Source organism: Artemia franciscana, chromosome 10, assembly GCF_032884065.1.
Source record: "Artemia franciscana chromosome 10, ASM3288406v1, whole genome shotgun sequence".
Taxonomy (NCBI): Eukaryota; Metazoa; Arthropoda; class Branchiopoda; order Anostraca; family Artemiidae; genus Artemia; species Artemia franciscana.
The window spans coordinates 7,344,220-7,416,308 of NC_088872.1; the positions used below are offsets into that span (position 1 = coordinate 7,344,220).

General features: G+C 34.8%; 1 protein-coding gene across 1 annotated transcript; it reads right to left on the bottom strand.

The window, feature by feature from the left end:
• Positions 1 to 10,449: 10,449 nt before the first annotated feature.
• Positions 10,450 to 60,095, bottom strand: LOC136031718 (uncharacterized). The gene is made up of 3 exons (XM_065711423.1): positions 59,952 to 60,095; positions 53,868 to 54,070; positions 10,450 to 13,401 (listed from the first exon to the last, which is right to left on the bottom strand). The coding sequence occupies exons 2-3, from the start codon at positions 54,008 to 54,010 to the stop codon at positions 10,533 to 10,535; spliced, it is 3,012 nt and encodes a 1,003-aa protein (XP_065567495.1). The 5' UTR covers positions 54,011 to 54,070; positions 59,952 to 60,095; the 3' UTR covers positions 10,450 to 10,532.
• Between the last annotated feature and the right edge of the window lie 11,994 nt (positions 60,096 to 72,089).

Below are 72,089 nucleotides of genomic sequence, written 5' to 3' on the forward strand. Positions count from 1 at the left end.
AAAAATTCATAGAGAAAAACTCTATAGACTTTTTCGGAAACTATTTTGTAAAGCCTCGTCTTGACTGACATCATTCATCCTGTCAACACCATTTTTTGTTGGTGGATCATTTGTGGACAGCCGACTGTGATTTGACAGCCAATATAATAGGACAGCCTTCCAAAATTTCAAAGACTATGATTGGCTGTCCACTCGAAGTCGGTCCTACTGCTGGTAGGGTGAATGGTGTCAATCAGGACGAAGCTTAAGATTTGCGTTATAAAATAGTAGGGATGAGAAATGATCAAGGATGTGTTTTCTGGGATATAGTTCTTTCTCTCTGTTATAATTGGAAGTTTATGGTGATGGAAGTGTAGAAGTACAGATGTTGAATTTGCATGACTAAGTTCGTGAGGAATTCATGGTCTTTTTAAGTCGTGTCTTCATTATGGCTTTTATAGATGAAATAAAGGCTTTTTCAGCCAGCTTCGGTCTCCATTGGCTTTTTTCATGGCCCAAAAAGCAAATAATTTTGCGTTTGAAGTGTTTTTTTTTTTTTTCAGAAAAAGTTTAATCTGGTGAACAAAAATCTGTTCTGACTTCATCTGAAAAGCCATAGTAAAGACAGGGTTAGGCTATACTTGTTAAAGATGATGAATTTATGTTTTTCTGAGAGTTGCCACAGAAGTAAGAATTTATTTTTAAGTCATTCCTTGGGTAACTGCTCACACCATCCTCTGACGTCTATTTCAACTCCATGAAAGTTTGTTCTGTCAAAGGGGACCCTACCCCTAGGATTTATACTGAGAGTAAACCTTTCTTAAGTACAACTTATCGAGACGTCGCTCTTGTGTTTTCACTGTTGTAATCAAAAGTGTTTGAGGGATGCATTCGTAGATAATGCACTATATTAGAATTTGTTTAAGGTCCCTCTCCCCGCCCTTGATTACAGTGAGATTTTATGTGATCAACAAATAACCCTCCTAGCCATATCTTGCTTGGTTGCTTCGTACATTAGTATATAAATGTGTAAAATATATTCGTCAAAAGAGCGGATGTTAGAGAATGTTCAAATGTCAATATGATTGAACTGACAATATATCTTTTTTATTTTAAGATATATTATGTAGAATTTTTGTTATAAGAAGATATAGGTCAGATTTATAACCTTAAAAAGCAATTTCATAAACCCAGGTCCCAACGATGCGCTCAGCGGGTTGTCCCGGGATCTTAACAAACTTATATTTTTAGGTAAATTTTGACTAAATTCAATATATCTTTTAATTGCTCAATTTGCGTGATAAAATTTTTATGTCGAATGTGAGCTTCCGAAGTTGTGCCTTTTGTTGTAGTTTTTTCAATAAATTTGTGGTTTTGAATCATTTATTTTGATTTTAGGAAATTTTGCGTTTCAAAATATTGGTCTCTGTTTCTAAAATCATTCTACTCAACATTAATTTTCATCTTTACCAAATGGTCGATTCTGCTATTTCTGATTAATTAGGTACGAGCTGTGTCTACTTGGGTAGGCAAGACACCAATAGTGATTAAAACACATACAATCGGGGTAGATATCGGAATTCCAAGAAGAAAAGGCGTATCTGCAACTTTCTGTAAATGAGTTGCTCCGTTTCCAAGAATTCTTTTGCAGGTCTTCATTCAATATTAGCATTGGGACGAGTGAGCCCAATCGCTGCATTAAAATACGAGACTAGTGGCCAGAAGAGAAAGGGCGTATTTGTTCACGGACTGATGCTATACGTGGACATTATTAAGGTACTTTACGGCCAGTGTAGCGAAAACCGTACCAACCTCGTCATCAAGTCTTTCTGTTCAATTCCATACTCTTGGCATTTCTTCAGAAACATATCTAATGTCTGTAGCTTATAGGTTGCTTCCACACTCAGAACCCAAAATGTCACCTAGTTGTATTCACGAGAACAGAGTCTGACCGGACGCTCAAAACAAGATGACTCAAGTGGCATGATTCGTTTATGCCATTTCTCGAGCGCTACCGATTGATTCGACATTCCTTCAAAAACCCTGGAGGAGAAAAGCGATGTAGAAACGTCAATAAACTAGAAATCATGGATCAATCACAGTTTGCTGTGTGTTTCTTATTGCCAAAGGAACTGTCTGTCTGACACAGTCTTTATGCAAGATTTTTCGGTTATTTGACTATCGCTTGTAAACATGTAAATAATACAATTTTCAGAATAAATGGGAGACACTGCTGTCGCTAAATTTGCTTTTGGGTTCGACGAAGCTCTGCGTTTTGCTGGTACTTTTGATATCTTTGATATCTTATCCCCCCAAGCCCCCCTCCCCGCGCGCGTAAGTCGTTACGTGCCATATTAGTTACGCGCCATTGTAGTTGTGTCCCTGTGTCCCACCTGTGAATATAGATAGATATATATATATTTTTAACTACGTAAAACTTGCGAATATACAGCATTCTTTGCTGTCACATTGTTTGTCCATATAAATAGATTGTCAGGTTTACCAACTCTTGAACATGCAACATAATAATTGTCCATGGGAAAACAATCCGTATTCAGATCTGTACCGCATTTTTCTAACGATTGCCTTTGAGCTTTGTTGATGGTGATTGCTAATCGAACATTCCCTGTGTCCCCGTCGTCATTTATATATCCCCCTGTGCCCCCGGAGTCCCTGTTGTAGTTGTGTCCCTGTGTCCTGGTCGTCATTTATATTCCCTGTGTCCCGGTCGTCATTTGTGTCCCGGTATCCCAGTCTGTAATTTCTCTTTTAGTGTCCTGATCGTCATTTATATTCCCTCTGTCCCGGTCTGTAATTTCTCTTTGAGTGTTTTTTCTTTTTAGTTTTTTACCTTTTTTCTTTTTTCAGTTTTCTTTTTCTTCTTTATTTTTCAGCGTCACTATGAAATACATATCGTCGAACCTTTGTTTTTTTAACTAAAATCTGGTAGGTATTGATGACCTTATCCAAGTCAATATCCCAAACCCAATCATCATCGCTGTCATTTTCAGTTTTTATATGTTTTGACTCTTGCTGTCCAGGTGGATTTTCATCTAACTGCGCGGTTTTGCGTTCTTTAGCTGCAAGCCTGTTTTCATGCTGTTCTTGTGATTCCTCGGCACAATTTCTTTTCTTACTTTCTCTATCAGCCGCAAGCCTGTTTTCATGCTGTTCTTGTGATTCCTCGGCAAGCTTTCTTTTCTTAATTTCTCTATCAGCCGCAAGTCTGTTGGCATAGACTCTTTGAGCAGCTTCCTCGGCTGTTGCCATTGTAGGTTCTTCAGTCATTTTACAATTAGAAATTTCTCTGTCAGCGATCTTCTTACAATTAAAAATTTGTCTTTGAACGATTTTCTTAAATACCTGTGTCCTGGTCGTCATTTATATTCCCTGTGTCCCGGTATCCCAGTCTGTAATTTCTCTTTGAGTGTCCCGGTCGTCATTTATATTCTCTCTGTCCCGGTCGTCATTTGTGTCCCGGTCTGTAATTTCTCTTTGAGTGTTTTTTCTTTTTAGTTTTTTACCTTTTTTCTTTTTTCAGTTTTCTTTTTCTTCTTTATTTTTCAGCGTCACTATGAAATACATATCGTCGAACCTTTGTTTTCTTAACTAAAATCTGGTAGGCATTGATGACCTTATCCAAGTCAAAAACCCAAACCCAATCATCATCGCTATCATTTTCAGTTTTTATATGTTTTGACTCTTGCTGTCCAGGTGGATTTTCATCTAACTGCGCGGTTTTGCGTTCTTTAGTCGCAAGCCTGTTTTCTTCCTGTTCTTGTGATTCCTCGGCACGCTTTCTTTTCTTACTTTCTCTATCAGCCGCAAGCCTGTTTTCTTGCTGTTCTTGTGATTCCTCGGCAAGCTTTCTTTTCTTAATTTCTCTATCAGCCGCAAGTCTGTTGGCATAGACTCTTTGAGCAGCTTCCTCGGCTGTTGCCATTGTAGGTTCTTCAGTCATTTTACAATTAGAAATTTCTCTGTCAGCGATCTTCTTACAGTTAAAAATTTGTCTTTGAACGATTTTCTTAAATACCTGTGTCCTGGTCGTCATTTATATTCCCTGTGTCCCGGTATCCCAGTCTGTAATTTCTCTTTGAGTGTCCCGGTCGTCATTTATATTCTCTCTGTCCCGGTCGTCATTTGTGTCCCGGTCTGTAATTTCTCTTTGAGTGTTTTTTCTTTTTAGTTTTTTACCTTTTTTCAGTTTTCTTTTTCTTCTTTATTTTTCAGCGTCACTATGAAATACATATCGTCGAACCTTTGTTTTCTTAACTAAAATCTGGTAGGCATTGATGACATTATCCAAGTCAAAAACCCAAACCCAATCATCATCGCTATCATTTTCAGTTTTTATATGTTTTGACTCTTGCTGTCCAGGTGGATTTTCATCTAACTGCGCGGTTTTGCGTTCTTTAGTCGCAAGCCTGTTTTCTTCCTGTTCTTGTGATTCCTCGGCACGCTTTCTTTTCTTACTTTCTCTATCAGCCGCAAGCCTGTTTTCTTGCTGTTCTTGTGATTCCTCGGCACGCTTTCTTTTCTTACTTTCTCTATCAGCCGCAAGTTTTTTGGCATAGACTCTTTGAGCAGCTTCCTCGGCTGTTGCCATTGTAGGTTCTTCAGTCATTTTACAATTAAACATTTTTCCGTCCACGATCTTCTTACAATTAAAAATGTGTCTTTGAACGATTTTCTTAAATACTTTTAATGACGTCATCGTCATAACAAACAATGCGACAAGTAACTTCATGACGACCTGACGTCACTCGACAGATAGACAGACAGACAGACAGACAACTTATTTTTATATATATATAGATATTTTTATATATATAGATTAGCCGAAAAGCCGTCATCGCGAGGTCTTTGTCACCTTCCTCCTCTCAATCAGTAAATACTCCCTGACATCACTTCACTCTGCTCGCTATGATCGAAAGCTCGAGTCCTTGAAAGTGTGGCCTCTTTTTGCTTGGACCTTCACCCGCTTCTGGTCATGCTGTCATTTTTTTGGTTAATAATTTCTTAGAACACACTAACTTTCCCCTTACAAATAAATAAATAAATTGAATTAACGGATAAAAATTTTAACAAAGACAATGAAAATAAACAAGAAAATGCCCGAATACTTTGACTTTACGTCTTGAATGATTTATCAACAAAAAAGAAGAAATTGAAGAAGCTTGATTGTCATTAGAAGACTATTATGTTGCTTACCCTTTTTTCATACCTAAGAGACAATGAATCCTATGCCACCTGGTGTTTTTTTTTTTTTTTTTATCTTAAAAACAAGCATCGCTGGCTGTTACATTATTTTTCCTTTATTTTGTTGATTTGGCAAACATGGCAGCCATTGGTTAGAATTAATCGAAAAACTAAATGTCAATTGCTCACAGTAAAACGACTATTGTTATGTTACCAGGTCGGATTTCCTGTTAATTTTACACAGATTTCTCTGTTTTCAAGATGGGGGGGGGGCGTAACCTTCCTATATGCAGGTTTGGATAATGGCGATTCCAATGGTGCAGTTTTCATTTTAATCCGACGCCATTTTTGAGACTGTTCAGGCTATCTATTGAAATTCCCATAAATTTGTTTTAGCAATAATGAAAATCAACTAGATCATAATGGAGTGCCATTGCATAAATCAACAAGTCATGTAATTATCCGCCCTGGAAAATCATATTTTAAGTTTTTTATTGGATCATTAATGAAGATTGTTATTAGACTGCACTGAACATTTATCGAGGTCTCTACAAAATAGAGGCATTACACGAATTAGAGCTCCCTGGAACACTTTCTTCTTCTTTTAAGTTTTGGATTTATTAAATTTTTGACAAGAAAGTGCTTTCCACAAGCTCAGCCAAGTTAATGGGAATGTTTAGGGGGGGGGTTACAGTAATATACAACGACATTTATTTGATAGTATATAAGGAGTTCTTAGAAACTCGTGCTCAGTTCAATAACAAAGGAATTGAAGGCCAAGAAAAAGTGAAAGTTACGACTAAGGTTTGGAAAATTTAAAGTGAATTTATCAACTTTTGGACAGAAATTAGCCAGCCTGCACTTGCCTATTGAATAATTATAGTGTTTTCCCGCACTTAGCTTATTGACACTAACTTAGCTAATTAGTGTCATTAGCTCGCTGGGGAGTTACTTAATGCTGACGAGAGTTTTCCCAAACGCCTACGTGGTGCACAATTAGCAAAAGTAAAATTTATTATAGTAGAAATGGTGCCTGACAAAGGTGCCAACAACTGATCAAATCGACAAATTTATTCTAAAAAAATAGTGAATAAACAGGATAAGAGGACGCCAGAAAAAAACTTGAGAAGGGTCCCCCCCCTTGGCCCCTAGATCAGCCAGTTAGACACGTGTAAAGAATTTAAGTTATTTCTTAAATTTATCATAACTTGGAAATAAGCTTCCCGCTGAACTAGCTTATACGGATTTTACTATCGTGCCACCGAATTATACAGGAAGTAATTCCGGTTGGATTTCCAAAAGAGTCGGGAAAAGCTGCTGTTAATTAATTTGGTCAAAGTTCAGCTGCTTTCGCTGTTAAGATTGTCTTCACTTTCTATTATTGTGTTACTGTAAGGAGATGTAGATGGGAATCAAATCCCTTTTCAACTTTCTGTTACTTTCCGTTCCGTTGATAAGAGGGTGCCAGAAAAAACTTGAGAAGGGTTCCCACTCGGCCCGTAGATCAGCCAGTGAGACACGTGTAAAGAATTTAAGTTATTTTATGAAGTTTATCATAACCTAGAAATAAGCTGCCCGTTGTACTAGCTTATACGGATTTTATTATCGTGCCACCGAATTATACAGGAAATAATTCCGATTGGACTTTCAAAAGAATCGGGGAAAAGCTGCCTTTAACTAATTTGGTCAAAGTTCAGCTGCTTTCGCTGTCAAGATTGTCTTCACTTTCTATTATTGTGTTACTGTAAGGAGATGTAGACGGGAATCAAATCCCTTTTCAACTTTCTGTTCCGTTGATAAGAGGGTGCCAGAAAAAACTTGAGAAGGGTCCCCCCCCCTCGGCCCGTAGATCAGCCAGTGAGACATGTGCAAAGGATTTAAGTTATTTTATGAAGTTTATCATAACCTAGAAATAAGCTACCCGTTGTACTAGCTTATACGGATTTTATTATCGTGCCACCGAATTATACAGGAAATAATTCCGGTTGGACTTCCAAAAGAATCGCGGAAAAGCTGCTCTTAACTAATTTGGTCAAAGTTCAGCTGCTTTCGCTGTTAAGATTGTCTTCACTTTCTATTATTGTGTTACTATAAGGAGATGTAGACGGGAATCAAATCCCTTTTCAACTTTCTGTTACTTTCCATTCCGCTGATAAGAGGGCGCCAGAAAAAAAACTTGAGAAGGGTACCTCCCCCTCGGCCCGTAGATCAGCCAGTGAGACACGTGTAAAGAATTTAAGTTATTTTATGAAGTTTATCATAACCTGGAAATAAGCTGCCCGTTGTACTAGCTTATACGGATTTTATTATCGTGCCACCGAATTATACAGGAAATAATTCCGGTTGGACTTCCAAAAGAGTCGGGGAAAAGCTGCTCTTAACTAATTTGGTCAAAATTCAGCTGCTTTCGCTGTTAAGATTGTCTTCACTTTCTATTATTGTGTTACTGTAAGGAGATGTAGATGGAAATCAAGTCTCTTTTCAATACCTTCTTCTTCTTGTTCCACTCTCCCTTCCGTTGATAAGAGGGCACCAGAAAAAACTTGAGAAGGCCCCCCCTCAGCCCCTAGATCAGTCAGTGAGACACGTGTAAAGAATTTAAGTTATTTTCTTAAGTTTATCATAACTTGGAAATGAGCTGGCCGTTGTACTAGCTTATACGGATTTTATTTAAACTAATATTCTGGAGTTTTACGAGAACCTAGATCCATTTAGCCTGTCAGGAAAATAGCCATATGATCAGTGGCATCAATTCACGAAAAATTAGATAGGGGGAAGGCTCATGCGTTTTTAATATCTAGGGGGGCAATTTTTTTTCAATGGGAATACCATGAAACATGTTTTTCGGCCTTCATATAATACACTTGCTAGTTAGAACTTACTCTTTGTATCGTTAGTTAAATACTCAAATCTGCTATTGCTAGTTAAAACTCAATTCTTTGTATCTTCATTAGCGAAATCATCTGCATCCAGTGGCGTCAATCGAGAGGCGGGGGCTGCCCCACATGATTTTGAAAAATATCCTTTTTGGGGTATTTTCATTGAAAAAATACCCTTTCTATATATTTTCATAAACAGAAAAACGAAAGATGTCCCCCCCCGATTTTGAATAGTGCCTTTTCGTGAACTGATGCCACTATTTTCACTGCAAGTTTCTGGAAATGTGAAAGATTCAAGTTCTTCTTGAATGATGCAAGCCCATATAGGCTGGTTGGCTTTCCTGATAAGCCCTTTTTAAGTCTTTTGGCTGTTTTCTCTTGATACCAGTGAGCGATGTCCTCTAATTCAAGGACGGTTCCTTTTGTTTCAAAATAGGAAGCAATATTTTCTTTTAAGATTTTTCTTCATTATTATAATTATTGAATTTCTTTTCATTTTCTTTGTTATTTCTCATTCCTTCACTATTTTTATTTATTTTTTTTATCGTCGAATGTTGAACATCACTTTCCTAGTAAGATAATGCTCTAGGTTTGAAAAATTCTAAAAAAGAACTTACCGAAATATCACAGAGTGGTTTTATATTGCCTAAGGATGCTAAACCTCACCACGCTCTGTGGTCAGTCTATCTCAGGAGTAGTCTGCAGCTTCTTCGATTTAATTCTTACTCAAATGATGTTAAAAATGTCTTTTATTCATATTCTAGCAAAATTTTAGGATTTCCTCTGGTTTGTAATCGTCTATGTCTATGTTACATTTAAGTACCAAAGACATCAAAATGAAAATATTTTTTTACCCCTCCCGCTCACTCTTGGACCCTTTTACAACTGAAAACCACGATATTTAGGAATTTTTTTAAGGCAATGCCATATTTTCACCAGTGTTGCCGCATTGAACGGTAAAAATAAATAAGTAAAACAGATTTGGTAACTTTGAGAACATTTTCGGTGGTAGAATTCAAACAGTAACTATCTGTTGATCCTCAGAGACAATCACCCCTTTAAAGGAAAGCTTTATCTTCTTAAGCTGCTCGGTATCATTTAAATTTTACTTATTTTTCGCTGATTTTTTTTGTATCATTTTTTTTCGCTGATCTTCACTTACGTTTCTTTCTTTTTTTTTATCTTGTCACCCATCACTACCAAAAAATTAATATACAGGTCTTTTTCATTAAAAATTCAAAGAGTGATTTATTCTTAATTTTCAAATAATATATGTTTGTGCAAGTTCTAGTTAAGCAATGCAAAAGTCGAATTTCATTTTCACTGTTCTTGATACTATGAAATTCCTTATTTTAATTCCCTACGTTTAAAAAAAAGCTATTGGCTCTGCTATTGCTAATGAGATATAGTTGAACCTCCGATTCAGTCTTGTTTCATCGGTTGCTGGTGGCATCGTGTGTTTCCCTGAATGGAAGCAGGGGCGTCAATTCATGAATATACAGGGGAAGGGGGCAATTTTATTGTTTTCAGTTCTAATCAAAACACGTGTTTTTAAGTAGAAATGCCAAAACAAGGTATTTCCCAAAATCTAAGGAGGATATTGACCCTCTACTACCCGATTGACGCCCCTGCGTGGAAGACTCACCTCACGAGGTGGCTACTACTTTAAGCTGCGATGTTAAGGCTCTGGGTACCGATTTGGATGAAGCAGTACAAGACTTTGGAAACTGGCTGAGCTCTTTGTCCGTTCTGATTATTACATTTCTTTTTTAAATATGCAATTGTTTTATTAGGAATGTAATATTGAATTGAAATATGCTCTGAATAAAATTTTGATGAAACTGTGAGTGGGACGTTGACTTGAGTACATATACACAGTCAAGAGATTGTTTTCGGAAGACCGAGTTTTCCTCCCACTCCTGTTTTAATTGAAAGGCACATTGCCTCAGGAACTTAAATAAAAGGTCAGATGCCAAATGACTAAAAAACGTATACTATTTCTTTCTGAGAAGAAGATTTTAGAAAGTCCTTATTTTTTGGACTGTTCCAGAATAAGATGCACCCCAAATTAAAGACTATGAAAAAAAGAAACAGTCGCCCTCATTATAATATCACATAGAGAAGATTCCAGAGACACTTTCTGAAATGAAATGAATAACCATCTGGAACACATTTCTTTACTGTAATATTTACTGTTGGTACACACAATGCTCAAGATGTGCTAAATTTGATTCTTTTTAAAAACTAATTTTTTAACGATGCCATTTTAAGGTTAAAGTTTATTAATGTTTGCCCAAAGCCTACGTTATTCCGGAGTCACTCCGCTGAAAATGGAATTGAAATGAATTAATGAAATGAAAATGGAATTGAAATGAAATATATCAATGAATTGATATAGATTCAGCTTTTTCTTTAATAACTAAGAATAGTGGTACAAAAGGACCTAAATAAACACAAGTAGGTAAGCAGTTATTATTTCAAAGGGGATATCCGGATGGGACGATTCCAAATTTTTCGCCCATTGAGCCGCAATGCTCTTCCAACGTCAGCAGGCGAATCAAAACAAACTCTTGCCTCGTCTGACGCGAAACCATCGTCTGAAAATTTTCGGGCAATTTGTTCCTTTCTCAGCCCAAATTCATCAAAAAACAACAAAATGTCTTCAATTCCAGCTTTATATGGTATATTTTGAAGGCAAACAACACAACGAGGGTCGGTAAAATTCGGTGGCTTAGCATCCATAAATTGTTCTGGTGGGAAAAGTGGTCTTGGTTCAAGACCTCTAGGATCCATTGGTCTGAAGGGTCGGCTGTTCGACAATAGAGAAGGACGCATTCTTGGTTCTTGCCCTCTTAGGCCTCCTGGAAAACCAGGACCCGGCTGACGGGGGTAAATACCTAGTAGAGAGGGTCTTGCCCGTAAAGATGGATGTAAAGGCCCTCTTGAGCCAAGAAGAGATCTCTCTGGCTGTTTTGGTGGCTCAATAACATTTTGTTTTGGTTCTTCTACTATGGGTTTATTTTCTTCAATTTCTTCTTCTTTAGTTGCCCCCACAATTTCTTCATTTTCGTCAGAGGGCTCTGTCTCTTCAACTTCCATGTCAACATCACCAATGGAATCGGCAATTTGTGGAACATAAGTTGCGGCTTTTTTCCTGGAAATAGTTGATACTTCAATCGTATTTAGACCCATCATGCTGCCATTTTTGGCAGTAGCCTTTTCTGCGTCTTCGGGATTTTGAAACTCAATGATTGCATCACCAGAAGGATCGTTTGAGCTGTCAAGCAGAAAATGTATCCGAACCGGGAAAACACCGGCGTCAGAGAAAAAATCAAGAATATCACGCTCGGTGACTGTTGGTGGAAGTCCCTTGACGAAAGTTGTCTCACTTGCAGGACCCTTTGGCTTTGTTTCATCTATAGTAGGCTTGGCAGTGTCACGAATCTTGGATTTAAAGTATTCTTCGACAGGGGCAAGCGCGACTGGAACAACCTTATCATCAAATAATACGCCACTGTAAAGGAGTTCACGGGCCTTTTCTGCTTCCTGTAAAGTTGAGAAGCGAACGTATCCAATAAGACAATTTGGATAATTGGGTGTAACCAGCTCTGCAGACACATCCAAGATGTCAAAGCCACTGAGAGCCACTTTCAAGCTTTCAACAGTAGCATCATTTGGCAAATTTCTGACACAAAAACAGCTATCATAAAGCATTTCACGATGGAACTTGTTCGGTTGATAATCATCAATCGCCTGGTCGAATTCTTTGGTTGATGCATCGCTCAAAATAACTGTATCGTCTAGTGACGTGTTCAAAGCCTTCATTTTGTCACTGACAGAATCAAAGCGGACGTAGGCAATACTGGCCAACTGGCCATCAAGGGCTGATATCAACCGAATATTATCGGCTTTTATGTAAATCCCCCGAAAGAACGAACGAATAGCTTTGTACGTCAAACGTGGAAATCTGCCAAACACTCTTATTACAGTACTCGCTTGAGTTGGTTTTGCTTCGCTTTCTTTTCTCTCAGACTGCGCCCATGTTTTTTTCGTGTCAGAACCATTCTGTGGAAAAGGTTGAAATTCATTAGCACCGAAATTTGGTGCCAGTTGTAGCAATGGCACTTTAGGAGATGGAATTTTCGCCACATCTGGCACTTCTTGTTCAAGTGGACTAAATCTAGTTTTAGTCTCTCTAATCGTGGTAGATTTGTCCACGTAAGGGACCTGGGACTCAAGTGGACTAAATCTACTTTTAGCCTCCCTAACCATGGATACTTTTTCATTTGAAGGCATACCAGGACCATCTCTTTGTGGTGCACGGTCTTTTGGAGCTTGCTTCAATAAAGGCTGAGCTTTGTCTTGCTCACGAACAGGTGCAGTATCTTCTTGCTTAGGTGGTGCCGGTGATGGGATTGGTGCAGCTATGGTGTCTTTTCGATAGGTACCATCTCGATACTTGACATCCTTTTCAAAGCTTTCCTTACGTTTATCCCTCCCGAACTCGTCTAAGTCTCTTTTCCTCTGTGCAGGAGAAGTTCTTCTGTGTCGCCTGTCCCTAGATCTTGATCTTGAGCGCCTGTCTCTGCTTCGGCTTCTGTCCCACCGCCGACGATCACGCCTTTCCTTTGAACGGCTCCTTTTTTTATCACGGTCGGGCGATGATTTAGACTTTGGACCGTAACGATAACGATCTCTCTCTTCCTCTTCCTCAGGTTTGCCCTTTTCTTCAGCAGCTTTTCTTTCTCTAATCATCGAGGACTTAGGGGCTGAAGCTATTTCAACTTCAGGTTTGGTTAAAGCTGGCCTGCTTGGTGGTGCTTGTGGTAACGGTGGCTGGGCATTAGGCGTCGCAGTCATTGGTGAAATTCTTTGTTGTTGTTGTTGTTGAGGGGCTCCAGTAGCTGTTGGAGCAAATCCAAAGGCTGCTAAGCTTTCATTTGACATTGCAGCAGCATTAGTTGTTGGTTTTTCCTGTTTTAACGCAGCAGTTTGAGCGAAGGCAGCCGCTTGAAAAAGTGCAGCATAGGTTGCAGCCAACTGCGGATTCTGCAACGCGGACAGTAGGCCAGCAGGATCAAGGGGCATTCCCAACAAAGGATTTGCAATAGGCATAGTTGGCAGAGGACCCATACCACCCATATTAGGAATTGGCATAGATGACATAGGTGTGGGCTGAGTTGGAGTCGGTTTTGGTGGAATTGGAGCCACTGGATGACCGCTTCTTGTTTGCTCAATAACTCGCTGCATCTCTGCTCTTGAGCTTAAGAGAAGACGGACTGAAGCGTCTTGTAGTCTCTCTCCATTTAACGCCATAGCTTGTCGGGCATCTTCGTCTGAGCTAGAAGAAAATCAACAAGTTTTACACCCATAGCAAAATTATTTTATTAAAAATTATTTTGCAAGCTTCACGCAAATAATTTCCTTCTGATTCGAACACACTTTAATAGTTATTGATTAGCACTGAAATTTTGAACTTACTTATTCATGAACTTACTTATTATTTTTCATTGACAGGGCAGGAAGGGAGGAAACACTAACACTAATTGTGAAAGATACAGTGAAACTAAACTTAACTTGATTTCATCCCCTCCACTTTTACGTTCATAAATAGTTTTCATTCGACTCTTATTAGTTGACTTATTCGAGCAGAGCAAGCGAAAAAATGTCTATTTACTTGCTTCAGGAACGGAACCCCTTACTTACTTTACATTAGTAACAAAACACATTGAGTAGTTGATTGACCTTTTAGGAGAATTGTATGCTAATGCATCAACAGCCTTAAGCGCTTTTACTTTGTTAGGAACTTGCTGCGGTAATATAGAAAAAGGAGTGAATTTTAGATTTCCAAACTTTGCTATAGAATATTCATCGTTTTGTATTCTTTTGAGGGTACAAGACTAACACAGGGGGTAAAAGAGTAGGTTTTTAGATATCCCTAGAAAGAGCTGTATAAAGAGACGCAAAATTTTCTTTTCATTTTATCCATAAAAAAATAAACAAGGCTCTTTTTTTGGGGGACCATTCCCAACGAAGACCTGGGTAGGCTCCTTCTATGCTATTAATATTGGCACTAGTGGTGTTTTAGTTATACGTTCGTTATTGATTGTCTGCAACAAATTTGCATTATAATTTAGATAATTATTCATGCCTTTAATAAAATTGTAAAACTACCGACACTTTAAAGGCTCATGAATAATTTAAATGTCAATACTTTAAAGGCTGATTTTTTCTGAAAAAAAGAATCTGTGTCTTTATCCCTTTTTGATAGTTTTTTCCGTAACCTGCTAATCGATATTCTACTGACGAATTCGTTGTACTTTAATCTTTTGTCGTAGATGACTCAGCAATAATTTTGAGGATCCTCCGAGCATTATCTAATGTAAGGAAATACATGCCAAGCAATGTCATTGATACTTGTATAATCAACTCTATTCCAATCTAGCCTCGACGTAATTCGATTTTTCTCCCGATTAGGCCTAGTAGTGAAGATGAGTTCTAATCTTCGTAGAAACTTCCACAATGTCCTGTTACTAAAACTGTTTCCAACATTTTCGCAGCATTTAGTACACACTGTTATAGGGATTGTCCGCTAGATCTGTGTCAAAATTGAATTGGCTAAATACAAATTCTTTTTCAGCCCCTTCATTTTTTTGTGTGTCGCAATGTAGTTCTAAATAATATTCGAAATCAAAGGGTTGAAAATACACTGTTTCTGTTTGTCTACCAGATTGTCATCATTGTTTAATTGTGTTTTCTTATTATTTTACATATATTCTTTATTATTTTTCAATAAAGGCTGAGTATCAAAATCCAGCATATTCAAATATTGCAATAAAATTACTACTAACAACTCGCTGGAGGACCAAGCCCCCTAAAACCAACACAGCTGCGCAAGTTATAGAAAGCTTCCACCTCAACCTATAGAAAGCTTCGACCGCAACCTATAGAAAGCTTCATTCTTTACCCCCTCTCACGAAGCTCCAATTTCCTTTAATATCTTTCCTTATGACCTCTTCCCACCCTCTTCGGATACCTTATTTTTATAGTTTATAATTATATATAATCTTGTAATGAATCAGAGCAGACAAGAGATGGTCTAGTCCACAACAAGTGTTACTCAACTACATATCGGAAAAGTAATTCGTGCATTTATTAGGTTCAATGATAACGTTTTAGTTTTGAATTACTCAAAAAGTTCAGAAATTGAAAATGGAAAGATATCTTATTGACAGAAATTTTGACGCGGCAATTAATTTTACAAGTTACTTAACTGTGAAAAAGGGCGCAACTGTCTTGCCGAAAAGCAAAACAAATCAAAATTACATATTAAAATTCAGATTATTTTTATATATGACAACATTGTCGTTGTTGCAAAATAGAAAGACTGCTATAAAAATCCCAGAATCCATTAATTTGAAAAATTGTCTTTCGCTCAAATTTTTCAAATTATGTTATATCAAATTCAGGAATTTTGGGTCTTTTTTTTTAATTTTTTTTTATTTTGCGTGTGCGCTGAGTCTTTGAATGGTTGTAATGTAATATAGTGAATTTTTTTAGTATCTGCTCCATTTTTGTCTCTCCCCTGTTTTTTCCTGTCCATAGAGCCATACGGGGGAGTCTATGTTGCAGTGTTTTTGTTGTAAATTTATTGGTTGAATAAATTGATTGAATAAATAGAATTTAAAACTATATAGGGCAGTCGTGCATTTGTAAATGCAAAAAACAAACAGGCAATGGAAAAGAGTAAATCAGATATTGGGTGTCGAGTACACGCCACGAGCATGCGCTGCAAGCGCCAAAAGAGAAACATGTAGGAGCCGAGCCATTGGGAGAGAGGAGGCTCTAGACTACTATCCTGAAACTTAACAGTTTGCTCTCAATTATTTTCAAAAACTGCTATCTAGGGCATCATCTAGGATGCTGCTCAGGACTATCTTGATTTGATGGAACAATTTCACAAGTTAGACACGTACTGAGACAAAACTAACTCTAATTTTCCCAAGACCACCTAGGGGGTTCCGTAGCGGGAAGCAGCCCCACCCCCATAATGGCTTTATTCGTGATTTCACCTTATTAATCGTGATTTTCACCTTATTTAAACTTTTACTTAACTTGAAAGAGTCTGTAAAATCAAAATTAATTTAAGAGGACCAAATCGCTCTCTTTTTTTATAGCCCCTTGTATCCCCCTCCCTACATATCTGATCCACAGTATTGTAGGTGTCTTAATTTTAATTATAGCTTTTTATACAATTAAACGGATCAATAAAATTGAATTTTGTTGAAGGGAATAAAATGTTTCTCCTTTTTAGAACACCTTGCACTATTTGTGATGATAATAGAACCCTTTTTTGTAATTAATTACTTTCTAATTAGTCAAATAAATAAATTATTAAATTAACTACAATCAACTAAAGGGCGATTAATCAAAAGTTATAGATTTAACCTTGGTCACAATATGAAGTGTTTTCACTTTACGCTTAAGGCATTTTAAACTAATTAGAATACTGGCGGTTTTAAAAAAGTACAGTTAAAAAAATTGACAGTTTTTAAAAGACGATTATAAAAGAGTAGCCTACAGGAATCTAGATTCATAATTAAATTCTAGTTTCCTAGGTTTTCATTAAAACATGGTAAGAAATTACAACCTAGAAAAAAAATACTGCATGAATATATTCTAATTCTTGTTTCCTATTTAATAATAATAAAAATAATCTAGAGACGAAAATTTCATTAGAGACTTTAGTGGAATTGCCAAGTCTTCCTTACAGTCTAGAAAAAAAAATTTAGTGACACTTCTAAATATTTACGTTTTCCATTTAAAAGTTAATAAACAGCTTAGAGAAGAAAGTTTTCAATAAAATTTACAAAATCTCAAGTCTTCCATTTAACATTAACAAAAAATAGCGATTAACAAAAAAATAGAGGATAATTTTCAGTTGCAACTATGTTGCAAGAATGAAACTGACATTTCAGAATTAAAATGAAGGAATTCAAAAAAAAAAAAAAAAAAAAAAAAAAAAAAAAAAAAAAAAAAAAAAAAAAAAAAAAAAAAAAAAAAAAAAAAAAAAAAAAAAAACGGCGGTCAAAATAAGAGCTCTCAAGTTAAAACCCGATTAAGTCCTAATCGAAGTAAATTACTCGGATTCCGAGTAGTCCATGCTCTCGAAATAAATCCAAATATTTATAAGAAAATTTAACGCGAATCAAGATTACAGAGATTATTGTGAAAAATTCAACTTTAAAGAGAACGTCAAAATTAAAGTTAACAAAACCGGATATTCTCTTTGTAAAATTTGGAAACCCACTCTAAACTTCCAGAACACTAAATGATATTTAAGGGCTTGACAGATGAATCGTTTTTCAAATTAAAAATGACCGTATTTATTAAATAAGGGCATATTTTACGTCAGTCTCTAACGTAGCATTTCTTCCTAGGTTAGCCGTCAGTTTAAGCGTTTTATTAGATCGACTTTTCAGGTACAGAAATTTTCTTAGCGAATTGGAATATTAACATTTACATGCCACCTTATTTTATAAGCCAATTGATGGGTTAGCCAAGCAATTTGTCTTTGTAGAGTATTCAAGCTTTAAAAATTAAAATGGTTTGCCTTGAATATCTTGTATATTCTAGAAAAAAGCCAGCTAATCATTCGCATATGTACACCCTAAAGGAGAATGTTCAGCGCTTTACTGAAAAAACAGTTCTTCCCTTCAAAAATATCTCTAGGAACGGTACTAATAGATAGCGCCATCTGAAACATCGGCTGGCCTATGAACTATATAGAGGCCTTAAACGTATAGATCAGCATACAGTGATCAAATTATGCAGTTAAATTGAGGCCTAAGTTAACCTCATTTGCTAATGTTTTGTTGTTTATAAGTTTTTCTTCCTAAAGTTGGAGAGGGAGGGAGGATGCAAAGAAAATTATCTATACTAAAAGACAATGCTGTTAGGAAAAGTAGCTTTTATGCAGGTTTTTCTGTTTCGACGCATTCGACATATCCATCGATGAAGACTTAAAACGTGAGTTTCCTTAACCATTTGTTTTCGCTCAGAACTCAATATTAACCATTATTATTTATTATTTACAAAAAGGCAGTTTCAAACGACATTTGCTCAAAATTTACTTTTTTTGTAAGAAATTTGTATAGAAGCCACCATAAATGTAAATAGAGAAAGGGAAGGACAAACCTCCCAAAAAAGTTGCTAGAGAGACGTGCCTGTTAGTGTTCAGGGAAGTTCGAGAAGGACAAGGGACAGAGGTTTCATGACTCCCACCTCCCTTAAAAATGTCATATTTTTCTCCGAAAATTAAAATTTTTAAACGGAAAATTAAAAATTTATTCCCGTATATATTTCTTCTAGGGGGAAGGGCAGGAATCCCGGATCACACCTCCCTCTCTCCTGTCCTTAATACCTGCAATCACATAGTCTTCTGAGGAAAGAAACGATAAACAGCTCCTATATCATGTTTTATTAAGAGCTATGAGGACCTTTATCTATTTGTTTTCTTGCCATTTACTTGATGTATTAAAAAAAACGCCTTTCTGCCTTCTTAAACCTACAAGCAGTGCCTCAAAAACTAAATTTTGGAAATCTTTCTTTGTGAAGGTATCTAAACAGTTAAATTTTGTCCTAAGGGGAGGAAGAGGACGTTCCAGATCAGCAGTTCCCTCTCCCCTGTCCTCAATACCGGGAATCATATAGTCTTCTGAGAAAAGAAACGATAAAAGGCTCCTATATCCTGCTTTATTAAGAGATCTGAGGACCTTTATTTATTTTTTTTTCTTGCCATTTGCTTGATGTACTAAAACATAGGTATTTCTGCCTTCTTAAGCCTATAAGTAGTGTCTAATCAAACACGCCTTAATTTTTGTCAGTTTTAAATAACTTCTAGGTGAACTGAGAGTTGAAAAAACCGAAACGATTCAAACATTTTCGAGATCAAACGGTTCGTCTTAACGAACTGGAAGTAAGGAGCGATCCGGCTAAATTATAACCGAAACTCTAAAAAACAGGATTTTGACACCAATAGATTTTTCAAAACAATCGGCTTTTATGCTAATTTCAAATATATAAATTTCAATAAGTTTAGCTTTACCCATCAAAGGTTACGAGTCTGAGAAAAATTTCCTTGTTTTCGAAAAAGGAGGAAACATCCCCTAAGAGTAACACCATCCGATTCAGCGTATCATAGAACCCTACTGTAGAGGTTTCAAGCTCGAATCTGCAAAAATGTGGAATCTTGTATTTTTTTGCCAAAAAAAGATCACGGATGCGGGTTTATTTGTTTTTTTTTCAGGGGTGATCGTATCGAATCAGTGGTCCTAGAATATCGGAAGAGGGCTCATTCAGGCGGAAATCAAAAATTCTAGCGCATTTTTTCAGTGACCAAAAAATGGAGGGCAACTAGGCCCCCTCCCCCGCGCCCTTTTTCCAAAATCATCCGATCAAAATTTTGAGATTGATATTTTGTTCATCATAGTTGAAAGGCCCAATAACTATGCCCTTGGGTATAACATGAATCCCCCTCCCGCACAGCCCCAGGGGAAAGGTCTAAGTTATAAAATTTGCCCCTTGTTTACGCATAGTTTTTGTTATTGAGATGCATGCATACCATTTCGGGTGGGGGGGGGGACAAATTTCTTCTGGAGGTTTTTCCATGGTGAGGGAATTTTCCTTGGAGTGAACTTGTCAGGGGAAAGTATATACTGCGGGAATCCGCCAGAATTCTTCTACAAAATTCTTTTTATATGTCTTGATTTCTCTTTTCCGTTTCAATTTTACGCGCGGCGTGGTAAAGAGTAATTGACCGGGGCAAATTTTCACCGGGATCGAATTGTCTAGAGGATATTTCTGTGGGGAGGGAGTTTTTCCATGGAGGTGGGGCCAGATTTCCCGGCATTATTTAAAAAAATCGGAAATTATATAAAAAAAACAAGTATTTTCAACTGAAAGTATGCAGCAACATGAAAACTTAAAACAAAGAAAAATTATTACGTATATGAAGAGGATTGCCCCCTCCTCAACACGTCGCTCTTACGCTAAAGTTGGAGTTTTGTCCCAGTTCTCTAAGAATGATTCCTGAAACACAAGGGCCGTTTAATTAGAACAATAAGACTTTTTTTAAGTACTAAAAAACTTTAGCGTAAAGAGCGAGGTGTTGAGGAGGGGACAACCCACTCCATATACGTAATAATTTCAGTTCGTTATAAGTTTTAATGTTGCTCCTTATTTTCAGTTGAAAAAAACTTGTTTTTTTAATTTAATAAAAAAAAAGATAGACCAGAGAGTTCACATAAAGAAGATTTACCACACTTATGGTTTCTGCTATATATCAACAAATTTCTAGCCGTCGATTCTGGAGGAAAAAAGAATCACTACAGCTCTAACTGACCGAGTCTCCTTATATTTCATAAAATATATCTCATAATCATAAAATATTTCAGATATTTGTTTAAGTAGAATTTACACTCACCCTGATTGATATTTTTTTTAAACTAAAAGCCAGAATTGAAACAGAAAAATTGCTTGACTGAGTGATTCCGTCTAAGATACTGGTGTAATAGCAGAGGCGTTCCTAGGGTTGGTGGTGCCCGGAGAAAAATTAATTACAGCGCGCCCCTCCCGAACCAAAAACATATGCAAAGAAGCGGATTAAAGTGAAACATTTGATCATTGGGTGACCCCCTCACTGCTGCACCCTTCCCAACCACGGCGTCCTGGGTAGCTGTCCCGGTTGCTCTTCCCCTTTGAATGGCTCTGCGTTTTAGCAACAAATTCCCGAATATGTTGAAAAACTCATTTCTTTGAAAAATGAAAAGCCGTTATTTATTCTTTCAATCAACTATTTTCTCCTTAAGCTCCTGCTGGGAATCTACGTTCAAGAATTGTCAATAAATCAGTGAAGAAATACATTCTATAAGAAAGATTCAATTGCAGTTGCTCAAGGCCGTATCCAGGAGGGAGGTATGTTTGACCCCCCTCCCCAACAAAAAAAATAAATTGTCCGACTCGCAAAAAACATGACAAAAATGAATATAAACACATTTTGATGCAGTTTTCACAATTTTTGTAAAACCCCCACTCCCCCCAAAAAAATCAAGGATACATTCTTGCAGTTACTGCTCGAGCCTGGCTTTTCAGGGGTAAAATTTGCTTTAATACAATAAATTTCTTCAGGGAATAAAGACTTGTGTACATATCAAGAGAATTTGAAACTACACGCCTTCCTTTAAATACCGAGTTTCAAGCCCTTCTAGGGAAGCTTCACCAAAATGAAAACTACATACTTAGGGGCAAAAAATTTCACAGCGTTATGTATTTTAGGGGGTCATGACTCTTTTAAGATTTTCTAATAGCTATGCAAACAGTGTACCCTTCTTATTTTTTTTTATCAACGGCATATCAGTCAAGTAGGCCAATATTAAGCTACTCAATGGATAAATAGTATGTTTTTTTTTTTCATTAGCATGATTTGCTGCTTTATTTTAAGACATCACAAACCTAGCTTTGTTCAAAAGACGGGTTGTTAAAGACAATTTTTAGAAGTTAGATTTTGTTCAGTCGAAAAAAAAACGATTTCTTTTTTTATGAAAAACTTCAGTTTGTATTTGGTTTCTGCATCCTCCATCTAATTTGAAATGGTTTTCTTCAAACTAAGCCTCAGAAACAGAGCCTCAACGATTTGTTGCAAAGCCTATAGTTGTACAGACTTCTTTAACAAGCCAAGTAGGATGCAGAATTTCCAGAGATTCGTAGCTTGTACTACTAATGAGCAGAACTATACATTTTTTGCACAGGAAAACTAACCACACCTCACAGAAGAACAATAACTCAGGCATACAAGTAATCCGCCATCGTACACTTGTTACGATGACGTCATATTTCTCGTTCTTTCGTTTTAGTTTCAATTTTATATTTTTATCGTCAATGTGCATCTTCATCAAAGTTATTCTGCTGATTTTTCACGGTTTCGACTTATTCAGACTAGCTTATTTTTCTAGGATAAACACAAAATCGGTCTAGACACAAAACCACACATAATCACACTCATAAGCTCGATTTTTACTTAATAGATAATGTGTATTCATATAAAAGCAGTTAATCTTTTTGATCACACAGACTCTCACAAATGTATAGATTTTGTGAGGAATGAACTAGCTTATGCTGTTTCATGGAGCAAAATTAACCTACAACTTCACGAGAAGAAGACGAACAAATACAATAGTGCGAGATGTAGAAGTTGTTAACGGGGTCAAGAAATGCTTTCCGCCCACCAAAGCTAAGACCAGAATATAATTTGCACTTTACTGAAATTAATCTTTATTTCGAGCTGAATATTCCTATTTCTCATAATATTTGAAAAAGAAAATCCTTATAACCAAAATTATTGAACAAAACAATAAACGAATGTGGATTAACAGTTTAATATACATATACTGATATTTCTTTCTTAAAGTCTTAAGTAGTTTTGGATTTATTAAAGTTAAAAAAGTAAAAACCTTTAAAATATTTATTTTTCACTAAAGTGCAGATTATATTCTGGTCTTCAGAAAGCATGGGGGTCGTCAACCCCTCTCATCAAAGTTTCTGCTCGTTTTAAGTTTGACTCGGCTATTTACTGTAATTTCTGTTCGTTTTGGGTTTTATTTATTTATTGATGGTTATTTTTGGTAGTTTTACACTTGGAAAATTATTTGACTTTATTTCAGCACATTTTTTGCTGAATGTGGCTTTTCTTTTCTTCGAAAATCGTATATTGTGGGAAAATTTTTCAAATTAATTTCTTTTTGATTTTTAAATTCTTTTAATTTCTTTTTGATTGATTGATTTTAGAATCTTTTTTTTTAAATATAAGAGTTATTATGTACATCTTTATTTTTGCTGCAAAGTTGGGGATTAATGAAAATTATAGGAAATTATGAGTAAAGTCGTAAAAATTTCGAAATTACAAGGAGGGGGTGAGCACGAGACCGAAAACTTTTTTCAGCAGCAGCTTTAATTTTTCAGTGGCGTAGGTAGTTTCGAATAGAGTCTTTTATCAACGAAAATGCTTCATGTGCCAAATAATCGTTCAGTGCTTGTAAAAGAAGATTTCTTTTTAGCGTGGAAAAATAAAAATAAATCCAGAAAATATTGGAATTTTGAAGGAGAGAGAGGCACAGAAACAAAAGCCCCTTGTAAAGTCAGAAACAATCTTTTAGCAAACCTATTAGTTTTTTTTTTGAGTACGAGCTTTTGTCTATAAGTTTTAAATGTCATTTATTCTTTTTTTTGTCAATTTGTATATTTTGTATAGTCTCATTCAATATCTTTAATACATGTTTTTTCTTTGCATACATATCTCTAAGACTCGTCTCTTCATAAGCCAAAGCATAAAATATATGCTTCCCATAATTTAAAATTTAATTTGAATCACTAAAACTTTAAACAACTCGAAACAGACGAAATCTCACTGCCTCTTCAAATGTCTAAAAACAATTTGGATATCAAAATAATCACACTTGATTCCGCAGGCACCCAATATTTTCCTTAGCTGACTATAGAAGGAAAGGGTCAGTAACGGGAGGGGGCTGATCACTGACAAGTTAGTGCTAGCATTCTTACACCATCATCAATCATGTTTGTACACAAGCAAAATATCAAAACATAGTCTCTAAGCTGACTGTAGATCAGAAGGACTAGTACAAGAGATCGCTAATTTAGCTTAGGATGGTTGTTCAAAACAATAGATATTGTCTTAGCTGTATCATCTAACTATTCCCTTTTTTCCCTATATATTACTACTGTTAGCCTAATGTTATTTCAGCAATTGTTTTTTTTTCTATCCATCTTTTAGAAGAAGGTTTTTCTAAGAAAATATTTTTCTTCTATTAATGATAATCATTTCTTTAAACATCTGGAGTTCAATTTTTCAAACACTTTTTTTGGTATCAGAGAAGAGGTTGCCTACTTTCTATTGGAGATGTAAAGGTAGGGACGGGGTTCTAAAATTCCATTCCACTTCCCAGTTTTATACACTCTTTACTTTGTACCAAAGAGGTATTATTAGAGCATGGCAGCGGCTTCACATTTGGTTCAGATTGGTTCACATGGTAGTGATTTACTTAAGATCCGCAAAAATGTAAACTTAATTGACCAATGATGGACTATTTTGCGTTGAGTGGCTTATATTTCGGAATGACAAAGTAAAACCACTATAACTTTTTTTTAAGTTTTAGATTATTTTCTTCGCCGAATACCATTTATAATTTGGCTCAATGAGGTCTTCCAAATTTTCTTAAGATTAAAAGTAGATGGCGCTGAGAATTGTTACAATTTTTCCGGCAGTTTTGTATATTCCTGTTTTTGGTTGTTTATAAGTCTTTGCCTCATCCTCAAAAATTTTCCATGTATTTACTTGTCCTGGATCTTAAATGAGGTCAATAATTTTTTTTATCTAGTTGCGGAATATTTTTTGTTTTAGTATGCTCGATCATTTGACACTAACATAAAAGTTTTCCCATTTCCATCATTTTAAGTAATTCTTAGATCAAATAAAAATAGTAAAATCGGACCACGATTAACTGTAATGTAAATCACAGTCTTTCAAAGAGGGAATTGAAAGCAAGATAGACATCAACATCAATATCTGGTATGAAAACGGTGATAGGTAATTCGAAGAAAGAATTGTGTAAGTACTTCTCAATGCAAGAGATATCGGACAACACTGGAAAAAGATGGAACTTAAGCTCATTTTTAAATGCAGCTATAATAAGAGTAAGTAAGTACTTCTCAATGCAAGAGATATCGGACAACACTGGAAAAAGATGGAACTTAAGCTCATTTTTAAATGCAGCTTAATTTAGCAATTAAGCGCGAAGAGAGTCCGCTGACATTATCTGCCGATAGGATGTTACACTTAGACTTCAAGTCTGAAAATTTGAATACCTTTTGGTTAAAAAGAAAAACAGACTACCCCGGATAAACAACAGAGGCTTTGAAGTGTTTGATTCCATTTTCTGCCTCACACTTGTGCGAGTTGGTATTTTCATTAATGACCCAAATAAAAACTCAACTAGGAAATCACTTAAATCTTGAAAATGATATAATACTAAATATTGCAAAATAAGGACCCAAGATCGAACTAAATTGATTGAACAAATGGAGCACAACCTTCACATTAAAATGCAGGAGGAATGGGAGGTTTTTTTTCGTTAGTGTTTCTATAAAATGTTATAAATAAGTAGCATAACGAGCATTATATTTACTTTTTCTTGATATACTTACCTATTTAACGTTTGATGATTTTTTACTCACCCCCTCCCCTTTACAGACTTTGCAACCCCATAGGGGGTGGGGGTGGTTCAAGACCCACATGTTGAAAAACACTGATGGAAACCGATGATTTGACTCTAAAAATAGGTCAGTTTCTTCAAATTTTGAAAACGTCAACAACCTGATTCATCAACACAAATATTTCTGTTGTTTGCTCGTTTTTAAAATACATCAAGCGAAATACTAGGTTCGACTTATTGAGTCGGAAATGGCACATTTTATCATAAGCAGTTGGTGAAGCAACACCACTTCTTTTCTTCATTATCATCATTATTGGTTACCAAACTTGCATTATTCCGAATATTATTTCCGGAAATGAACCTTCTTGTCATTACTGACGTAATATTATTCCATTAAGCAAATTTTTAAAATTATTGATTATAGTGAGGAAATTTGGTGGTTCATCTAAGCAAATCCTCAAGTGGAACTCGTCTAGTGCCATAATCGTTGAAGTATCCTAGTACCAAACTGGGTCAGAATCGGGTTTCAACATCAAATTTCAACTTCTGGTGTTAAATTTACTCCAAAAACGACGAGCCAAAACAAAAATTACCCTAAAAAAACGACTATCTCGAAAGGAAAAGGATGGAAAAGGAAAGGATGCCTAAACAGTATTTGGGGCCACATTGACCTTATACAGCTAAGTTGTTTAAATAGAATATTGTTTCAACGCAGAAAAGTCTATTATTGGTCAGCCAAAAACAAGTTTATATTCTCACGCATCTTAAGTCAATCACTGCCATAAACACACTTACCCAGCGTGAAGCCCCTGCTAAGCTCTAACAATACCTCTTTGGTACAAATTGAAGAGCATGTAAAATTGGCAAAGTGGAATAGAATTTTAGAATTTCAGAACCCCACCCTACCTGTATATTTGAATTGTTCTGTTGTTGAATTTTGTTTCGGCTTTTGTGTTTTTTTGATTTTTTTTTTACTTTTGATTGTCCTAGATAAAACTAACTTACAGTTTACCAGACACAAGTACTCTAGTACCAGCAGATTTTTTGGAAGTTTCAAATTATTTTGTCAAAGACGATTGGGTTTTATTGGTCGTTGAAGTTTTTTTTTCAACTTCTGATTGTGTTTGATGAAAGTAACCTGCAGTTTACCACACAAAATTGCATTCATAGTCTACAAAGCTGTTTTCTCTTTTTAAAGTTTTAAATAATTGATAATTAATATTCAGAGAATCAGTAACACATTTCAAGATTTTTCATGCAGAGAAACTGGAGAAGTAAAGGCCAAAGGAATGACAAACATTTAAATACAACTACTGTAGACTTTTGGAGGTTAAAAACTGAGGTTTCTCAGATACTGCTAGACTACACAAAAGGTTAGCGAAATGCCAGAGAATATGCTATTATAGATATAGCCTTAAATTGTTGAGGCCCACCAAAGGCATAACTTTTATTATCACCAGGTCAAAGAAGGAACATCAATTGCAGCAAAGCATTCTTATAGAAGAAACTGAAGTTAAGCCCCCAGACCCTCTGAACCCACCGAACTGGGCGAAAGACCTCCCAAATACTTCGGGGAACAGAGGACTTTTAAGGGAATGAGGGATTAATGCATGCAAAATGAATCGTGATTTTAAATGTTTCCTGATTTAGTAAAATGTCTTCAAACCAGCTTAAGACGGATTCCTATCCATTGTGACCAGGAGAAGTGCTAAAAACAGACCAATTACTCGCATGAGCAAAATTGGAAATTGCTATCCTGCTACAAAATTAACGCAAACTTAAGAAGAAAGAAAATGAATCATAACTCCTATTTTTTGGAATATAAATTTCAATAGAAGAACTTGGAAATGCTTCTTCTAAGAACGGAATTGGCGATTCTTATAATCATTCTCAAAATAAGAAAGTAACTGCAGAAGCTGGTTACTAGACAGCAAATATAGTCAGGAGTAGAACATCTTGAATTTGATTAATGAATTGAAAGCCTTAAGCTAAGCTGTCACTATTCTACCCTTTCTTTTAATTTAGTATTTACGGTGCGATTTAAATTTCATATAGGAGATAAAACGAGATATTATACCTCAAATGCAATAGAACATACTCTATATTAGTGTCGACTTCAGCTCCTACCTTCTTTCGTGTGTTATATGTCGGCACTATATTTAGTTCATTAAATTACATTCTTATTTGTCTTTGCTGCATTTTTCTTAGCAATTTCGAGTTTTAGTCATTTCCAAGTTTTATCTCATCATCTTTACCACCTCTTCGCTAAAAATTAAGACGAAAGAAAATGACAAGAAGGGAAATCCTGGCACATTGAAGTGGGCTAAAAAAGAAACTAAAACTATTAGCACCAATGACAGCGCAGCGTTTCCCGTCTGCAAAAAAACTTAATCGACGTTCATCTTAATTTAGACTACAATTAAATATTAAGATTTGTTTTCTAACAACAGTTAGGTTACGGTATTTGCATTAAAGTTTATTTCCTAACAAAGTTTCTTGCAGTTCTTTCAAAATTATGAAGTATTTACAGCAGTACCGCATTTTCGTCAGTGTTGCCACGTTAAACCTCAAAAATAAATTAGCCAAATAAATTAGTTAAATTTAACGCCACTTTTTTCCGTCAAAATTCGAACACGAACTATTTGTTGATTCTCAGAAATAACTACACATTCAAATGAAAGCTAAATCATCTTAAGGGTTTTGGTGGCATACATTTTCAGATAATTTGTGATGATCACTAATTTTTTTTTTTGTTTAAGCAGGACATCCACTACTATCCGAAACCGCGTAATTTTACGTGTAGGTTTTTCGTTTTTGAAAATGGGATTTTTAAATTTCCCTAATTTCCCAATATTAGAATTCATTTGAAATTTTTCAACTTTAACAATTCAAACAATCCAAATTCACTTGGCACTGTCCTTGGCACTTTAGCTATTTTTGTTGATTGTAAGTAGTAAAAGCTAGATTAGTTTGCTAAACACAAGCTAGCGAAAAAACTATATTCCTGTTACACTCTTTAAAAAAAAGATCTTTCTACCAAAAGTAAAACGGAAGTAAGAAGAAATGAAACAGAACAGGGATATTATCTATATTTAATAGTTAAATGAATGATTTTGCTAGGTAGATAGCGTTAACTGGCTTTTCTTTTCAGAGACATTTGATTTTCATCTATTATCAAGTCAGACACTCTTTGCACAATCCGGCACTTCATAATTTTCACATCATTTAAATGACTTTAGCTTTTGGGCATAAGTCAATTTTTTTAACAAGTTCACCTATAACTTAAATCAGATAAAAACCTATAATAATGGGTAAAAAAAAGGCGTGATATGCACTAATAAAACTAGACTTCTATTGGAATATTTCCAATTGTGTTAAATAAAAACTTCACACTTAATCATATATTTTTAATTCGATTTTAGTAATAAATAAAAAGGTAGTTCGATCTAAGGTTTATTAATTTTAGCCATCGATTGTGAACAGTCGCGTAATTTTTTTTTTTTTTTTGAAGTGGAACACTGTGTGTACTTTAAGCACTGCGTAGAGATCTGTGATAGATTATAACTATCGTTCAAGGCTAACTAGAAACTATCTCAGCCGCAACATCAAATTATCTTATTCTTTTCTTATACTATTTCTTCTAACCGGAACTTATCTGAGTGATTTCCTTTAAAATGAATCCTTAAAAGAAATTATTTCTTCTAAATGGTGCAATTCGGTCGGATATTTTTTCAAACAGTTTTTTTTTTATACAGCTAACGAAGGTTCTGTAAACTTTCTATCGGATTTGCATGGAACATAAAGGTCTCCAGCTTTGTCTCCAATTCTGAGTCCGTCTATACTATGTTCAAGGAACAGCCTAGTACGCAAAAAAAAGTATGACAGACAGAGAGAGAAGGGGGCGGATGTACAAATTCTAGTTTATATCTGTAACTCTTTCTTTCCCTTTTCCAAAAACTTTTATGACCTCCTTCATTTTATAAGCGATATTACAATTGGCAAAACAAAAACAGTATTTACAAACTACCCTTTTTAAAAACTTTTTGTTTAACTTCACCAATTTAGGTCACAGATCTAATACCTGTTTCAAAGTGATGATATTTTTTGTTGCAAGGGGGAGATGGGCACTGTTTTATTTATTTTTTTATTTGTCCTAACTATTCTATTAACGATGAGAATTTTACTAAATCCGAGAAATACTAGCTCTCATTTGAGCTAATCAGAATTTCCATAAAATTTATTGCACTAAACAGAAAAAATCGACCATGAGAAGTTTTTCTATACTGAATATATACTACTAATACTACTACTAATAACTCACTGCAGCAACAAGCCGCCTGAGGCCAACACAGCTACGCACGCTCCTCCTCCAACCTAATATATTTAAAGCCTCCCTCTTTACACCCTCCCAGGAAGTTCCCATTTCCTTTAAATCTTTACTTATGACATCCTCCCAACCCAGACAAGGACGACCTGCTTTCCGTGTAGCCCCAGACGGTTGGCCAAAAAGGACAATCTTCGGTAATCTGTCATCCTTCATCCGTAGAACGTGGCCTAGCCATCTCAACCTTTCTTTCATTATAGCCCCAGAAAGCGGGATTGAACCACACTTTTCGTACAACCTACTGTTTGAAATACGGTCAGTCAGCCGGGTACCCAGAACAATCCGTAGGCAATTTCTCTGGAAAACATCTAGTAAATTTTCATCTGCTTTTCGGAGTGCCCATGCTTCAGAGCCATATTTGACCATTGTCATCACTGTAGCTTCCAATATTCTAATCTTGGTTTGTAGGCTTATCTTTCTATTCTTCCAAACTTTTTTTTAACTGTGAAAAAACACCCTGAGCTTTAGCTATTCTACTGTTAACATCTTCACTGCTCCCACCATCTTTACTAATAATACTACCAAGGTAACTGAAGCTCCCAACCTGACCAATCTTTTCGTTACCTAATGTCACCTGTTCATCTTCACTTATTCCTAGCCTTAGTGACTTAGTCTTCTTAACATTAATTTTCAAGCCTATTTTAGCACCCTGAACTCGTAAAACCTCTAAAAATTCATTCATTTTGCTCACACTTTCATCTAATATGCTTAAATCATCAGCATAATCTAAGTCCAGGAGCGTTCTTCCTCCCCATTTGATTCCATGGTCTCCAATTGCCTTTCCTGTGCTCCTTAAGACGAAGTCCATCAAAATGATCCATATAAAGGGGGATAGAACACAACCCTGCTTAACTCCCGATTCAATACAAAACCAGTTGCTAACCTCATTTCCTACCTTAACCGCAGCAGTATTATTCTCGTACATAGCGTAAATCACTTTAATGTATTTTTCTGGTATACCATATAACGATAAGACCTTTGTTAACGCTGTTCTATCAACAGAATCGAAAGCTTGCTAAGACAAATTATACTCCTACATTTGAAAAACTGCACACAAGCAATCACTATTGGACGTCGCTCAAAACATTAGGTCTTCTAATTCTGGGAGTTGTATCTGAGGTAAATTACTCCCGAGTCACTGTAGCCAAAAAACTGGCATGATTTGGTCCAGTTGCATCAGTTCAGAAAAACTCAGAGGAAGGTACCAAAAAGTGTTTTTCAAAATCAAGGTGGGGGGGGGGGGCAGATTTGTCGCTTTTCAATGAAAATACCATAAAAGACATTTTTTAATGAAAACGACAAAAAAAGGTATTTTTCAATGGAAATATTCGCAAAACAGTTTTTTTTTGTGGTTTAGGATTCTAAAGAGTTGCTAATGCTAACGGTAAACAATTCACAGCTGCAGGCTACCCTTGACTCTGATTGGTAAAACGGTCAAGAAACTGACACGACTTTGAGATGATTTGGCCCAGTGAGGTCAATTCACAAAAACATAGGGAGGAGCAAATTTGTCATTTTTTATATGAAAATATCCAAAAAGCATTATTAAATGAAATTCCTTTCAAAAAACGTATTCTTCAATATAGAGGGGGGGGGGGGTCAAAAAATCTAGAGAGTGGGGACACTGCTCCCCTACCCTTCAATTAATTGACAATGCTTATAGTAACCTAGTCACACCTGTAGACCACCCCTGAACCTTATTGGCCAACCCTTGGATGCTTAATTAATTTTGGAATCTGAGTAAAAACAAGATTTTAAAGCTGCAGCTTCTGTATATATCCACAGAAGTAACAATAGTCTAGCTCAAGCATAATTCTTGGTTTGAAAAAATAAATTTAAACTAATAGGATTTGAATGTTTTCAAAGTGTTTTGACAATTTTAGTTTCCAACTTAAAAAAAACCTCTCAGTTTCAAACCTATTTGGTTACACAAGATCTCCGAAATAAGAACAGAGCATGTTGCTTGTCAAGAAAGTTACGTTAGTTACTCACTGATCCCTTATCGTGTAGTAAACATCTTCACGCAAGCCTGACCCTTAGGAGGAGAGGGATTTTTCCTCCAGTAGGAAATAAAAATATGAAAAAGTGCATTGTCAAGCAGTTTGAACCATGTCCGAATAGGACAGCTGGTGGACAGAAAAATTAGTTGTTACACTTAGGTGCAAACATTCTAATCCAAGGTATACATTTCTTAACTTACGTCTCGATTCTGCTTCGATATACACAAATTTAGTAATTATATTTTGTCGATTACAAGGTAGTTTCTTAGCTTTGCACTTTCTGGAACTTGTTTCATTACTTTAAAAGGAAATTCTAAAAGTCTTTTTTTAATTTTACCTGGAGACATACCACTTACAAACAATATTGAGTTTAAACATTTTTCTCAGTTGCTCTTGATCCAGCACTTATGTATTATACGCCGTAAGTATGCGGAAGGAGGGGGGGGCACTTCGGAGATTTTCTCAGATCTATAAATGGTTTCTGTAATTTCTTATATTTACGTTATAATTAAATTTTTGGGGAAATTTTATAGATTTTGCCCAATCTCCTCCAATACATATTTCTACATACATGCTTGTGCTATATAAACTGATGTTTCACGCTTCACTTAATCCCACCTGATATCTTAGGTGTGATTCAATTTTGTTCGTTATGGCTGATTCTATAGAGAAAATGGCGGATTCCTTCACCGAGGGCGTCTTCGTTAAATATTGAAGTAGAATCAGTACCTCAGAATCAGTGCCAAAAGAAACTGCTCTTACAATGGGCTGGGCCAATGATGCATCTTCATATACGTTAACACCAAATACGCATTTAAATTAGGTAGCTTTTTTAAAGTTTACTCACTATCTAAGGCCCGGTCTTCATTGGTGTAATGGTTTTCCTTTAGTGGTTGATAATAGTATTATAGAGCATTAATTGGGTGTTGCAATAGGGAATAAAGTAGATTTTAAGCAGAGAATCCGTAAATTGAGATTGCCGATCTCAGACAGCAGAGAAATCGTATTTTGAGATTGTCTTTAATGTATTGCCGATTTTTAATACAACATTCTTCTTGCGACATACCATTTAAAATGTTTTGAATGTTGACAATCACAACATTTAGTCTATAGCGAAGAAACAAAATAATGCAGTGGTAAGTGACCATCAGAAGCTTCTAGATATTTTATCAAAAAGCTTCTTTCAACATTCAGCTGACATTTACAATCCTGATAAGTACTCCAAGACCGAACGATCTCCGGAAGATATTTTATAGGATTTTTTTTTTTTGTGAAGTACCTTCACAAAGTTTCCCTCATTATCAATAGAAATATGTCGTTGCGCGTGACTATCAGACACATCTAACCATAGGGAGAGGGGGCAATAACATCAATTCATGATATTTTGGTTGTTTTCTTTTTTTGGGGGGGAGGATATATTTTCAAGATTAGGAGGAGTAAAAATTAGGTCACTTCTCAATGAAAATACCAAGAAAAAGCCACTTTTAAATGATTTAGGGGGGCACTTGCCCTTCCCCCTGCCCCTTAACTGATACCACTAGAGGGAGATGATTGCCTTCTTCAGAAAACTTTTAGCCTGGAACATTTATCAAAAAGCTTCATAAAGTAATCCGGCAGAATTAGAATGGACTCCAAGCAGAAGTAGTATCCCCAAGAAGATATCTTAACTCCTTCAAGAGAGGAGGGTCAACCATTTCAAAAATAAATTTGTCCGCGCAAAAAAGAATCATCGATTCACATTCACAAATAACATCAATTTCGAATCGGTTTAAGAAGAAAGCATTAAGATAAAATAATTTTAGAATAAGATAAAATCTAAAATAGTATTTTTGGAGACTCATTGTCATCAAATCTTTTAGTTCCCTAGAAACACTTCCAGAGGAACAATCTATCCTCTAGCAGAAACGTAATTTGCTACGGGATAGGGGGCAGCTGTCTCATACCACAATTTAACCACCCCCGGCTGAAATTTACTTTCTCTAAAAATCTTGTCAAAACTAAGATAAGCTTGCATAATTCGAACATCCACAGAAATGGGTCAGTTTTTTTTTCAGTATGGCTTTGCAGTTACGGTACTACATGGCTCATTTTTCAGTTTTCACTGTCAATTTCACTTGATATGGGAAATTTGAACCATTTTGCCCTCCTCCCAGGATTATGACAAAATTACGCTCCTGTCTTCTAGAGGAATCGAAAAGATTATTTTCTTTCTAGTCTCAAAGATTCTACGGAAGCCACCAGAACCAAGATGGACACATTCTCTGAGCTATTAACATGCAGGACTAAGCTAACAGGCAATACCATCTGTTCTAGGCAGATGTAATCAAATGTGTTAACAAATCTAAACCTTAGAGGAGGGAGAGGGAGCATCCGCATCTTCCAAAGATAAATATAGACAGAATGACGCTATGAAAGAATTCTTATAATATTTGAAAATTCATTCTTTTTATTTATTGAATTCACCTCCACGATAAAGAAATGCACGGTTCTTAAATCTTAAAATTTTATTAAAGGGAACTTGGAGTACTGATAACAGGTTTAAGCAGTGTAACATTGGGACAATTCCTTTGATTACGTCTCAATACATTTCTGCACCTATTGTCATCAGAAGTTCAGCATATTGTACAACTTCATTATCATCAGAAGCTTTAGTTCCCTGGCAAAATTTAGGAGGAACTCTCTATCCTCTAGAGTAGTGGTTTCTAACCTGGCGTGCGCGGGAGCCTGTGAAGGAGTATGTGGCAAATATCAGTTATAGCGGAATCAAAATCTTGACAGGGTTGCCATGGAGAATACGTCCGTAATATACTCAGTTATTTTATCATTTATTATGAATATACTCAGTTTTCATATATGTTGAATACTTAGTTTGTACCTTTAAAGCCCAGTCTTTATTAAGATGACAAAAGAAAACAAAACTAATTTCTTAAAAGTATTGTAAGTGGTTAAGAGCGCCACATGGAAGAGAGTGGTCCACGATACAAATATTTTCTAAGGGGGAACGTGACTTGAAAACAGTAGGGAACTACTGCTCTAGAGGAACCAAAAATTATTTTCTTTCTAATCTCGCAGATTCTACAGAAGACCAAGATTGACACATTCCCTCAGCTGTTAACACTTAAATGTAAGCCCACAAACAATCCCATCTTCTCTGGGCAGACATAATCACAGGCGTATAAAGATCATAGCGTACAAAGATTTAGAGGAGAGGGAAGGGTATCAGCATCTTCTAAAAACAAACATAGATAATGATATTATGAAATAATTTTTGTGATACTTGAAAATTTAGTCTTTTTATTTAGTAAATTCATTTCCAAAATAAGGAAATGTGCGGTTATACCATGCACCCTACTTAACCCTTTAAACTTTTAACAGAGAACGTTTTGAATACTGAGAGCAGATTTGGAGCAACATTGGGGCAATTCCTCTCTTTACATCTAATATGCACTGTCAAACTATTTTAAAGCTGTATTTTGTCTGATATTCCGTTTTGAACTATGGGGAAGTTTTTTTTCAGGGAAAAATAATAACAATATTTTGTTTGTATAAGTTTCAAACGCCAGCAACCAACAGTCTTTTTGTCGGCGTGTTCTTATATTTCTTGTAGCAATGTTTACTTTTCCTCATTATACCCATGATATGGCCGGGTTTAGTAATAAAAATCTATATTATCAACTTTGGGAGTCGTACTGCATTGAAGTGATTTCATTCACCTGTCAAACTCGGCTTCTTGAATCAGCTTGAGTTCCAAACCAATTTATGACTCGACACATCAGCTCAATCTTTGCTTGAACCAATTTGAACTCGACTCCAGTTAAAAATCTCCAATCGAAGCCATTCCTACTTGTTGAATATGTACCCTCAGAGAGTGTAGTTACACTGATAGATTGAACCTGTGTTACACATACACAGATATTGACAGTGCAGCACAATATTTGCTTGAATCTATTTTAACTTGGCTTCAGTTAAGGGTCTCAACTCAAAGCCATTCCCAATTGTTGAATACGTACCCTGACATATTTTAGTTTATTTACACCACTTGAGTGATGTGTTCACAGAGATTGGCACTGTAGATCAGTTTTTTCTTGAGTCGATTCGAACTCACCCTGAATTAAGATTTTCAACTCGAAGCCATAACTGCTTTTAAACATGTACCCTGAGGGACTGTAGCCAAGTTATTTATACACTGGCGGATTAAGACCTCAGCTCAATCTTTACTTGAATTCATCTGAATTCGGCTCAAATCGAAGTCTTTCCTGCTTCTAAATACCCCACTGATGGATATAATTAACAATAGGGAGACAAGGTTTTAACTTATGTTTAGTTGTGTGAATAGATAAATGATTCAAAAAGATTTTGCCAAAATTAAATACACAACAATCAAATCCCAAATTTTATCAAGCATAAAGAGCTGCGTTTAGTTAATTATGGATTAAAGAATTAAAAAATTCAAATTCTAACAATAATTTCTTCCGTACCACAATTTGACTCAGATTAGAAAATTGACGAAGACTATGTTCGATTTTGAAACATCAATTGGTGCAAAACTTATATCATAAAACTGCCAACAATATACGAGTCTAACCAGAAAGCCTTTGTAATTTGATCTAAAATCCCAAGATAATAGAAGATCTAAAGCCGAACTGGCCAGCGATGACAAAACAAAGAGAGAGAAACCGCAAATGAAGAACAAAACAAGTGATCTATAGCCAGCAGAAGGAAAGGGAAAAACTACTTTTGCTGTGTGTAAATTTGATTTTGCGTGTTGACGAGAGTTACTCGTAATTACGCATATATGGACCCTGTGGTGTATATATGAACCCCGTGTGGTAGCATTAATTGTGCATAAAGATATTGGTTTGTTTCTTGTATTTTTAGTTTTACATTTCATTGGTTATTGTAGATTTTATCTTTATTCTTTTGACTCGCTCCTCTATATATAGTGCTGAGGACGCCTAGTTTTATATAAACAAAATATCCGTTGTTTAGTTCGTCTTCTCTTTTCCTTCTATTGGCCGTGGACCAACTGTTTTGTTCTTCATTTGAGGTTCCTCCCTTTGTTTTGACAAGATACTCCAAAGAAAGAAGGGAAACAACCAACCAATAGGGGCAATTCATGACATATACAGGTACACCAGGTATAGAATTGACTTACAGAAGCCATATCATTCATCAAACTTTCAGAGCTGGCCCATAAATTCTTAAAAACACGTATCTTTCCAAAAGGAAATCACTATAATTAAGAATACTTCTAAAATAGTGCTATCTTAAATATAAGCCCATTGTCCTCCCTCTTCTTAGATTTCAGCCTCTCTACTTAGTTTTCAACAGCAAGGGCTATACAGAGGCAATAGCCCCGACGACTGCAATAAAAGCAACAAAAGTAGAGCATTCATGACGGCTTCATGACTTGTGTTTAATCACCATTACTTATGGTTTGGACGTGAAACGTCCCATTTAGGAACGTAATTGCAAAATTCAGATCATTAGTAAGGATATGCTTATCTGAAAGCAGTGCAATACAGGGACTTTTGAAGCTGAAAGTGCTCTGGAAGAATTTACGAGAGAATAAGTTCTTAAACATCAGTCTCAAGATTCTCAAGTGCATTAACAACATTCCACACACAGAATTCTATCAAATTTCCATTCCATTATGGCTTACCATAATCTGTCCGTTTCTAATTCAACTCCCCATTAGATTCAGAGATCATTGATTATTTTATAAACACGGGCCAGTAACCGGTTGGACGGTTACGACATAATTCTCAAAATTCAGCAACGCCGATAACACTCAGCAGCATAATTGCAAAGGCATATAACGATTTTATAATAGATGGCAGGATTTTATTGGCAAACTGTTCAGAATTGATAAGTCCTGACGAATTATAATTTTGATCAGTTTCACAAGATCTTTACTCAAGTTGAGTAGATATGATAACTGAGGTATATGATCGACTCAATTACAGACTGAAGAAAAATAATTTATATTGTAAGTTATATAGCCTAGCCTATTTGACAGTAATCTTATTAGGTGTACAATATATTGACATACCTAAGTGGGAGAGACTGGCCTAAAAATTCAGGATTACTTTTCCAACGACTATTCTGTAGTAGTAAGTATTCTCTTGTAGGTTCTCGCAAGTTCTTCTTCTTGTTCGCTCTTGATAATAGAGCATAAAAGAGTCTAATGCGGGGCTACCACGAGGTCAATAAAGTTAATAAAACTATTCACAAAGTTAATAAACTGTTTTCCTCACATAACCTTGTAGACTTTAGTACTACAGGGAAAAAGTTGGACTCTTAATTCAGTTATTTGCTATGAAAAACTGTTGTTAATTCAAAAGACGAAATTTTTATGTGAGCGGGACAAACTTTATAATGCGCAATTTCACGAAAAACTTTACTGACGCCGTGGGAGCCACGCATAAGGGAAGCAAGTTTGGAAATTTTACCCAATGAAAGATGTAGCCAAGAGATCCTTGCAGTTTGTACCATTCTTAGTTCCTCAGTTAACCCACCTTCCGTTAATTACCTATTTGTTGCAGAATCGCCCGTTGTAGACCCATTTGCGTGGAATATTTCAGATACTGTTTTTGCTTTATTTACAATGTTGATACACAAACAGTAATTTTGGTAAGTTAGAGCTTATTGGTATACCATCGAAAACAAATGATTTCAATTGAATTGTGTTAAAAAGGAATTGAAATCTTATGTATTAATAGTCTTCTTTTTCACTTTTCGTGATCTTAATTTGTTCGTTACTGAAATTGCTTGAAGCGATTTTTTTTTTGCTAAATATGTGTGCAGTCATTTCGTGCTGTTTCTGCTTTTCCTTATTCCATTATTGTTTCTACTACGTATTTTGTTGGGAGATGGGGAAGTAAAAAAAACTATCTGTCTTAGGAAGGGTTACATTGTGTTTTTTTTATAGCCTAAACAAAATACTATGACAGGCTAACTAGGAAGAATGACATTAGCCTTTTACTTCAAGAAAATCCTACTTTGAAAACAGAAAAATACAACAATTCCTTTGTGAAATATTGACCTGTAATTTTATTGTTTTGTATTCTGTTTTGAAGTAGGACATAGTAATTTCAATTTTTGAAGTATTTCGCATATTGATATGTTCGTGTTAGCTTACCAGTACTAACATCAAAAACAAGAAGAACAATAAGAAAGTCTTTTCGAAAGACAAGGAAATTCTAATTTGAGTGAATATTTAAGCCCTATGTCCAGGGGCCGTCCTCAGCAAAACATAAACATATAAAAGAAAAAGGACTTACAACAACGTACGATCGATTAAACTAAAATGATTTTTTCTTTTTAGTTTTAAAAATTTTCATTTTAGTTTCATTAGTCGTCTGTTGTTGTGGGTCTTTTCTGTTGTACATTTATGTTTTGCTGATAGTCCTTGGACATAGGGCCGAAATATTCATTCAAATTAGAATTCCACTGTCTAAGGAAAAGAATTCACTATAGTTCTTCTTTTTTTTGATGTTTGCGATGGAAAAGCAGTGTGATCTTCGTCGCTATTTAGGTTTCACGAGTACTAGAGTAAATGAATACACAATCTTCTATTCAAAAGCCCTTTAACATGATGAATATATCACAAGCTTGAAAACTTACTGAAAGCATGACTATCATACTGCAATACGACAGTATAGTTGTTTTGTCCACTTTATATCTTACCAGGGTAATAACCATGAATTTTATAGTTTCGCGTCGCCAAATTTTCTTTTTTTTTTCAAATGGATATTAGAAAATCGTATTAATTTTGTTACTTCGAATTCAGGCTTTTTGACAGGGAATCCTTATAACAGCTAAACATTTGTCTCCACCCTATTTTCTTGGAAATTTTGTATGAATATGCAGCAAGTCTCTGGTTCTAAATCTGTATAAACGATGGACATACTTTTTGCAAAAAAGCTGTTGACGTAATATGTTTAGTTCAATCCTTTGGCTTTAAGTAAGATTCTGTATTCCAACATTTCTTACAGATTTTTATGTAATTTAAGAGTGGATGTTTGTTTTTATCATATGCTTATGAAAAATATGGAACAAATAATCATACTGTTGTTGCTAGAAATTGCTTAAGCATAAAATAGCTTCTTTTTACACTTATCAAGAAATCCTAGAATTTAGACAGCTTTTCTTTGCTAAAACAGGACGAAGTTATTTTCAATATCCAAATAAATAGTTCAATTGTTTATACATGTTTCATTTCTGACGCTGGATTATCAAGTTTGCCTTTTTAAATGTTTGAAAATAAAATATAAAGGACTTCTGTTGCCACATTATGTCTTTTGAGAGCATGCGATTTGGTATTTTTAGGCAAAATGATATTTTTCTGTTGCTAGTAAATACCTAAATGCTTTTGAAGCCCCAAATATCGAAATCGCTACGCATTCATATCGAAATCGCCCCAGTCCCCTGATAACCCTGGATTCGCCCCTGGTTCTTCTTCCAGATATTAGGGGAATTACCACGCCTCCCATTTGCGAAAAAGTTTAATATGCTAATAAGGTGGTGCATATTTTTGGCAAATTGAAACAATAAGTCTCAAAGCAAAAGCACTCGATGACAACCAGCTTTTCCTGGCATATCAACAAGAGTTACACAGTAAATAATCTTGAACAGTGAAGTCCATTGGGAAAAGAATCCAATACATATTTTGAATGGTTTGTGTTATTAGGCTACTAACAGATATTTCTAGTCTTTTGAATATTATAATGGATCTTTTAGTGTTGTTGGTAAACATTTTTCTAGCTTATTTTTTCTGTTATTACCATTATTTGGTGCTAAACAATCGTTTCCATTCTGATCGTTTTTAATTTTTTTCAAGGCTTTTTTTGGCTGAGTTTTTTCTTGTACATTAGTAACTTTGAAAACAAAACCTTTTTTAATCCACGGAAAAAATAATAATAATAAAAGAAAAAAAAAAGGTAAAGATGAGAGTAAACTAACGAATAGGGAATCAAAGGTGTTTCATTAAATAGACAGTAAACCTTTCTGTTACAAATTTTTTTTTTAGCAACCTTGGATTTAAGACGATGTGTTTAAACATACTTAAACAATTTTGTATTTAATCTTTAGTACTTGTAGTACCAAGGATATCAGTATAAAGTTTTTTTGGCCAGTTGGACCCTTTTGGGGTGTAGTAATGCCTGAAAACCACGATTTTCCTTCGGCTGTTTGAAGATTATTAATTTTTCAGGGGAATCATCAATATTTTCGTTATTGTTATCATTTTAAAACGTGAATATAAATGAGCATAACTAATTAGTTAAGTTTGACAATACTTTTCGTGCGTAGAAGAGAAATATTAATGATCTGATGATTCCCAAAAACAATTACACATTTAATTGAAAGCTAGAGGTGCTTAGGGTGTTTCTGTTATATGTTTTCAGCTTCATTATTGAATCTTCATCCGCTTTACATTATGCACATTAACCAATTCAAACAGTCAGGTATTATTTTCACTGTCTTTAGTACTTTAAGATCATTAGAAAGGTCTTCGAATCAGCATGTTACCTTATTTCTCTGATGTCATTGAAATAATCACAATAAGTGATGAACCTGATGATAAAATTATCATTTCGATTTTTGGATTAGAAAATACCATTTGAGATTGACCATAATAGTTGAAATGCTAACAATTGATACTGAATCTGATACGAACAAGGTGACTTTAACATCGCTTACTAAGAACATTCGTCATTTTACGGGGCCCCACTAGCTAGGGACATGGCTGAGTTAAATCAGAAAAACAACTACAAAGTGTGTGCTCCTCGTGGTAAAATCCACCACGCTTAATCTCCAGTCTTGTCCTCCTCAGCTTAACAAAAATTTCAAACCTACGCAAAATTGTTTGTATTTTATCTGAATTTTGAATCACCCAAGTCCACATTTTGATCATTTAATATAGAATCGTAAATCAAACTTGTATTGTGCATCAGACAGCAGAAAAATTTCAACAGATCAAAACCAAAAAGTATGGAAAATAACAAGAGAGAAGTTTCTGTCAGTTTATAATTAGTTAAATAGAAGTAAAAAAATTATGTCATTACTGACAGCAGAACATCTTCCATCTAGGAATTGTAAATTTGTTAAAATTTAGAGTTGAATTTAAGACACAAATTTATTTGGGTACAACCCAAAAATGATTTTATTTGGGTACAACCAGGAAATGATTTTTTTTTTTTAAATCTCTGGCTCAGCGTGAAACAAACGTAGAAACTGATAACTTGATTTGGGCTCTAAACGAACTTCATAATTTCACTTGGTGGCATGAGCTCTGTGTTCAAAAGAGCTTACTGCATTTAATAGAATTGACATACCAAATAGATGCTATTGGAATGATATATCAAATGTGGTATGGACAGTAATTTAAACCCTTTGAAAAAAAAGGATAGTGCATCCTCAAAGAACCACTAAAACCGAAAAAAGTTTTTTCGATGCATAAACGCACTTAGATTTTCTATCTGTATAAGGACCTGATTACAGCTTATTGAACTTTGAAGCAAAATAATAAAATTACAATTACAATAGGTTGCAATAAGTGCTTTGGGATACAAATCTAGTAACTGCAATTCCTTACTGAACATAAAAGATAATCAATAAGGACTATTGAGCCTAGGTTAGATGGCGTTGGTGTTTAATTTTTTCCGGAAGACTAAGTAGTTTTTTCTTAGATTTCCATCTTCTTTTCGATTGCACGTCGTCTCTACCAAGCACAAACTTCGTACACTGCCATTTCTCCAAAGCCTCTCTTTGTTTTGTCCGCGTTCTATAACTTGCTTTTATTTTATTTTGTTTTGTAACTTTCGGTGGCTATTAGAAGATAAGGAATTCAAATATTACTGATGCTTTCTGTAGCTTCACTAGCCCTTTCTGTCAGACATACTGAGATCAGGTATTTCCCTCTATCATTAGCATAAAAAAACTAAATTTTTTTTGTAATACTACAAATGGTTTCAGACAATGTCATACAAACTTACAAGTGAAAACCAAGGAATGAGTGTTCGGGGATTTCAAAGGTCCCTGATTTGAATCTAAGGTATAGGTCTCCTACTTTTGGAAATCAGGTTTAAATTGTTTTCTACTTAAAAAAAAGCTCACCAGCTGGACAAATTTCAAGCCAAAACCGAATTTAGTATCTGATGTTAGAAATGAGCTAATTTAGAAAAACCTCTCTATCTGGCTAATTTAACCAGAAATTTAAAAGGAAGAAGTTGAAACCTCAATTCGTTGCTGGTGAGATAGAGAATTTTTAATCAGAGGTTCAAGTTACCAGTAAAAATATTTGGTCTATTATTGGAATTTCAAAACTGGGTCATTGACATTTAGAACGCCCTTACTGTGACCAACCCTATGTTAATCCTTTCAAAAAGTCAGTTAATCACTACTGGTGTAAAAATTAAAAACTATGGGGAACTGTACCGGATGCTCTGGATCTTCCAGTTCACCTCATCACTGACACAATGTCTACAGGTTTATCCTTGCTTGCCACATGCTATGATTTAAGGCAATTGATAGCAATAATTTAAAGCAGCCTCTTTGATTTTTTTTTTTTCTTTTACTTTTCATTTGTTGGAATATATTTCATCCTATAATATATTCAAGCATCAGGTTTATTACGTGATTTCAGTTTCAAGCTGCATCAGTAGTCAACATAAATGAACATAAAACCGTGAAATATATACAGGGGCACACCTACGGACGAGATGGGCGGTAGAGAACTACTGTGTACAAAAGAGTGGTCTCACTAAAAGCTAAAAGGTATGTTGCTAATACGTATGGTCTTCTTTGCTTTTCAATACACAAAAAGCTCACCCACAACAAACTTGTTCTTATTAACAAAGAGGTCATTCTTGAACTGCTAACAAAGAGGTCAGTCTTGGATAAGATTTCAAAGCAAAAACATATGCTTGAACTTCATTCTTTGAACTTGACAATATAACTAATTCGGCTATAACGGAAGTTTCACAATAGTCTGTTACGGATGAAAGTATCAAGTGATTTATTTATTTACACAGTCCGATACTGCTTATTTTTTGGACTGACTGATTGGAGTAGCCTTATTATGGATAGCTGTGTTTGGCTTACTTGGATGGACAGTACGGCACCACCAAGAGGTACGAACTGTTGGTGTTTTCTGATGCTAATTTATTAGCTAAATGCTGGGTAGTTAAGTAGATGGCTGAATTTACTATTCATAAGCTGGTACTAAGTAGGTTTTGGGATTATCCCGAATGACCTATACCTACTGTTGAAGAGATAAATCCAAAAGGAAAAAGAAAAACTAGTAATTACAAGGATTTAGTTTACTGCTATGGTAAACATGATACCCAGTTCGTAAATGAACCGAAATTTTAGATTTTAAATGTAATAAAGCTGAGGCTATGAAAGTCTCTAGAAAAGGTGTAAAGGGGGAGTTTGAAGAATTTGTGCTGAAACCAGACATTTACAAAGACAAGAGTCTGAAAACATAAATTTTCAGAATGTTTCAGGATCACCCGCTCTTATTACCAGGATTACAGCAACGGAGCAAGAAATCCAGTCTGTCATGGAAAACCTTGCTCAGAGACTAGATGAAAAATTCACAGCTATTGGAGTAAAAAATCTTTTTCCAAGGACACATTTAGCATAATCAAAGGGCAAAACTAGTGAAATATTTCTAGTGAAGTTTACAGAGTATTAGTTATTGAATTCTAGCCGATATTTGTTGCTTTTTCAAATGGTTTAAAGCATTTAAAAAAACACTGCGAATTTCCTGATGAGTGGGTGAAGGTGGCCAAGCAAAGCTTGAGAAATACGAACAAAAAACCAGATTAAATAGTATACTTAATGGTGGTAACCAACCTTTCAATAGTTACTTAACGTCAGCAGTCCTTAAAATTATGACAAATCAAATGCAGCTCGAAATATCTAACTGAATCGAAAAGATTCAAGCTAAGTAAAGTTAATAGTAAACAAGATGCAACCGATTCTGTGGTTGTAAAATTCAAGTTTAAAAACCCTACATCGAAAGTTTTCAAAGGAAAGTCAAAATTAGCTCGTAACGGTATTTTTGTGTCGGAAAACCAGACGAAACAAAGACGTGATGTTCGGAACCAAGCATGGGATCAATATGGGAATAGGTAAGTATGGCCTGATCAAGGTCACATTATGTGCGTCTCATAAGTGGTACGTTTCCCATCATTTATGGCGTATCGACGATATTGCTTAATAATATGTTCTAAAAGTTGACACGTGTTCACTACTTGTTCAAAAGTTTTCAAAGGAAAGTCAAAATTAGCTCGTAACGGTATTTTTGTGTCGGAAAACCAGACGTAACAAAGACGTGATGTTCTGAACCAAGCATGGGATCAATATGGGAATAGGTAAGTATGGCCTGATCAAGGTCACATTATGTGCGTCTCATAAGTGGTACGTTTCCCATCATTTATGGCCTATCGACGATATTGCTTAATAATATGTTCTAAAAGTTGACACGTGTTCACTACTTGTTCACCTATTTGTTTTTTCTATTAGTACTATTGTTAATATTATAGAAAATGAATTGCACCCAGTCATGTCGGAGTTACAGGCTAAGGACAATTGAAAATAATCCATCCCAAGCTGAGATATTTTCAACGCTGGTATTGTGGAGGAAAGTTCGTCTGTCAAGTTTCGACAGAATAGAGATAGCCGTTATATAAATGTATTTTTTTTTCAGTATTTAAAACTGATAAAAATTTACTTTGTCTTGGCCATTCGAATTGTCACGTTACGACATAGTACCATGAGATTCTGTAGATGCTTGATAATGCGAACAACAGATTTGACATTATAGGCCTATGCGAGGATTTTTTAACGTCAGAACATTCTTGGTCACCTTTTAATTTTCCAGGATACCAGCTTATTATAAAGAATGAGAAGACGAAGAAAAGAAAAGACGCACGTGGAGGTTTAGCATATCTAGTTAAGGAGCATCTTGTGGCTAATTTGAGGAAGGATTTTTCCGTTTGGATAGAAGGTAAAGTTGAAACGCTATCGGAGGGAATAGTATTTTGATAAGTGAAATATATCAGCCAAAAACTCAGTGGGAAAAGTTTGCAGTCGGTTTTGTCGAATTCTGGATGAGAGTTTTTAACCTTATGGTTAGTCATGATCTATATCCTATAGTAGGAATTGGGTCTTCTAAGAAGGCTGAGGAGTGGGCTTTTACCAAGTATTCTAATGTTCCTCTATTATTCTCTTATCAATCCGTATCTTAAGATTATCATCAGTGGACTAGTTCTTTTGTCTCAAGTTTTAAAAGAGTTCATATTTTACACAATAAAGTTTTTCGTGTCTTAAAAGATTATGTTAAATTCAAAAATAAGACTGAGTTTCTTTGCTAAACTAAAAATTTTAACTATTTACAAGTTAAGAGATTATCAGCTAGCTAATTTGTTCATAAATGTTTGAATCATTATTCATTGGAGTGTAAAAATATTTTTATCAGAAATCTAACTCTTTTTATCAGTGTTATCAAACTAGGCATTCTTTGGGGATAGTGCCTGAGGCTTGGGGTACACAACAAAGTTCTTTATTTCCGTGTTTTGCAGTATCACAGCTGAGGAATTCTTTCCCGATGGGTATAAAGGTAGCATATAATGTTGGTCAGTTCAAGAGTAGGTTAATATGTGACCTACTGGGATGTTGTTAATGATTTAGATTTTTTTTTGTTTCGTAGTTTTTTAATAAATAAAGCGCGAATATACATTAGTAGATTATAAGGATGGAAACAACCATCTATAAAACCCAATGGGGTCCCCCTAATGATTTTTCTATCTTGTATTGTAATTAATATGACTGATACAACGGTTCTTTTCATTTTGTTTGATCAAACTAGATAATATCAAGTTATAGCCCTTTTAGTCCCTGTTATATGCGCATATTTTCGGGTGTAGTCCCTCTGCATACGGGATTTCTGGGCATTTCCATGAAATTACATATAAAGGTAGGTATTTGTCCTTCCTATTTACTCATCCACTCTTTATTTTAACCTCCATAATATACATAAAATTGTTGAGCATGAAGAATGAAGAAGACATCAACCCACTGAAAAACATAGAATATGAAATTAAAGAAAAGTTCAAATTAGAAACTTTACTGAAAATGGTAGAAAAAAAAAACGATTGTGGTAGAAAAAATAAATCTGCCAAATTTAATATTCAAGTTTTGTTTTAATTTTCTATGTACGGTGAGCGAAATTCGGACTTGCATTAGTTGAAAAACGTTCTGAAATTAGATAAAAAAAGTATGTTTTTTAAACTGAAGGATCAATATTAAAACTTAAAGCGAACAGAAATTATTCCCGTATATAAAAGGGGCTGTCCCCTCCTCAGTGTCTGAAGAAAGAGTCAGAATTTCTGAAAGAAAAGTATGGTTGTTGATATTCTAAAAATTGAGACACGGCATGGAACTTTGGATTTTAATTCCATTCTCTTTTCTTTAGACTCTGGCAATGCATTATAGAATTTTTTTCGAGGAGGGGGAGAGGGAGGGGTATCTTCGTCACCTTTTCCTTTCCGCCTGACAGATTTGTATGAATGTAAGCGAAAGCTGCACCCAAGTTAGGGATGTTGGCACCTAGGTGTTCAAAACATTTACAAAAATTTAAGTAAAATTAAAACAGAGCCAAATTAAAATAATCCACAGGTGGAAGAGGCACCACCCTGGATCTACCAGTTTCTAATTTTCTTTTTCCTATTTAACCTCTAAGTAAATAAACTTCTGATTATATTTAGTTCTAAATATTTTTCAGACTCTAAAATAATTTTTTTAAGGATTGACGTTGTAATATTACTATAAAGACCAGCAGATTGACAGCATATCACTGCGGTAAATCCAAATGAAGTTAGTAAATTATTCCGAATTCATTCGGTAAATAGCAAATTAACATAGTCAGTAAAGCATTCCATAGCAGATTAAGATTTAGCTCATTATTTCTGTAAATACTGACACCTATCGCCCTTATATAAAAGAAACTCAAGTCAGTAATGAACTCATCAGCATGCCTTTTTTAGAACTGCGTTTATTTACGGGAAGTTAGAATGTAGTAAATGACTTAGCTTACCAGTAAAAACAGAATACACCAGCCTTGTAGTTTTGAGAGTAGTAATAATTGCATGTGATCGATTTCAGACAAAATAGTTATTTCTAGTACTACTGATGCAAAAAACAACAGAAAATTTCTTAAAGAGTTGGATTTTGGTAATTTAAAACAGGAATTAAGAGGTCAAAATAACAGGCACCAATGACTGAATAGCATATGCCGATGTCATTAAATAAGTAGAAAGTTTTATAGGAAACTGAACAATTGATATAAATCTAAATTTTACAAGGATTAAAGCTGAAATTCCTTTAAATGTAATAGTTAATTAGCCTGTTTTTGTCTTCAAGAATTATTTAAAAATAATATCCAGTCTGAATAAAGTAATCCTAGGTAAGGCTCAGAAAATCTTCATCGGCTAAGCAGACAACTTTTCTTTAATCTGGTCAGCCTAATTGAATTCTCTTCTCTTTACCACTTTCCTAAATCTTCAAGTGCCCAAGAACACAAATATCCACCAGTATAGGGTACAGTAAAAAGAATAAAGCCAACAAACGCTAAATGACATTGGCGATCTTTGACACTAGCGCCTGTTTCCAGTTTTACAACTTTCTAAAACTTTTTTGTTGATGCTGTTCATGGGTTCTTCCAATATTCACGTTAGGTTCATCGTGCAGTAGAGAAGCTTAAGCTATTAATTTGTGACGTATCAATATTATTGATGACATATAGTAATTTGGGACGTATCGAAATTAGAGACCAAACAAAGAGTCCAAATGCTGTATTACTCCTGGTGCCATTTAAAGTAAAGACCCTAATATAACCAGTGCTAGCAAGGTTTGTTCCAACTGATTTCAGAAATACAATTGCCAGTCCTGAGCTGTGATACAACCGCCACTCCTGGTGCAAATCAAACGTTAGGTAGGCCTATTATACATAATCCTTGCAAAGTGTTTCTCCATTTTATTTTGAAATGCTATTTCTAGTCCTGAGCAATGAATAAATAGCAGATCAAGGGACTGCTAATATTACTTGATGATTGTTTAACATTCAAGCTATTTGTAGATTCATAGTCTTTTACTGTTTCTTCCAGCCCCAGGTGTAGATGCCTAATTAAGGGTGATGAAATAGACTAGAGTATTTTTTTTTATTCGTCAGGGAGGAGGAGGGGAGGTTAAGGCACCTAACAGCTCATATTTAAATCCAAGTTTGTACTGGAAGGAGTTATGTGGATCAATTTTAGATACTTCAACCTTTTTTTTTTAGAATAGTGACTGGACTTGCAATTCAGGGGGCGGATTCAGTGATTGTAGTTATCTAAAAGCTGTTATATAATTCTATTTATTAATTTCCACCAAAAACAGCTATTATTTGTCAGTATTGTTTGACTGGGAGAAGGTTCCTGTACCAGTGATAATTCACAACAGGCTTTGTAATTTTGAACTTTTCAAAAATTGTAATTACAATGAACATCTTAAAGCTTTAAGAGAGATCAACAAAATCATATAATTTTCATTTAAAAGCGACCAGGTGTGCCAGCATCTATGGTTTTACTTGATATTATATCAAGCTATCCAGTACTTTTATATTTTCATTTTAAATCCTGAAAGATTTGAGATACAAAAGAGCATCTATGTCTTAATTTTAAAGGGGAAGAGGGAGCAGCATTTTTTTAGGGGAGGGAGTTTTTCGGGAATAAATATAGACACCCTCACCCTATGTGTATGTATCAGTTGAATGATGCACAAAGTCATCAGGATGATGTATCCACTTTATCCTGCTTACGAGAGATTAAAGAAATCGTATAATTTTCAATAATAATTGATCAGGTGTCCAAGTATCTATGATTTCATATACTATCAGCAAAAAAATTCTGGAAATCCATCATTGAATGGTTAGACAAGAGAGAATGACAATACCAATGCTTTCCCAAAGAGATAATGTTGAATCATGCTGCTAGAAAAGGGTGGTACACACAGGCAGAAACTTGCAGGTAGGGTGAAATATATACGACTGTGGAGCCAGAGAATTAAACTCCCAACTCTGAGAACTTTACAGATGTGAACTAAATTTGGATTAAAAAATCTAAATTACGATCACAGCATGTTTTTCATTATTTTTCTTTTTAACTCTTAAGCTGTAGTAAGTGTGCCGCAACACTTAAGCCCAAAGTCAGGCTAAAGGTATACACAATGAAATTTTTTTGGGAAGCAATTGAAATTAAAAATACAAAGATAAAGACCTCACTTTAAATAGAAATGGTGGGGAATTTCTACAAACTAAATTTTTGATAATTAAATATAAAGAAATTCAACTTACACTCCTTCTCGTTTTAAAAACATTTTTTTTTTGAAAAAACCAACGTTTAAGAAAGTGCATTAACACAAATCAGGTCAGCGGACAGGGTATAGTGCTCACTAGGGAAAGAAATTGTTTCTTCATCCAGTTTTTCAACATAGTTTGCTTCAAAAAGTTAGTTTTTGGTTTATATATGCCTTTTTTAATGGCTGATGATGGCTTTGCAGAGGTCTTCTGCTTTGTCATTTCGTTATTTTTTTTAATGAATTATTTTTATTGCTCCTTAGCTTTATTTTTTTTTGCAGTCATGTCTAGTCACAACTCAATCCTCCCAATCTACATTATCCTGCTGGTCCGACACTTGAGAACAGCATAATAAATGGTTTTTGACAGTTACCTCACATATGTGAGAATGTCAGAAATGTCTTTTAGAGATAACAGTATCACTGTAATCTTGGAAATTTTCCTTTACAACAAAGTTTCTATAGCAAGCTTAAATCTTAATGAACATATGTATACAAACAAAATAAAAATATAGAAAACGGGTATAATATTTCAAATAAAACAGTGGATATTAGTTAAAATATTAAACCGGTTTTTCTATATTTCTGTTTCGTTTAATATGCAAATTGAAAGGTAGTGTGCTCTAAGAAATGAAAAATGCATGTTTAGAATAAGTGAGAAATTAAAATGCACTTTCTTCCCAACTCTTTGTCCTTAAAGCAGCATAAAAGCAACGTTTTCAATCCTAATAAATTTAAGATAAACAGGTGTGCATTTGTATGGTTCTTAAGGGGAAGCGCTAGTGCCATTTCTTAGGGGATAGGGTCTTTGACAACAACCATAGAACCACCCCCCTTGCTTGAACGAATGTTCAGATACAATACAATAGTTCAGATCATTTGTATTTTCAAACAATTTTTCCAAAAGCCTGTTATGAGAAGATACTGTTATAACCATAAGAGAAAAAACACTGTGAGGGTAGCAACTTTTTTGAAAAGTGAAAATTCACTGACAGTGTAATTGCAAAGAAAGCTTTGTGAAATTTACAATTCGACATAGAATCCCATAAAAAAGCCTGCTAAATTACGCAAATGCACCCCATTTGGCAACACTGATTTTAACTATTTGTTTTTTTTTTATACATTTTCAAAACAAATCCTCAAGCTCATTGAGTTATTTTTCATGTTTTTTCACATGTATTAAATAAAAAAAACAAACTATTCTTATTAACTGAAAGAAAGTAAATTTAGTTTCTTTCAAAATCTTGTCAAAACTAAAATATACTTGCATAATTCAAGCATCAACAGAAACAGATCAGTTTTTTAGTACATACTTACCTTTATAGTACTATAAGTTACCTTTATATAGTAGCATAAAGTATTTATGGTACTTTTAAAGTACTAAATAGTGCATTTATGGTACCAAATGGCTTATTTTTTTTAGTTTTACTGTCGTTTTCTCTTGATTTGGCAAAATTGGCTGCAACTTTGCCCCCCCCCCCCCAAGATTTTGACGAAACTACCCTCCAGGTCTTAGATTATAATTAAGGTTCACAACTCATCAATATAATCAGACAAAAACAAAGATGGATATAAATAGGACAGAATATACATTAATGTTGACCCTGATGTAGTGATTGATTCTGCTAAATCTCTCAAATTCAAAGTTTCTTTTCTAACAATATAAAAGGATGTGCTGTCTGATGGTTTAAAGCAGAAAGAAATTAAGTGCTATAAATTATAAAATTCAAGAAACTGACATGTATGTAAAATTTTGGTTTAGAAGATATAAAGGGAAAGGGGTACACACCATTTTTGAGGTAAGCACAACTATAAAAGAAAACCAAATATAAAAATGGTATAAAAATGTAAGAAATTATAGGAGAAATCTCAATACTTAGAGTGGGGGATGGACCCAACATTACACCTTCTTTAAATCAGTGCCTAAAAAGTCTGGGTACATACACATTTTGATATTCTATTTATTTATGGTATTTTTAAATTCCCAGATCAAATGATGGCTCTGTCTAAAGAAGAAACAATCAAGTAGGTACTCTTCAGTGGATGAGAAGGATGGTTTTACTGCAAAATTACCATCATTTGGCCCCCTGATTGGCAACCTATTCATTTACTACCATAAGGAAATTGGTCATGAAGTTTAAAGAAACAGGCAGAGTCTAGGACAAACCCTATTCCAGAAGACCAAAGACTTCTGGAAGAGTAAAATTTTCATCTGTACAAATTACAGACATTGTATCACTTAAATGAAGACATCCCCACTAGACTAATGAAGATGTGCAAATGGTTTTTGGGCAAATTGAATTAAAGTATCAATTTTACCAATTTTTTTTGTTGTTCAGCAATGAAGCTCTGTTTTATGTAAATAGTAAAGTCAACAGACAGAACCCCCAATACTGGTCTCAAGACAATCCATGCTGGATGAGTCTATCCAAATGGCAAGGCTGCCAAAAGCTGGTGGTGTGGTTTGATTTGTGGGAAGCTCATAAGCTAGGACCCTTCATCTTTGATGCACTTGTAACCAGCAAGATTTATCTGAGCATGCTGAGAGACAAATTAATGCTATAGAAAATTTATTTCCCTAAACATAATAATTAAATGCCATTGTTTTGTTCTATGAAAAATAAAATTTGTATGTACCCAGACTCTGTGGACACCCTCTATATGTTCTTGTTTGAAGCCTAGGCTTCAGAATGGTGCAAATAAAGGACTTGAAAACAGGTGCAGGGGGTCACAGGTCTTTGTTAAGTATTTCCTTTTATGCTTGAGCAAGAAATCAGCAAGTTGTCCAAAAGCCTCCAGTGATGAATCAGCCTACAAAACCTAGCACTAAAATACAAGTGCCACTAAGGACTTTGGGATACTTCCCACAATTAAAGTCCATATTGGCTCTTTTGCACAAGAACAAAAGTCAAATTTTATGAAATTAGTGTAGTAGATTTTGTGAAATATCATTTGAAAATTTTCCTCAAATGTCTTTGCAAGTATATCTAACTTTTTTCTTTTGAGGGAGGGAGAATTTCTACATATCTGTCTTAAATATATTTTGAAGTGACTGCTTTTGTTTAATATAATGAAAATTTTACCATAAAGTCATTCTTCTTGTGTATAGTGTAGTCTTGGGCATCTTCTGAAGATAATATTCTGAACTTTCATTTCTGACTACCATCTTTCATTCTTTTAATTCATTTTTAATAGACAAAAGACTAGAATCTCTGAGAATTTAAAAGAAATCCCCCCCCCTTTTCTTTACCCATAGTGAAGAATAATTTCAGTATCAACCATATAGTGGACACAATCTGACCCTTGCAAGGGAATGGGGAGGTAAAGTAATTTTACTTGATACTCTATCAAATAAATAGGACTTTAGACCACAATTCTTATGAAAGGGGGCAATAGAAGGGGTTTCTAGAACCAGTCTTAAGTATAAACCTCTTGTCCTGTCAAGGTAGAAAATCAAATACTGACATTTTAAAAGCTTTTTAGACCTTTGATGAGCTTTCATTGTGCTAATATATATGAAAATACATGAATGAAACCAACATAGGCAGTGCAATCTGAACTTCAGCAATCTTGGATATATGCCAAGTATGCAACAGATGTTCCTTCTCTGATAGATGTACCACCAAGCTACTTTTATTACACAACTTTTCCAAAGAGGTCTACATTAAATTAAAAAAATCACAACATAAAACTGCAGTAAAAAGTTTGTATTGAACAATAGAACTATACACTATACCTGAAAGCAATAAATGCATCTCCATGTTCTCCCCCAACTATATGAACACCCCCTTCTGGAATTGAGAGACCTCTAAAGAACTGACGTATATCACTAGCACTTGCACTCCAAGGCAAATTTTGAAGGCGGATTATAACACTCATTTCATATACTGATCTTGATGTTAGCAATGGAGAATTGACAAAAATTTATCTGGTGATAACCTGTGGATAAAACAAAAAGTTTTATGAGTGTACAAGAAGCTGACCTTTGCAAATATACAGTTTCAATAAAAAAAAAATTAAAGAAACAGAAAATTGATGCTGGTATACATTATAAATTAAAGTTCAGACAGTCAAACATATTAGTCTTGATAAAAAGGAAAAAAATAACAAAACAAAAAACCACAAATCATCAAGCCTTTTTTTAATATTCTCTGATATATATATATATATATATATATATATATATATATATATATATATATATATATATATATATATATATATATGTACTTTGAATTGATTTTTTTCAACAAAAATTTCCTGTCAGCATCATTAATGTCTCAGGTATTCTAGGGACTACTTTAGTCATTACCAAGTTACTGAACCATGCACAAAAGTAAATAATTTTTTTTTTACATTCATGCCAAAAACTAAGGTCAAATAAAAAAGTCACAGAAGAAGTACTTTACACTATTAAAATAACATCTATGCAGCTTAATTAGCAAATAAAATGATGATTTGATACCTTACTGTTTTGGATATAATTGATTTTCTAAACATTTTCAGATTCATGTGTGTGTCATTTCAAGGACTTTGTTTACATTTGTCCACACCAAGTTTTACATGTCTTCATGATGGGAGAGTTAGGACAGAGGGAACTAAGGCAGTACCCAATCATGTGAAAATTCTATTTCTTATTTACATTAAATAAAAATCCTTGTTCTAGACAGGCAATGATAACACAGATCCTTCTAAATATTAAATAAAAAAAACGAGTTTTTTTAACTGAAAGTAAGGAGCGACATTAAAACTTAAAACGCACAGAAATTACTTCGTATATGAAAGAGGCTGCTTCCTCATCAACGCCCCGCTCTTTACGCTAAAGTTTGACTCTTTCTCTCAATTCTTCTTTTTAAAACAGTAAAAAACTTTAGCGTAAAGAGCGGGGCGTTGATGAGGAAGCAGCCTCTTTCATATACGAAGTAATTTCTGTGCGTTTTAAGTTTTAATGTCGCTCCTTACTTTCAGTTAAAAAAACTCGTTTTTTTTATTTAATTTCTGAACGTTTTTGAATCAATGCATGTTTTGATTTTGGCTCTCCGCAGAGGAATAATCAAAACGAAATTTGCATATTTTTTTGGGGGGGGGGCTAAATGGCTTTCTCATAATTTTGATCGAATGATTTTGAGAAAAAAAGAGCGGGGGCGAAGCCTAGTTGCCCTCCGATTTTTTGGTTAATTAAAGAGGCAACTAGAACTTTTAATTTTTTACGAATCTTTTTATTGGTAAAAGATTTACGTAACTTATAAATTAGCTTACGTAAAGAACTTTTGTATTCTCATGTTTTTATTACATATATGAGGGGATTCACCCCATCGTCAGTACCTTGCTCTTTACACTAAAGCTTAAATTTTATCCCAATTCATTAAGAATGACCCCTGAATCACAAAAGCCGTAGAATAAATAGTTGAAATTTCTAAAAATACTTTAGTGTAAACAGCTAGGTATCATAAGGAGGTGAGCCCCTTATATGGGTAATAATTTCTGTTTGTTTTAAGTTTTATTGCTGTTCCTTACTTCCAGCTGAAAAAGCTTTTTCACATTTATTTTTTAATTGTTTTTTAAATAATGCTAGTAAATCCTGATCTCCCTTCATGGAAGTTTTCTTCTCCCATGACAAATTCTCGATGGAAACTTCCCCCAGCATATCCCCCTCTTCTCAACCCCTCCCCTCAACCAAAAAAATCCTCCTGAAAACGCCTGTATACTTCCCAATAACCAATACTATATGTAAGCACAGGTCAAAGTTTGTAACTTGTTGCCCCTCCCACGGGGACTTTGGGGGAGTAAGTCGTCCCCAAAGACATAGTTATAAGGTTTTTCGACTACGCTGAATAAAATGGCTATCTCAGAATTTTGATCCGTTGACTTTGGGAAAATAATTTGCATGGGAGGGGGCCTAGGTGCCCTCCAATTTTTTTGGTCACTTAAAAAGGGCACTAGAACTTTTCATTTCCGTTAGAATGAGCCCTCTTGCAACATTCTAGGACAACTGGGTCAATACGATCACCCCTGGGAAAAAAAACAAAAAAAAACAAATAAACACGCATCCGTGATCTGCCTTCTGGCAAAAAATGCAAAATTCCACATTTTTGTAGATAGGAGCTCGAAACTTCTACAATAGGGTTCTCTGATACGCTGAATCTGATGGTGTGATTTTCGTTAAGATTCTATGACTTTTAGGGGGCGTTTCCCCCTATTTTCTAAAATAACGTAAATTTTCTCAGGCTCGTAACTTTTGATGGGTAAGACTAAACTTGATGAAACTTATATATTTAAAACCAGCATTAAAATGCGATTCTTTTGATGTAGCTATTGGTATCAAAATTCCATTTTTTAGAGTTTTGGTTACTATTGAGCCGGGTCGCTCCTTACTACAGTTCATTACCACAAACTGTTTGATTACAACATATTTTAATCATTTTGATATTAGTAATTAATTTAAATTTCCCTCATTAACAGCTTGTTTATATAGTAATAAATTCCTTAAAATAATACCACCTACATGTCATTTCAAATCTACTGGTGCCACCACTGTGATGGGTGTGAAAAGGCAAAAATTCAGTGACTATTCAATTCCTTACAAAAGAACAGGTAGCTTATTAATCCCTAATAAATGAAAACTTTAATGATAATCTTGCTCAATTTCTTTCACCTCAGGCATGAAAAAAAAGCTTGATAAAAGTGAACATTTTTGTGAGTTGACAAGTTTGGAACAGCTTTCATTTTTTTTTTTAATAGCTTAGTTAAATGTTTAAATACAATTAAATTAAAATTAAACAAATAAATAAATTGATTAATTAAAATAAATTAATACAATTTAAATTAAATACAAATTAATTTTTAAACCCCATTTGCTGAACAGTTTGATCAAACCCATCTATTTGCCAAACAGGTTGAAACTTCAAAAATGTTCAAAAATGTCCAATCTCCAATACATGATACTAGTGACTCCTACAACTAAATCAGAACAAAAATCACCAACTCTATGTAAATGCTATATTACAAATTACTATTTATGTTCTCAACAACTCTTCTTGGTCAAATGATTCTTTGATCCATTATGCAGGGTTGGATTCCTATTACTAAAAACTAAAAATTTTAATTTGCTAATATTTTTTGATGATCAACTTTATTTAATAATTAATGATGCTTCTTGACTACTAAGGTCCCTGCATTGGCCCTGCAGTGCATTCCTGCAGCATGACTTGATCTCTGGTTCCCATATTACCAAGCTAAGGTCAAATCCACTGCGCCACCACAGGACTGATCAACTTTAAAATTAATGCTTTTGTATATTCATACCCAGCACAAATAACAACTTTTGTAGTATTACAGGTTTTCACTAAAAGTTACTTTTAAAAATTGGGTTTCTATTTACAAGAGTTGATCTTAACTAACAGTTTATTGCTAGGAACTATTTGATTCTATCCTCTCTTAAATGTGAGGAAGGCTACTATACTCTCATTTGACTTTTATTTTTTATATTCAAGTTTAATGTGTATATAATAAAACATTGGGAATGATAAGTCATCCCTAAAAATTCATTCCTCTAAACATTTATATTAAAGGGAGAGGGTATGACACATCTGTAATTCATTAAAGGTTATCATTTCTGAAGTTGCTTTATGTTCAAAATGGGATTCCAAATTAGAACAAAGTATCCAGAAATCACACTTCATAAGTGATTTTGGTGGAGTTATGAATAAAAATATTATTTGGAAATGATTTAAAAGAGAGGATGACAATTCAAGGAAATATGACAATCTTATTAAAAATATGGTGCAAATTATAAAGAAGATGAAGTATATACTTCATACATGAAGTATATATTGAGTATATAAGTATATATTCAAGAGATAAATCAAAACCATCAGGAGGCAAGGTGTATTGACAAATAGAAATATGAGCAGGACTTGTCTATTTGGTTCAATTGACCACTGATGCAAACCTCATAATGAGAGTGCCTTGGCAGGAGGCCAATGTTATCACACCCAGCCACTTTGTAAACTCTAGTTGAAGTTGCTAGAGTCAGATTTAAACTACAGGATTAATCTTGTAGTCACTATTACCAAGTGGGCTTAAATTGTATATCTCCAGCACACCTCTTTTTACAGCATTTCACTAGACCTAACATAGAAACAAAGTTTTACTATCCTCTAAACAGTACACCACAGATCCAGTATAGACCTTAATTTTGCTCTAAAACATATATATATATATATATGTATATACATTATGAAAAGAGAAATCACCAATGCAACAGCACAAACACATAAAAAAAAAGAGACAGAAGGAGAAAAGGAAGACTGTTTACCTTAATTTTGGTTTTTTAATCTCTTTTTTCAATGGCTTTAGTTTTTGAAAATGTAATTCCTATTATTTACCAATAATAGGAATTGAGAATAGGAATTTTTCAAGAGCTTTTATCAATAATTAAGAAATGAATTAACACATTTTTATAACCTTATAAATTTTGACTAAGCTAACTGGTACAATTCTAATGTAGGCTATAGGCTTCTTGCTATCTTGGAAAACAGTTTATGATGGATGAATGAAACTTTCAAGAATGAACCAAGGGCAAATATACCCCAGGAAATTATCATCAAGCTACTATGTCTACCCTTTGTTATTATTGCAGCTTCAAAGACTGCATACATGACAGGTCCTATGCCTATCCTAATTCTGAAAAAAATATTTAGGCTATTTGAATTTTGGTAAATTTAGAGCAAACCATATAACTGGTTTTAGTATTAAGTGAATATACAACTAGATGCCTTTTTATGTTCTATACAAATATAATAATAGCTTCTACCTTGAATTCAGACTTAAGCCCTTTTTTAGCTCTTAAATATGACAAATTTTCAAAAAATTACAACAGTTCATATGAGTGACTTACCAACAAAGCAACCATACCAATTGATGCCTTTTTTATGTTCTTTATCAAATAATAATTGCTTCTAACACAAATTTAAATTTAAGCACTTTTTAAGCTTTTGAAAATGATAAATTTTAAATTAAAGTACAAGCTATCCATCATTTCTGACCAAATAATACTAAATTTTCTCTGCACTGTTTTCACCAAAATAATACTACACTTTCTCAGTGCTAAAATTATTTATAAAAAGATTAGTTTAAGTTAGGTTAAAAAGTGCTTAAATCTGAAATTTAAGGTAGAACTGATTATTATGTTCATAAAGAGCATAAAAAAGGCATAAAGTATTATATTTACTTAATATAAAGCCAGTTATAGCCTATGGTTTGCTATAAATTTACTGAATTTTCAATCTCTTCAGTTTTTGACAATGTAAATCTTGTTGTTAAGGGAGAAATTTAAGCCATATCACCAGTTTACCCCATGTTCAAGCAATACATTTACAGATATTTGAAATCCCATAAATAGAAATTAAGCAAAGGAATTTTACCCATATATCAACTACTTGTAATATTACAATTTGTTATTACTTTGTTATTAATATTACTATTTGTAATATTACAATATTACTATTTGTAATATATACTGCAGAAATCATAAAAGGTCACTATCCTTTGAATAGGTGTAGTGACAGTCAGTATTTTAAAACAGCCTAGCCTACTTTTAAGAAAGATTAGCCTATAAGGCTATAGGCTAAATACATTTCTGTGTTTTACTAGGCCTACTTAACTACTTTTGATGATCAACAAAAGCCCCTTATCTCAAATTTTCTTAAATACGTCCAAGTACTTTAGCAAATTCAACCCGAATTCAAAAGATCGATTAAACCCAATTAGAAAATAGGCATAGACCACATTAAGTCATAATCAGGCTAACCAAACTCACTAAAAAGAGAATAACATAAACTGTTCGTAATTCAAAAGAAAACTATGAGCAGAAATTCTTGAAATTGTCCTCCTTCTCTTAGGATAGATTCTTGTATCTCAGTTTTATTCTTTTTGGTTTATCAAAGTTGCTGCTGATATTGTTAATTTAGCTGATGAAAAAGAGGAAACAACGAAGACTATTGCGCTATCTGTTCAAATAGTCTTCTTTTTGTAGTCTGTGTGTCCTTATTTACATGAAGTAAGGCATCATGAAAAGTTTCACCTGCATTTACGATCCATTGGATGCTTATTTCGCCTTTTCCTGAAAAGAGATTGGACAGCCTTAAAGACTCTTTTAGCTCGGATTTGGTTAACATACATACAAGTTCCTTCTTAAAATTTTTCTTCTCATGCAATTTGCATACTCTAGGCCTTCCTCTATGAGCTGTGGGAACTTCTTTTTTGAAACGAACGGCAAATGCTTCGGTAATGTCTTTGCCGGTCTTTAAAGTGGTTTTCCTTGTTGTAAGACACGGGATCTTTGAATTATATGTTTTATTATTGCTCGCCATTCGATTTATAAGCGAATGAATTTTACTTGAAGGAACATTAAAGTCAATTTCAGATGAAAGGCATTCAGGCTGAGCGTTTGGCCTTCAAAACTGTTTTCTTCACTAAAGCTTCAGCCTTCCTAAGAGCAATGAAAGTTTCTTGGCTTGGATACATCTGGAAAATGTTTCGTTCTTTCTTTTTACTTAAAACTGCACTTCTGCAGTCTTTACTCTATCAGATTTTGTTAGACCACTTTAACGAAGAAATTGGCATTTGGTCAGAGAATTTCTTGATTGAGTTTTCTCCTGTTGTTAAGAGAGGGTCTTTTTAGTTTTTTAGCTTTAATTTCAATATCCCCCTCTAGGTTGATAGTAGAATAATCAGTGCTATTTCATTGGTTTTTTAAGTGTCCAACTTGCTGTCTTTAGATTGAATCTGACTGTTGGGTGAAAAGGAGTAGTATTTTGCTGCATGAATTTCGATAGGGTTGCAGCATGGTCGGTTTAAATAACTAGGACCAGAGAAGTATGGATTTCAGACTCAATCTATGTATGTCTGCAAATCAATCGTTGATGAGGTATTATTCCTAATACTGTAGAAGGCGGAGAGACTATGCAGAGTTAGAACAATGAAATTGTTTGAGGTGAGGATAAATTCTTCTGTATTATTACCCGCAATGCTGAAGTTTACGCAATTTTCCCATATAGGGCTATGAGCATTAAAGTCACCAAAAATGACTGCGTTTTTGTCTATTGTTTCTTCTTTAAGCACAGTTTTAATATCAATGCTGCCATTAGGATTGTAAAAGGATGAAACTTTTAAGGGATGCCAATCTTGGAGACTTAAATTCACGCTTACCACATCGATCTCATTCGGGTATTCTCTTGGGGCTATTGCTGAATACGGTATATCCTTTTTCATGAATAGTAACGAATACCACACTGCCTTTCCATCACGAACGCCAAAAACAAGAAGAACAATAGGGAATTTCCGAAGACAGTGGAAAACAAATTAGAATGAATGTTTCGGCCCTATGTCCAAGGGCCGTCCTCAGCAATATAGAAAAAATTACAGCAGGATACAATCAATAAAACTAAAATGAAAAAATTGTCAAAAACAGTCCCAGCATCTTTACCTCAGCGAAGTTCAACCAGGACTGATAAATAAATTGCGATGAAACGAAACAACTCCTTGAAATGAAAGAAAAGGATTTAAAAACACGTTTTAATGTCAATCTTGCTTTTTTGGCTGCTGATCTCATAGGTCTAATTGTGAGAGGTTCTGTTTTAGCATCTATTGTTTTTTTAAATAAAATTTTGTAAGGTAATTTTTAATTAAATTTTTGTATAGAGAGCATTTAGTGAATATTCTCCCAAGCCCCTATTTAAGGAAATATTATTATTAACCTTAAGTCTGAGTTTAATTGCTTCTTGAACTACTTGCTTTATGCCTAGGTCATTGCTAATAAGGGCGGATTCTTCAAAAAGTATTTTGTGGCTAGGATTCAAAAACATGGCTAGATTTTCAAAAACATGGCTGCTCTAAATTCTAAGATTGCTTCCGTTTCTTTTGATTTTGCATTAAGCAGTCTTCAAAACCCTATTAAATAGCGTTGATTACTCTACTATCAACCTAGAGGAAGATATTAAAATTAAAGCTATATACTATTCAATCAAGAAATTCGCTGACCAAATGCCCGTTTCTTCGTTAAGGAAGTCTAACAAAATCTGATAGAATAGACTCCAAGAGTGCAGTTTAAGTAAAAAGAAAGCAAGAAACATTTTCCAGAGGCATCCATGCCAAGAAACTTTCATTGCTCTTACGAAGGCTAAAGCCTTAGTGAAGAATACCGTTTTGAAGGCCAAGCGCTCAGCTTGGAATGACTTTTATTTGAATTGAACATACTGTTTCTTCACATAAAATTCATTCGTGTATAAATCGAATGACGGAGCAATAATAAAATAGGCCGCTGCAAGAACGAAAACCACTTTAAAGGCTAACAAAGACACTACCGAAGCATTTGCAGTTCATTTCAAAAAAGAAGCTCCTACAGCACATAGAGGAAGGCCTAGAGTGTGCAAATTGCATTAGAAGACAAATTTCAAGAAGGAACTTGTATGTATATTTACCAAATCCGAGCTAAAGAAGGCTTTAAGGTTTTCCAATTTCTTTTCGACATCAGGAGAAGGCGAAATAAGAATCTAATGGATCGTAAATGCAGGTGAAATTTTTCACGATGCCTTACTTCATAAAAATGACTACGCATGGACTGCAAAAATATTCCCAAGCATATGGAAATAGGCCATTCTAATCCTAATTAGAAAACAAGATAAACTTCCAGATTTAATCAATTCTGACAGACTTATCTCACTACTACCAGTGCTTGGAAAACTTTTCGAAAAGATACTGCATAGGAGGCTAGAATGGCTTCTGAAAATTAATAGAATTCTACCTAATTCCCAGGCTGGCTTTTGTTTAGGGGCATAATACTGTAGGTAATGTAATCCAGATTGAAGCAACTGCAAGAAATGCCATAAATAGGCATGAAATCATGATCGTAGTCTTTGTTGACTTTGAATCGGCTTTTGACCACGTTTGCAAGAATCTCATTTATAAAATTCTAAAAGGGATGGGCTTCCCGGATGGAGTAATCAAGTTCCTCTTCAATTACCTATCTGATAGAAGTTACAAAGTCCAGGTGTGAAGTGAGCAATCTAGTGTTTCAGCATGTCATGTTGGGCTCTCAAAGGGGTCAATACTAAGTCTCCTTCTTTTCTTATTGATTTTAAGTGAGCATCAGTTAAGCAGTGATCTAATATTAATGCTTGAATTTGCAGATGACTTTGGTCAAATTTTGCAGAGTTCTTTGGTCAGCAGGTAGAGATATCAATAATATTAGTACTTAAGTTGTGCTCTTAAATTGTAGCTGAAAGACTAAATAGTGAGAAAATGAGTATAATATGCCACAATAAAATGAAAGTAAAAATGACATGCGTTTACAGGAAGGGAGGATTTTAAAATACAAAAGTTTGACAATTAACAACAATGAATTTTAAAATCCCAACCAAAAATCAATAATACCCGTTGGTTGATAGAGCTCCGTTGGAATTGTCTTCTAGGGTCCCCTGTTGGAATTGTTTTCTATTGTCCCCGCTGGAATTTGATAGGGTACCCACTGGAATTGGTTGCTAGGGCCCCGATGGATTTGTTTGCAAGACTTTCTCCTTTGGAATTGGTTTCTAGGACCCCAATGCAATTGGTTGACAGGGCCCCTTTTAGAATTTGTTACTTGAGCCCTGCATTTTGAAAAAGGCCCTGAAGGGAAGACTCTATAATACCTATAAAAATACTATAAAAATGAATAATCTATAATACCTATTGGTTGGTAGGGCCCTGTTGGAATTACCTGCAAGGGCCCCCCGTTGGAATTGATTGCTATGGTCCCTGCTTGATTTTGCTGCTAGGATCACCACTATATTCGGTTTTTAGTGCCCTCCGTTGCTTGCAAGGGTCTCGATGAAATTGGTTGCTATGACCCGCGTTGGAATTTGGTGCTAAGTTCCGGTGTCTTGAAGAAGGCCCTGAGGGGAAAAGGCTCGAAAAAAAGAAATCTTGAGGAGTGAAAACATCTCGAAGAAAGTGTTTCGAAGAAATAAGATCTGGAAGAATAAAAACGTATCGGAAAAAAATGTCTTGAAGAAAAAGATATATTGAAAAAACATCTCGAAGAAAAAATATCTCGTAGAAAGTGCCTTGAAGAAAAAAAACACTTTTTCTAAAATCTCGAAAATAACAAAAAGTAATTTCGAAGAAAAAACATCTCCTTAAGTAATACGTAACAACCAGGTGTGTGTCATCCTCTGATACATCCGGGGTTATCGACTTGACTAGCAGACCAAAATCCCTAGCCAAACAAGTCACATGAGATTACGTCACCCTTAATGAATTTAACAAGTCACACGAGATTACGTTATGCTTAATGAATTTACATAGGTAAATAAACAGGGCCCTGAGGTTTTTTTCCAATTTCCATACGTTTTTAAACATTTAACTTTTACATGGCAAGCAAAGACTAACTAAACAATGTCCTGTTACGTAACAAAATGGTAGGCGTAATCAACACCAATATCTTGAGGGATTAGCAACTCCAGTAGTATACCCCATATCTGTCATGTAATAGTATTGCCCCCCTCACTACTAGCGCATAAAATTTTTCCTGCCTCCAGCTAATCTGTGCTGACAGCTCATCCACATATAGTACTAATTTGACTGTACGTAAACGTCAAAAAAGAAATGCCAATAGCATAGCCGAAAAATCATCAACGAAGGGTCCAAAAAAAGGTTTATTTTTAGCAGAAAAAACTTCCTTTCCGCTTTTTTTCTAAGGAAATGATTTTGTGGAATAGGGTTGCCGTATGTAACTGTTAGCATTGCCAGTTTCTGAAGTAATTTTTAATTGTTAAAAGCTGAAATTTTCGAACTGCGTTTTTCTTTAAATAAAACAGTCTGTTTGAATTGTTTGGAAAAACAAAGACGCCATCTATTGCAGCCTTTTTCCCTATCAACGTTCAAAATTGTTTTTGAATCATTCTTGCTTTCCCCAGTAATTTTATTTTTGCTTAAATTACGTCGTTAAATAATTCAGCAATAGCCAGGCCAGTTCCATTGGTTAGTCGAGTCATCCAAGTCGAGTCATACAGGGGCAACGCACTAACTTAAATTGAGTTAAGATATTAATAACTGCAACTTTTGTTGTCCATCACTAGCGTCTGTGAATCGTTGTGCTGATTGTTACCGCCTGTCTCTTAACCACAGATCCTGTTGTGTTTCATTTCCATTTATCATTTTTTAAGAATTGTTTCCACTCCATTTTCTATGGTTGTTCGGATTCATTCGGATTCCTCAGTCTTGTCCATTTGTACTTTTCCTTCGCCAAAGAAATCCTGCGGCGAATCCTTCATCAAACGGTCAAGCCAACTTTGATCCGCATTATTGTCAGCCCCCTTAATCGCTGGCATCTCAGGTGTGACCTGAAAAAAGAGATTAAAAAGCTATAATCTATTTAAACACTTATGATAATAATCTGAAAAAGCCAATATTATTAGCCTGAAAAAAATATATTTTTGATCTCAGGACCAGGGCCCTCATATCCCCTCCTTCAGAACGATCTCCCTCAGGCCCTCAACAGTTCCATCTATTTCTCCTTTATTAAGCTGAACAAAAAAGTGTTGCTTTTTCACTGATGAAAAAGCTATTTTTATGACCAGGGGGACTCAAACCCCTCAGAATTATCTGAAAAGGGCAGGATTTCATGGTCTGTAGCTTTAGGCGATTCCTGGAACCTCGGTATCTTATTAGACTGACAAATTTATCTCAGGATCGTAGCCCTTGGGTAAAACATTAAGTTTTTACCACTACACTATGTAATAAACCAATAAGCTTTTTGAAAAATATCGTTTTGCTATCTATGGGTCTCAAATAATTATGATTTTACTTACGTGAAGGCAGGCAATTTGGTTGGAGAGGATAGAAGGCCCAGAACCTTCACCATTAGACTGGGGGAGGGCAGAAGTGCCCGCATTCTCGCCTTGCTTGGGAGCTACAGGTCTCGAAGGGATGGCATTTTCGTCATTTTGCATGCTTTGAACTGCTAATATATCGGACACATTCACCTTCTTAGTAGGAGGAACCTCTTGCTTAAGATTTTCCTGAAATAGAAATTAAATTTTAGTTTCAGAAACAACTTTAGCCTTCAAATCTTAGTTTCCCATTGAATTTAAGTCCAAAGACTGTTTGTTTTCCCAAATAATTGCCCTCAAAAATCATAGTTTCAACATGTATTGCGTTACCACTTACATCTAGCTCGAATAACTGTTTTGGTTTTCCAAATAATTGTCGTCAATATCATATTTTCAACATTTATTATATTCCACCATTGCTTTCTATTTTTTATTATAATTACCCCATGCGCTTCATTCCTGAAATTTCCTGAAATAAAAACAAATTGTTTTAGTTTTGTGTATTCATTTGTGAAATATGAAACTATGAAGTTCTAGCCCTCACGAATGGGGTTGTGGAGGTAGGAAAAGCACATGAGTATGATTTAAAATTGAATTCGAAAATATTATGAGAGCTAAGGTATGGTGAGCTGAAAAAAAACGAGCGCACTGCCTTAACCAGCAAAACAGGGAGGAGGGCGATTTAACAAAGTTCTTGCAGTGTCAAAAATTAAACTATGTATAAATATTGATTTGAATTACTGAATGTAGGCACAGCCGTATTAATTTCTTTCAGGGGAGGCTTGAAAGTGCATCACCCCTACCGAAGACTGGTATGGCCATTCTATTCCGAAGAAAAATCCGCGTTTTCTTAACGGTCAGTCTATCTCTAATGTTCATCCTTTAATAGAATGCATAAACATAATATACTTTTACATAACTATTTCTACATATACTTTTTACATAACTATACGCAAAACTTCAATTTCTTAAAACCTTCAAACCGGAACGTATAAGCCGACACTTTTCCACACAATGGTATATGTTAAAATCGACCCCTTTTTGGTAATTAACTAACGACTAATAACTCACGTCTGGTCCTTGCCATCCTTACCAAAATGAAAATTGGCTACTTGAATTAAAGCTAGTCACATTTTCATTATGAAAATAGTAATCATAGCTTTTAGCTTATAAGCTATTGGATGAATAAATAAATAAATGGCCTCCTCTACACCCTCGAAAAATAGATTTAATGTAAATTTAACTCGGTCAATTTGATCAGAAAAATACATGTTTATAGTTGAATCACCCAGCTTAATCTTTATCAGAGGCCAAAGATGAACTCTTTCACTCAGATGGCCAGACGCTTGCTGTTTGCTATCATTAAAAGCTATAAACCAAATGGTTCCGGGATAATAAATAACTTGGGGTTAAACACATCTGCCAGAATAAAATTCAACTAGTGAGAGGCACTTTCAAGTAAAAGACAGCGCAAGAGCATTTATTTTGTGAGAAAATAAGATTTTTATATCACTAATGGAGCTATGCAATAGCGGAGAGAACAGGCTTCTAGTTCTTAGTTTTATGAAGAGAATTATATCAGCTCTAACTTGAGCGTATTTTCACTCTATTTTTGGGGAAGGGGAAGGTGGAAGCGACCTTTCCTTAATATGAATAGAATCTTAACTGTAAATAGGCTCGGGTCAGATCCTTTTTTAAAAATCTTGGTGCACTGTCCATCTCGAAAGTTAGACTCCTGGTTTTCCACGTTTGGATCCAGGATTCATAGCCCCCTTGAGAATAAAGTGAATTGTTCATTACCCGCTATGAGAACAACAATCTCTTGCATAACCCTATTTATTGCACAGCGGGACCCCTTTGTTTACGTTGAAAATTAATACATAACGAGACATCTTTATCTTTTGCCAACAATGAAAGTAAAAAGACATGTGAAAACCAAAAAACCTATGTAAACATTGGGCTAAGATCAAGTGTTTTTACAACTGGGGTTTCCCACTTGACTGGCGGGCCTTAAGGATTGTTTTTCTACACCCTTAGGTTTTAAAACACTGCGTAACAACCAGAGAAATCTTGAAGAAAACATTTGTATAAGTAAACTAGTTACGTAACAAACAGGTGTGTCTAATCAATACAGGTGTCTTGAAGAATCTTCGCCAAATAAGCTTTAAAAAAGTGTTAGGACCAGGATTAGAAGGGATAGGGCTCTCGTTGGAGTAATTGTGCTTCCACTACTCCCTTTTTTGGCAAATCAGGCAAATATTCTTTGATAGGTAAAATTATACTTAATGGAACTTGTATATTTGAAATCAACATAATAAGCCGACTCTTTTGAGATTCTGTTTTTAGAGTTTTGGGTACTATTGAGCCGGGTCCCTCCATACTCACCGTTACCACGAACTGTTTGATAACTTTCAACAATGTTAGCACAACTGTAATTATCGTTTTTTCGTTTTTCTAGGCATATTTCTGCATTATGACAGGGGTAGGGCTAGTAAACATTCAAACTGGTAAGGATTTAGAAAATCTATTAAAAGTCAAAAGTCAAGAAAATCTATTTCTGAGTTTAATGCAGTGATAATTTTATGAATACAGTATTTACAGCCGAGAGGACACAGACGTTCTGTCATCCAAGTAACAATGTATAGCCCATTTTAAAATCTCAGCTTTGAAAATAACTTTTAAAAATTTTTTGTACACACAACAATTGTTGGGTGAACGCCCAACCAAAAATCTACACCCAACAAAAAATGTCTTGTAAACGAGCATTCTTCCTGAGTTTTGTGATTTCTTCCTGAGTTTGAGTTGCATAATGAATGACCGAACAAAGATAAAATGGTTTAAGATCTGCTTATTTTCTAAACATTGCAAATGAAAATTTGCAAATGGAAATACTATCCTCATCTGATTAAAATGATGCAAAATGTATTATTTGCTTTCTCATAATTGAAAATGCCGTAGATATATGAACCTCTTACCCTATGATGGATAATGAAATGCCCCTATGAAACAAACCATAAGCGGCTGTTTTTTTTTGTGGGGAAACATAGATTTCTAATGAGCAAATTTTTTAATTATTTTTTAACTTAAAATATATAAAAAGAACTTTTTATAGGAAATCTGGCAAATTGCCTCAGTGTAAAATTTCCCCTGAAAAGCTCACACCCTTGAAACACCCCTCTCCATGAAAAATTTTTCCCATGGGAAAGCCCCCCAGCAGAAAATTCACCTCCCCCAACCCGAAAAATGAATGCAAGCATCCCAAATAACGAATACAATACGTAAAAAATGACAAAACAAAGAAAAGAGTTTGAAAGTGACAAACAAGTCAATGGCGAGCTGGCCATTGACCCTTTTGTCACTTTCTAATTCTTTTCTTTGTTTTGTCATGGCTGGGCAGTTCGGTTTTCGATCTCTTATAAGCAATGGGCGAAATTTATAACTTAAAAAACTTTCCCCATGGACTCGAGGGGGGGGGTCATGTTATCTACAAAGGCATTGTATTTGGCTTTTTAACTATGCTGAACAAAATGGCTGTCTAAAAATTTGGATTGGATCATTTTGGAAAAGAAAAAGGCATAGGAAGGGGCCTAGTTGCTTTCCAATCTTTTTGGTCAGTTAAAAATATGGTAACTTATTGAACTTTAAGATGTTTTTATGCCCTATTTGGTAGAATTTAAAGGAGTTTAAACATACGCTTTTGGGCAATTCTCTCAACTGACTGTCCCCTATGAAACTCTGTGGTTTTATATTTTAAGCGCTAATCAAGGTTTTTGTTTGTTTGTTTGTTTTTATCAGTTTTTAGCAGTAGTCATTTCTTGTGGAAGACAATAGCGATATTTCACGGTAATATAAGGAGTGGGCAACAATTTGTCTTTTTTTCATTGAAGTCATTCTTCCAAAGAAGGTTTTTTTTTTTTAGCAGTTTTTAGCAGTAGTTATTTTTGTATGGAAGAAAATAGCGATGATTCACGGTAATATAAGGAACAGGCAACAATTTAGTTTTTCCTTAAAGACAATCTTCATAGCATCTTTTTGGTCACTTAAAAAGAGCACTAGAACTTTTAATTACCCATCGAGTGATCCATCTCTTGATTTTTTTTCATCACTGGTTTGATACAATCATCCCTGATAATAAGAAACAAAAGTACACAAAGAAATAATCACGCATCCGTGATCTTTGTTCTAGCAAAGATACAAAATTTCACATTTTTTTTGCAGATAGAAGCTTGAAACGTCTAAGGCTGGGTTTTCTGATGTGCTAAACCTGACTCCCCTTAGTTTTTTTTCTAAACCAACATTTTGGTTTTCTATTGGAAATCCAATAATTGCGACTCGATTTTAAAACCAATAGCAATTGTCTGTTTGAAGCTTTTGATGAAAAAAAAAAAAAAAAATCATAAGTGCCAGGCTTCAATCAAAGTATCATTCGGGGTGAAAAGGCAAAAAAGAAGCACTAAAAATCACTTTTTTTTAGCCGTTGAACCATTGGCATCAAAATCTATGACTTTCTGCCATTCAGTGCTAGTAGACTGTAAACCTGTGTTCAATACAGCCTACGAAATTTCGCAGGAAACATAAGAGGGTGACAACACTGTCACCCAATCCGATTTGCAATGCAAAGCCCTCACTCTTAAAGCTTTTCTATCATTATTAAAGCAGCTTTCCATCCAGAGCTAATTATGATGTGTTAATACCTTCAAAAATATATCGGGTTGTCTTAAATGCAACTCAGAAGCTCAAATTGATTAAACGGACGCTAGTATACAAAACTTTTTCCCATCAATAAATCAAGTTTCTAAATTATTTCTGAAAATAGCATTGTCACAATTCATATTCCAATGGAAGCATTTTAATGGTTTGAATGCATGTTTACCTTTTTAAGCAAAGAAAACATTGCATTCTCACTCTGTAAACATCATAACTTCATAGTCTAAACTTTAATATCTGACGCCCAGCGGCCGTTTTACTGATTAAGGCAACTATTTTCTTATTAACCGCTAAAGGGGGCTTTAGTCATTGCCATGGTTAAACCTACAAAATCAGCCAGCTATTTTAGCATACTGTTGAGTTTGATATACAAATCACATATGTTTCTTATACAAATCAAGCAGAACGCAAGAAAAAAGGAAAGAAAAAACAGTTTGCTGAATATTGTGTACTCCGTCTCAATACCCGGAATCCTAATACCTCCATTTCCCCCTGTTTGCTGTCTAAGTCAAGGAAGAGGGGAATGGAATACTTGCGGTTTTCGCCATCAAATTTTGCAAGACATACAAGGAATTCAATCCTTGTATTCTTTACACAATGCAGGAATAGTGAAGCAATAAATTCCTGCATTAAGTGCAGGAATTTATTCCTGCCTACTGCTATTCTGTACTAAGAGCTAATCCAAATATCTTACTAATTTGACTGTCTGCAAACGTCAAAATAGAAATCTCAATATCTTAGCATAAAAAAACGTCAACAAAGAAAAAAAATTCTTAGCAAAAGATACCTCATTCTCGCTTTTTTTTTTCCAAAGGAAATGATTTTGTGGAATTGGGTTTCCGTGTTTAACTGTCATCATTACCACTTTCTAAAGTCATTTTTCATCGTGAAAATGTAAACTGTTCGAACTGTATTTTTCTTTAAACCAAACCGATTATTTTAAATGACTTGGAAAAACAAAGACGCCTTCTGTTGCAGCCTATTGCCCTGTCAATGTTCAGTTTATTTCCTGAATTATTCCTACTTTCCCCAGCAATTTTGTTTGTGCTTTAATTACGTCATTATATAACTCAGCAACAACCAGACAAGTTCCATTGGATATATCTTCTTAAACATATAAACCTAAATTACAAATTTTTCGTGTTAGTCTCTAGTTTCGAGTCATAAAGGGGCAAAGCATTAATTTCAATTGAGTTAAGGCTGGACGGACTCGCAAAGAATCTTCCTATACCTCCCATGTTAAACATTTGGAGTTTGCCTGACGTTCCTGAATTAGTGATTTTGGCGGTTTTTATGTCAATAGAAGTAAAAAAATCTGGTGAATATTTTGGCATAATCAAATCTTAAAGCCGACAATTATTTTTTTTATAATTACAAAA

Coding starts and splice junctions, on each gene's coding strand:
- LOC136031718 (XM_065711423.1), bottom strand. CDS start 54,010: ATGAGTGTTATAATCCGCCTTCAAAATTTGCCTTGGAGTGCAAGTGCT. Junction 13,402..53,867: donor GATGCATTTATTGCTTTCAG/GTATAGTGTATA, acceptor ATTTTCTTCTAG/CTCAGACGAAGATGCCCGAC.